The 72,089-nt window shown below is 37.1% G+C and overlaps 1 protein-coding gene across 3 annotated transcripts; it reads right to left on the minus strand.

Annotated features, from left to right (window-relative positions):
* Positions 1-1,130: 1,130 nt before the first annotated feature.
* Positions 1,131-38,806, minus strand: LOC140166305 (uncharacterized). Of its 3 annotated transcripts, XM_072189721.1 has the most exons (14): positions 38,711-38,806; positions 38,483-38,590; positions 38,268-38,366; positions 31,991-32,089; positions 31,402-31,500; positions 30,682-30,780; positions 30,363-30,461; positions 29,787-29,885; positions 10,427-10,658; positions 8,077-8,439; positions 7,029-7,306; positions 4,676-4,822; positions 4,283-4,457; positions 1,131-4,155 (listed from the first exon to the last, which is right to left on the minus strand). In XM_072189721.1, exons 1-14 carry the CDS (start codon positions 38,789-38,791, stop codon positions 3,527-3,529), a joined length of 2,607 nt encoding a protein of 868 aa, XP_072045822.1. In that variant the 5' UTR covers positions 38,792-38,806; the 3' UTR covers positions 1,131-3,526. The 3 variants fall into 3 exon arrangements, with proteins under 3 accessions (XP_072045822.1, XP_072045823.1, XP_072045824.1); XM_072189722.1 differs by lacking the exons at positions 38,268-38,366; positions 38,483-38,590; positions 38,711-38,806 and adding exons at positions 32,310-32,408; positions 33,033-33,265; XM_072189723.1 differs by lacking the exons at positions 31,991-32,089; positions 38,268-38,366; positions 38,483-38,590; positions 38,711-38,806 and adding an exon at positions 33,033-33,264.
* Positions 38,807-72,089: the final 33,283 nt, after the last annotated feature.

A 72,089-nucleotide genomic window follows, 5' to 3' on the forward strand; every position in this document is an offset into this window, starting at 1 on the left:
TTTTTCAGCTGGTAGTCAAAAATTATGGAATCAAAACGGAAATTCTGACAAAACTATGATATATCGCTCACGGTGATGTGCGTTAGAAAGTTGGGAAAAATCCTTCTTTAGCGAACTATATTACTTTGAAAAGCTAAAAGGTTGATCCAAAAAAGGCTCGCGGGCAGAGTTGAAGCCTATCAAAATCGAAAATCTTACACTAAATGACTGAATTTCACGACTAAGTTTAACACTAAGATTTGAAAAAAAAATACAGTATCAAGCATTACAGTTTTTCCTGACATTTACGGAAAAAATGAAAATTATTGCTTTTCATTTGGCCAAGAAAAAAATTTTACACTGAAAAGGTGTAACTCAAAATTTTGTTCATTTGAATACCAAATTCGATCGTTTGTAATGCCTTATTAAATGACTGAGTGAGCCTTGCAGAACAATAACAATCGGTTGTCCAGCGTCCTAACTGCATACAGATAGCAAACGAATCAAGATACTAGGGAATGAAATCAAAACTCGACCAGAGGTTGACCGGTGGTTACCGGCGGTTGAACCGCATTCCATTATTTAGAACAGTAAAACTGGCTCCAATCGGATGGAACCGCCCAGAACCAAATGGCAATACCTGTACCCTTTAGCCAGTGGTGTAGCAAGTGGGTGGACAGGGTAGACGAAGTCCAGGGGCCCGAGGGTTCAGGGGCCCGTGCAAAAGCCCAAATGAAGTAGGTTAAGGATAGGGCTGTTAAAAGGGCCGCCCCGCACTACTCCTTGTCCATGGGCTTCCGAGGCTCTTGCTACGCCCCAGCCTCTAGCTCTGATTTAAGATCTCATTGTTGAGATCAACCGGGAGATCAGCTGACAATTAAATAAACGGTGATCGAAAACCAAAGGAAAGAACGAAATGAAACGTTGTATTTTAATGTTCTAATCAATGGAAAACATGGTTAGCGCTGTGTTTCAAGGCATGCAAGCTGCAACTTTTGAATTTTTCTCAGGATTTTGGATTTTGGAAGATTTCAACGAATTAGGTCTTAATTCCAAGCTAATCATGCCATATCTGTCTTAGTTGAGGATATACCGAAGTGAAAATAACTGTGATACCTTAATTCTTTTGCTCTCTTTATTTTCACTTTGGTTTTAAAATGGTTGTACAACTGATAAATTTTGATTATTTGAAAAATAGTAACATTAGTGGTCTCGTTGACTCGACACCACTACAACCCCAACGATTATATTACATATAACACACACTTTACCCTTAATTTATAGGTGAGAGAAATAACAGTCTCAATGCTAATAATACATGAAATATGATCGCCGATCGCGTAGCGAACGTTTACAGTATAAATCGCCATATTATCGCGCAAACAAAAATAACACTTACCTTGAGTGCGGGGAAGGAAATTATTCCTGTATTTCGATAATGAATTATAGTACACAACACGACTCGAGCGGTTTTCAATCAATTATCAGAATTGGTTTCTCGTGTTAGGGGGAAAATTATTTGCAGCAAAGACCTGGTGAGAATATATGTAATGAAAACATGCTCGCTTTTGTAACGAGCGATAACCCTATTCTACATAATTCCAATAATGAATATCATGTAGAATGCGGGTAAGAAGGTGAAGTTCAACGTGGCCTTAAAATAAACATGGCGTTTTTTTCATATAGTGTATTTTTTCTCTTTATTGGTGTATTTTAATTACCATTAAAGTGAACGCATTCTAGCATACGTATAATTCCTTTAGTTACATATATATAGTTAATATTAAGTTTGGCGTGTGAGCGCGGCACGTCGCGCTTGCACGTTGGGATTTTTTTCCAAAATGAAGCCCAGGGGCGTAGCCAGCTTCCTCGGTCGAGGTGGAGGCAAAATTAAAATGTCAGAGGAAAGGACGAACAATTCCAGGTTGCATCATTTTGACCTGGTATTATCGGTGGGATATATACATATACCGTCTTTTACATGAATTTGTAAGCACTCTTTAAGCAAAGTAATTGTTCATTGAAATGAAGCTGTATATTGACATATAAGTGTTCTCTTTCAATTAATGATATAAAATCTGAGATATATTGTAAGGATCACTTGAGGTTTTGACTATTAAAACCTACATTTTGGTCAAAAATTGTGCTTGGATTTTCCATATTGGCCTTGCTATAAACATTGAATTGTGTTAGCTTTCGTTCGATATAAAATTTCTGATTGGATGAAGGTTTTGACAAAAACCAATCACAGATGCCTATTTTCAACTAGTCACCAGCTAGAAACTCACACAGCTCTTATGATGCTATGCACTCAACCGTGTAGTGTAAACCAAGACTGTGTATTGACAATTCACTGAATGTGTGGAAGCTCTTGGACGAAATTGTGTGCTAAGGTGTATCGAGGTGGAAACTGCATAGATGCGTTTATAAGATAATTGTTTTGTAGCCAAACCTTTTCATATGTTAGAGACACTGTAAATGTAAAGTCTTCGAGCTTCCACAAAAATGGGTTTCTTGGGAAAAAGTATGAATTTCACACTATATTTTGCCCATGATCGAGGTGAAAAGGGCTTTATTGGGACAATGTGTAATTTGTATTTTACATTTTGTGGCCCATAATCGGGGTGAGATTTGGTGGAAAACGTGCTCCTTACCCCCTTTCTTTTCCTTTGCCTTCTCGATTTTCTCTTTCAATTTTTGTCAGAGGGGAACCTTTCTTTCTTTATTTTTTTTTGTCGGGGGCGGGGGCACTCCGCCCGGTCCCCCACTGGTTACGCTACTGAGCTTATGATATTTTTTATAACGGTATTGTTTTTAGCAGCTGTCGTGCATCTATCGTCTATAACGTTAACACGGGCGACATCATTATTTTAAGTAAAACAACGAGGCAGAGCCGGGTTGTTTTACGCCAAAAATAATGATGTCGTCCGTGTTATACGAGACGATAGATGCACGACAGCGGCTAAAATAAATATGAATGAATGAATAAAAACAATACCTTTATTCTCTAAACATTAGAAAAGCCTTATTCAAACCTCACGTGTTTCAAAAGCGCGGCGGTTACCGGTGGTTGTAATGCGTTGCACTGTTTAGAAAAATATAAGCCGGCTCCAATAGCCAGTACTTTTCAGAATTAGCGAGGCATTGACATTGGCATTGACATTGGCTCTAATATACAAAGTAACGTTATGCAGATTCTTGGGCATCTTTTAAAGACATCCGTACGCCAAAAAGTAATCACGAATTTGAGGCCGCATCTATCGCATATCCCAATTCACAATTTTGTCATAAAGATGCGCATCAAGCGGCTGAATAGCATCTGCTAGAATCGCTTTTCCATTTTTAGCTTCAGTTTCACTTAAATTTGCCCTAAAACGGTCAAGCATGATAAAGGCTGGCCAAAAAAGCCCTGCAATGTTATCTCCGCTGGCAAATTCTTCGCAATCATCATCACTGAAGCCTAGTGTTGCAGCAAGCTGTCGCCATCGTGGTTGAATTCTTCTTGCGATCATTTCAAGGAAAACATTGGTAAGAGAACTTCTTTCTTTCATTTTGAAAGACTGCAACGATTGCAGAAGTGGTGCTTCAGCAAGGGTTTTTTCACTTTCCTTGCAGAATTCATACTATCTGGCGTTGCTGCCTTCTGTTCTGAACCTTTGTCTTTTAGCATCATTGAAGATGAAGATGACGGAAGATGCTCCGATATGGACCGCAGATGCTGGTAACTATGGTGTGTTGTAGGTATCACAGAAACTCCTTGTGAATAACTTAAACGATCTAATTGTGACTGCAGATACTTAAGATCGGATTCAAGATCACGTCGACTTCCTTTTGTAGGTTCGGGTTCTATTGAATGCAATTCATCATATTCATCAGCTGTTGTTCTTTTCTTTGAGTTACCATTGGGAAAATTCATTGCACCACAACCCGGTGATGCTGTTGCGGTTGACATATGATTTCGTGGTGTTGATTGCTGAGAATGGCGCCTTGCAGACATTTGGTGACTTGCGGACGTTTGGTGACTTGCGGACGTTTGAGGTATTGCAGATGTTGCAGACGCTGAGTCCTGTTGTTGTTGGATGTTGTCTGCCCCTCGTGACCCAGGACTTCGTGGTTGATTAATTCCTGATAGCTGTAGTCTAGGCATGAGTCGTTGAAGGTTGTCGGCCTGGTTGTCTAGATAGAAAAAAAATCCAAACATTTTTAATGCCTCTATTTCATAAAATGACTAGATGTTTGTCTTGTAATACATGTAGATAAACTCAAAATAAATTGTTTTAAGAACAAATGCTTGGAACCGTACCTTTGCGCCGTGTCACACACATTGTATTTGCAAATGTTGAATCTTCAAAAAGCTTTCGCTCAGCTTGATCGGCACTAATTAGCCCGTGTATCTCTTTTACATCATTGTCTTTCTTCTTGAATGTAAATGTGCACTTGGCATATCTACCACGCTGCAGCTGCTCATACAATATATCCTTTAATACATAAAGAAACACGTTATAACAAGGAGCAGAAGGGAAGAATGACTTTAGGGAAAATCCTATATTTTTAAGATAAGATTGTTAGCGTGTTTTAATGTTAAAACTTAATTTACTACGACCGAAACGGTTACACTAAAAGTTTTCTACTCCGACACAGTTGTTAGAGAGAGGAACCACTTAATATGTATAATTTGAAGCAACAAACATTATGCCTTTTGTTCTTCGACCAGCTCCCACTTGTTCTCTTTACTGATTATCTGTATTCGGCAAGAGATATTTTCTCCATTTAGGTGAAGTACAAAAGGTGTCATTTCCCCACACTGGACTCCGTCGACCTTTACTTCTTCGGTTTCAACCCACTGAAAAGAGCATAAGAGATAAATAAGAGAGCATATCCAAACTTTTCTTTGTACTCCTCCTTTTCAAAGATTCAACTTTTGCACATATATGGTACAGATATAATTATAATATATTTATAACTAAGGCTGAATGGAGACACATGTCAATTTCTATGGTGATGATTAATAAAGTTATAATTACCTTCGTCTGATCCTCTCTCAGAGCATATGCCCTTACGTGAAGCATATCCAAATTTAACTTTGTATCACTTCTTTTCAAAGATTCAACTTTTGCACGTATATGGTCAGGGGCTATTTTAACGTGCCTCCTGGCTCATTCTCCGATAAAGCGTCCAAGTTTGGTCTCGGTAATTGCAAAATTCCAACCATCATTCAGAATCGTAAACTTTAATAGTTTCAGAGCACAAAACAATGCATGGGTGATTTTTCAACAATACTTCATTTTTGAGCAATATTACTTGTACGCATCGGTGGTAACGTATCAGTGGTAACGTATCTGTGAAGCCCTTTCACACTTTTGTCTTAATCGTGCAAGTGTAAAAACTTACCGACTTAATACTGATACTTGATCAGTCATCACCCAATGTACTAAAGTCTGGTATGGTATTTGGCTTCATTTATCACAGCGTTTTTTCCGAGGGGAGTAAAATGTAGGTAACGTATCTGTGACGACATGAACGTAACGTCAGGATTTTTTTGCCATTAATAGACCTGATTTTTTTACTTTGAAACCATTGTGTTATGTACCACATATATAATATAACTATGGAGCCTGCTTGATCCATCACATATGAGAACATTCATATAGCTAGTTATTTTGACAGATTGCTATCCATTAGAAATATGGTAACGTATCTGTGAACAATATTGGCGACACAGTCTCAAATACCTGTTGGAAAAATTTAATAACCTGCGTTGTGATGTTTTATACTTTATAATTAGGGCATGATACCAGCTAATGAAAAGTACCTATAATCCATTACTATGCGCGCATGTATAGCGAACAGGGACACATTATACGGAACGCACCTTGGCTGGCGACATGGAAGAATACATTGGATATGCATAATCAGCTTTATTGTTTTATACTTTCTAGGCATGTTACATCCTCTAGCCCCATACATTTTAGAAAGCAACTCCTAAGTATTAGTTATATTAATAAAAGTAATTTCTTTCTGACGAAACAAGTCTGAATACGACTTGAAACTATGGGCGACACAGATTTGGCTTTTGAACACTTTATCGGAGAATGTGCCTCCTGGCACGTTGTTTGTGCAGTGAGATTAAAATTCCGTGCAAAATTTTCGCGCTCTTTTGCGTTCTCCCCCACGTGTTTGTCCCAGTTTGCATCATAGGCCTATTGGACCATTTTAGCTTCAATATGGAAAACAAATTTGCGTGCTTATGCAAGATTGGACTGCATCATTCGTCAACGCCAGTGACCTATATACAGACTTGACATTTAATATGGAATATTTCTTCACGAAGTGCCAGGACTAATCTTGAAGGGGTCTGCATAAACCACACGAGTTAACTATTGATTGGGTGTGTCGGGATGTGGTGTCAAATATTTTTGACAGAAAATGTGCTTTCCATGAGTTCACATTATGGGGCTCATAATGTAGTGAATTAGCCTAAAATGGTGGATTTAAGGGGGACTGTGTTTGAGTTTTGTGGGGCCGAGTAAAATTTCTGAATATTATTCTGATATTATCAAATTTATTGAAGTTTGAGGTGATTATGAGGTGTTAATCAGAACTGAAATGCACTTGTAATGCACAAGTTTGGAATGTTTTGAAAACTCGAGTAGAGAAATCTCCTCCAACCAGGGGTGGCTGATTTTGAAATAATTGTCCCTTGTCCCAAATTTTTGGACACTTTTGACCAAGAAAGCATAAGAACGCTCGCAATTGGGCAAATTCTTTTTGACCTAAAAACCATTAAAAGAAACATTTTTCGCTTGCTACGCTCGCAAAGTGGACCTTTACGAGCTTTGATAATTGGGGATATACCTACCTACGCCACTACCTCCAACACACGCTCCCCGCAAGCTCGTCGCCGCTGGTTGGTTTGATCTCCGAGACTTTACATCGTCGCCAACGTGCAGTGACTTTTTTCTCCTAAAATAGCCCCTGATGGTACAGATATCATAATACTAAATACACAAGGTAACTTCTATGCTGACGATTAATTAAGTTATGATTACCTCAGTCTGATCCTCTCTCAGAGCATATGCCCTTACGTGAATCATTTCTACATCTCTGACATCTGGAGGATGCATAAATGGTCTCATCTCCATCTGCATGATTTGTGGCATCTCCACCTGCGTGGTTTGCTGTGTTCCAGTGAGGTATGATAGAATGGCTGTGAACCAGCTGAAGTGAGTAACTCTTATCTTTACTTTGTCTTCTGTGACACGAACTGTGGTTGATTCACTAGCATCTGATTCTGCCGCTCCATCAAATAAAACGTGCCACGTTGAAGCTGATATTGTACAATAAAAACAAATTTGATCTCAAACTATTATTATATCCCCATAATCGTGCATATTCAATATAAATATTTCAAACAGTATTATTCATATGCACAATGTCACTCATATTATGTGTAAGAAATGAAAAGGGCGAAGCGAAAACAGATATATGTGTTTTTGGCTCGCAGATGTTTACATTAGATTTCAGACACACCGTCCTTCGATTTATACGAAAAAAAAAGTCTACCAACATGTTCCAGGTTGTGCCCGAGAACGGGTCACAAAGTGGAGAACACACTGGCGTTTCAAAAGAATAGGGTTAGTATTAGCCTAATCATTGGAACTGGAATGATAACAATGACAAGGTTCATAACAACGTTATGAAATTGGACACAGTTAATTATGCAGATCGGTCGACAACCTCATCCACACTTTTTCACCCTCAAATGAGAGATTTTGGTATCCGTGGAAAGTCCATTATGTTTCTCACAGTGGTTTGTTTGGATCGTGTAAACCAACTCATATTCATACAGTATTCTATGGGCCTTCAAATCCACACTTTCTGTACCATACCAAAGTAATTGAAATATCGGTATAAGACTGCAGAGGTAGGAGTGTGGTCAAGGTCATTAATCCAAGGTGAGGAATCAGTGTGTAATGAAATCGGACCTTCCGCCTTCAAGATATTGTTTTATACTGTGGACTCACTTGCACGAGCTTATCTGTGCATCCAAAACTAAGATAATACATTATGACATCCTGTAAAAGCAAAATGTCTTACCTTCTGCAACCTTTGACCACACTGTTACATTTCTGACTGTGATGTTTTGAGCTGAATGGGGAAGGACTAAGACTACTGGCTTGAGAAACGTTGCATTATGTGGTTCGATGCACACTGTTGGTCCTATGACGAATTGGTTATTTTCTAAGGGAGGGTGATGCTTCCCATCCAGATGCACTGATATGGTGACTTCAACAGATTCTGCCACAGGAAGTGCACCTTCTGGAATTTCTAGTCTGACACTGGTATCTGGAACCTCTACTACTTGACTCTTGTGGTCTAGAATTGCTAAATATTCTTTGCAATACCAGGACTTGCTGCGAGAGCCAAATAAACTAGTCGTGGTCGTAGCTACTTGCGCATCTAGATAAACCCAAAAAAAATACATAAATTACATTTAAGTGTTTTATCACCAATATAATAGCAAGTGGAAATAATGAAACCTTTGTCTGGAGTTTTCTAGATTATTCGGGTTTTCAAATGATATTGTTTTGCAACCAAAAAGAGGTACATTTTTAAACCTTGCACATACAATAGACAATATACCGCTTATAAGCAATATTGTAACATTTCCATAAAAAACAACATGTTAGTTTTGCTATGAAATACCCTTTGAATTTTGAGGCGAACAAATGAGGTGAAGAAAAAAAAATATCGCTATTTCATTTCAGCGCCTATATTGCCAATGCGTCGATTGCTAATAAAATTGATTGGCTTGTCAAAAGCATGATGTAGATTCACGCATGAGCGTATAAAAATATGTAGATCTAATTTTCTCATTGAAGATATTTTGAAGATTGTTATTGTAATGTTGTTTGGGAAAATTGTGGTATTTCTGTAGCAAAAACGTCTACAAATTATCAAAAAAAGGCTACACGTATAATATGTAATGCTAAATGGGACACATCTAGTAATAATGTCCTTTATTACTTTGGTTCGAAACCAGTTTCTAATAGGCAGCAGTACAATTGTTCTGTTTGAATATATAAGATTTTGAATAACTTGTCACCATATTTAACTCGTATATTTTCATGATGATGTAAATCATTAAGTTATTTGTACTTTGTTTTTTAATATATTTTGTATGTTGTGTTTTGTCCACGGTCCCAAGAAAGAACAACTTTGTTGATTTGGGCCTCCGTGGTGAAATAAAGCTTCCTATCCTATCCTATAAATAAGACGTAGCTTATATCATAGAAATTTAACGTCATTTATACGTCAATGATTTACGCGAAAAACATTTCAGCGATACGAAAGTTCGAGTAATCGATCGAGGAATTAAACGACGCGTTGAGTTGTTTTATTAAATAGCTCAAATTTCCCAGCACACGTAAGGCCTTGATTGTTTGGAGAATACTTTAATTCATTAAAGTACATTACAATCGTGCAAAAATTTGAATAACAAATCGAGGGCGTCCTCCTCAGTTGTTATAATATAAGTAGTTGTTTTCTAGGTAATTGGGGTTTTTCAAATTATATTGTTTTGCAATCTAAAAGAGGTACATTTTTAAACCTTGCACATACAATAGACAATATACTACTTATTCTTGGATAATATAAAGCTATAACATTTCCATAAAATAAATTTTTGAAAAACCATGTTAGTTTGTATTATGAAATACGTAGACCCTTTTAATTTTGAGGCGAACAAATGAGGTTAAAAACCAAACCAAACAAAAACAGAATCGGTATTTCATTTCAGCGCCTATATTGGTCGATTGGTACTCGAGAATCCTTGTTGGTAATAAATTGATTGGTTTGTTTATGAATATTCTTTCATACACTCCTATATCAAAACAGCCAATCAGAAAAGTTGTTAGAAATGTACGAAACATGCATTGATTGTGTATATTGTGCACTCCGCGTACTACTCGTAGTGTTTCGCGCGCGTTTGCGTCGCGTAGGATTGATTCATTTTCGGGCGGGTTAATGCATTTATATTTGCTTCTGTTTTCCAACATTTTTAGTGATAATTTATTACATATAAAAAAGTAAAAATCACGTGTTTTTTTCTTCTCGTGTATGAAATAGATTAATAAACTTGTATTACTTATTGGGAGAGAAATTAGACAAAATAATGCACTTGCGCTGATGTTGATGTTGACTCCCCCTTCGGGGCTCGAGCATTAGACACATCAACATCAGCGCGCGTGCAATATTTTGTCTAATTTCTCTCCCAATAAGTAATACGCGTTCATTAACCTATAAGTAGATTCACACATGGAGGAGTGTGTGGGGTGATTAAGTGTGTGGTTAGGTTTGGGTGAGTTTTGATCGAATGGGCTGTGATCGTGTGTATATGCCGGCGTTTGTAGGTGACGGTGTGCTTTTGAATCTCGTATGCATTTACCGTGTTTTTCTTTCTTCAACGTTAATCGATCAGTGAGCGATGAAGAGGTTGAAACCACATTGTCGCAGGGATCGTCGTGGACAGACGTTGTTATTGCATACTCATACTTAACAAAAGGATTGACATCTCTAAGTGCTTCTTTAGCGACAAACGACTGTCCGGTCTCTTTAAACACACGGACAATACTATGATGACCATTCCTGCTAGCAATGTCAAAAGCAGTGTCCCCGTCCTGAAAACAATAAAGAATTTGCGAAATGAGGTTCAAACGTCTGGATGATTATAAAGGATTATCTATTCAAACCCACTCTGCCATGAAAGCCGCCTGAAGTCGAAATGGAGGAGAAAATCTGTAGTTAGCAGTACATTAGAGATTGCAAAATTTACTTGAAACGTGCATAGGGCCTGCACTTTGGCTCCACATTTGAAAGGGGCGTGAATTCATTTTTGGATACGCCCCTATTATAATTAGGAAATACTCAGTCACACACATTCCCTATATGTATATACATGTACCACATGTAGTAAATCTGTCTGCTTTATCTGTATTGTGACGTTCTTAAGCAAATAGTTAAACACGATTTCATCAAACATTATAACAATAGCTCTTTTACAGTGTGCAATCATCCCGGGCAATAATTGGGCAATAATAGAGGATGTGCGTGAAATTATTGATTGGCTCCATACAAAGGATTTGAACCGGTGTCCTTCACCGTAATCATGGCGCAATGCAGTGCATTCAATCAAACGTTGTCGTCAACCTATTTGATCGTATAGTGCATTTGTTATGTGTGTGTGACGAGCTGTCGCGGTAGATTCCAATAGCTTGTAATCATGGTTTTGTTGAATGAATTTGAGTACTCCGCCATATTTACAGTATGATACGTCATAATCTAGGTGATTATTTGCATTGGATGTCTTGAATACGCTGGCGAAGTTGTGTAGGCCTAATAATCGGATTAATGCTATAACAGTAGATGAATACAAGGTTTGAATATATCGCGTTGCAAAGCCCCATTCAGTGATCCCAGCGAAAGTGAAATAAAAATCAAATTGTTACTTTTATAAATTTTTAATGAAAAAAATGGGCAAAAAAACCAAGAAAACGGCAGTATCGACGAAGTTGAAGCCCCATTGAAATACATGTAGCTAATTTATATATAGGCCTATTGTCAGTATATAAATTACAGATTCACGTAAATGCATTATTTTTGTCTTAAATAGGCCTACTCGGCTTTCGGCTGAACCACTAGCAGAAGATACCAAATTGATGTTTTATGACCTTTGAAATTCTTTTGTTGCGAGTGACATGGTCAGTTCAATTCACGCCGAGTGTCCTTGACAGGTTTGACTCTGCTTCAGTGGTCATGAAAGAATTCAAAAGATAACCTCTGCCCCACCAATCCCAAGCAATTGTCTGAAACTGCTCTTCGGATGATGTATCATAAGAACTCAGTCGTCAAATGATGATAGTCATATAATGACCAAAAGATTATTACTGACTATATCATTGAAGACTGAGTTCCGCAGTCTAGTACAAAATCTGAATTTTGATGATTTTTACGATCGTCCGGATGAAAAAATCACTGAATGGGCCGTTAGTACCCTCCTCTCCTTACCCTGGCAATATGAATCAAAGAAAATAAAGAAAAAATTAAATTAAACAAGAAAAAAAGTCAAAGAAAAGAAACAATAAAAGAAAAACAAATATGAAAAGTTCGAACAATATTTGGTTTATAAAATTAATGTGACCGTGATGAGGCTCGAACTCACCACCTTCCGATTTAAAGTTCGAAGCGCTCGTGTACCAAATTCTGATGCCTTACCAAGTGAGCTGTGCTCCTGAGATACGAAATAAAAATAAAATAATACTGTACACTGTATACCTGCTTGTGTCGGTAATTGATTTGCTCTAATTCCATAATGGTACAGTGCAACAGAGCAAAAATGCCCAAAATTTAAAAGCTATATAATTTATGAACAATATTCACTACACATAAAAATACTAATACAAGGGAATTTCAACATAAGAATCCAAACAATTAAGTACCAACATGCACAGCTTTGTCCTAATATCACATTTGGGTTTTTAACAAAATGTTATCAAACCTCTACTGTGATTGGCAGCTGCACAAGGCATCTCTTTGATAGCTGATAATGGCCATCCATTCAGCAAGTGGCTACTAACTGACCTTGACAGGCTTGAATGAGCACTGTCATCTGCTACAAAACCATCACACTCTAGGACCTGGTCACTCCATGATCCAACAGAGAGCACAGTACTTTGACAATGGAGTGAAATTATTGATTAAGTACAGCTCCTATGCGTGTATAGCAAAAAATTGGAATAGAATGTTTGGAATCATGTAACTAAAATACTAAATGCATTCTGCAAAATGTGCTCTGACCAATATATAAAGCATTTCATTAGCTTTAATTTGACATATTGTTTGACATGTTTGGAATTATGGTAAATCATTAAATAAAATATTTATTAATTAATCAATTATGTCAATTAATTAAAAATTTAATGCAAATATGCATATTTTCTCTGACAGAATTGTAGGATTTGACAAGAGCCATCTTTCTTGTAAGTTTGATTCTTATAACATACCGGTATCGTATTGCGTCCCCAGTTATAGTTGCAGAAAAAAATACGCGTGCAGGACACACATACGCACACACCCCTGTCTGTGTTCGCCTCCAAACGTGGACATTGCGTTTTGCTATCTAACCGAGGACGTGTGTATGATGTTTTCATCGCCTAACCGTGGACTAAAATGGCGGATTTTTTTTGTGTATAATACGAAACGGAATTTTAGCCATCAACCTGCGGACGGTAGTTTTTACACGTGTGGTCCTCGGTTTCAGGCAAATAGCGTTTAAAGCATCTAACATGCATTTGAGGTCTTTTGCAGCAGTTTGAGACCGAGGACAGTCCTCGGTTGGAAGTAGGTCCACAGTTTAGGGTGAAAAATCTTTTGTGTGTCCTCGTTTGTCGGCGAACACGCACGCACCCCCACACACCCAGAGGATCGTACCGTTTTACAATCATATAACATTCATTGGCGCTAGTAGTAGTAAATTCCAATTTTCTTTGCTTTACCTCACTTGTTCTGCTCAAAAATAAAAGGGGACATATCTGACAGTAAAAGCATTTTTATGGAAATTATGTTTAACTATTTGCTTAAACAGCACAAAACAGATAAAGCAGACAAATTTACTATACATAAGCCTCTACATGTATGGTATGCCAGGGACTGTTTAAGAATATATCATTTACTTCGAGGACTGTTATATATCAAAAATGTGAAAAATATCAAATTTTAATTATTTGTCATAAAATTTGTATTATATCGTGAATTTCAAACAATGAAATTATTTGATATCAGAAAGACATTCTTGGTATTCATAATGCAATTCGATATGTCTGATGTGCTCTCGTGTCCCACAAAAAATACTATCGAAACGCTCAAAACGCTCATTCCAGATCCCTTAATTTGGTTAATTTTCTTTGTCGTTTTTTTTCTTGTTTTATTTATTTTTTTCTTTATTTTTTCTTTGATTTATATTGCCAGGGGAAGGAGAGGAGGGAACTAAAGGCCCATTCAGTGATTTTTTTTGATTTTTTTTTCATCCCGACGATCGTAAAAATCATCAAAATTCAGATTTTGGATATTAGACTGCGGAACTCAGTCTTCAATGATAGTCAGTAATTTTTATATTTTGGACATTATTATGACTATCATTTGAGGACTGAGTTCTTATGATCCGAGGAGCAGTTTCAGACAATTGCTTGGGATTATTGGGACACACGGTTGTTTGAAGGGATCATTTATTAGTTTTTCAAACAAAACATCATGTATAACCAAATTTTAGGTTTAACCAGCTATAAGTGATATCGTGCTCATGTAAAAAGATGCTTTTGAGTCATTCTCAACTTTAATTTCACCTCTTTTACAAAATTATTCACTTTTATAGTGTTTTTTAAAGCTTTTTCGGATATAAAATGTATGTATTAATGCCAAAATTGGTGGCGCTATTTAGTTACTGGAAATTACCCTTTCAAGCTTTTAATACCAGTAATTCCTTTTATTGTTTGATAAAATATGTTTATAAAATTTCCTTGTTGCTTGTTTCACCTATTCTAGCTGTTTTAATGGCGGTATTAATCACCTAACCCTTGCAAATAAAGAAATATGATTTAGGATAAATAGCGCCATCTATAGTTTGCATTTAGTTAATAATGAAGCCAATTCTATATACATCAAACAGCCGTGGACAGAGGTTATCTTTTGAATTCTTTCATGACCACACAAGCATAGTCAAACCTGTCAAGGACACTCGGCGTGAATTGAAAGACCATGTCACTCGCCACAAAAGAATGCAAAGGTCATAAAACACCAATTTGGTGTCTTCTGCTATCTAAAGGCGTATGGGTGATTTTGTACCTTTCGTCATTGTCATAGATGTGCTAACATAGCTTGCCAGTGCAGTGGTTCAGCCGAAAGCCGTGTGTCTAAGAAAAAAATAATGCATTTACGTGAGTCTGTAATTTATATACCGGTACTGACAGTATATAAATTAGCTACATGTATTTGAATGGGGCTTCAACTTCGTCAATACTGTCGTTTTCCTGTTTTGTTTTTTTGCCATTTGTTTTTCATTAAAAAAATTTATAAACGTAACAATTTGATTTTTTTTTTCACTTTCGCTGGGATCACTGCATGGGACTTTGTAGCGCGGATTATTCAAAACTTGTTTTTACCTACTGCTATATAGTATTAATCCGATTATTACATAACTTTGCCAGCTTATTCAAGACATAGGTTATGTAAGGGATAAACTGTACATGGGTATAGACAAAGAGCTTTTAAATAGAAATAGAGTCGCAATAGATTATATAATCTTTTGTTCGTTTGATGCCGATTAGAAGTTGCGACAGGCTATTCATAAAAGTGGTACCATTGTTTCGAACAAAGGGCAGTGAATGGGTTCCGCCATTAAATTGGTCACTGATCCGGCATCATATTAACGCTTTACCCAACAGGCGAGTATAAATAAGTGACCACAATACAGTCATGTGGAAGGGCAGTCATGTGTAAAGTGGTACCATTGTACTCACGTATCCCAAATGTGCGCTTGTGCGGGTCTGGTGTCTATATTGGAGGCTTTAGTTGTCGATATGATCTTTTTTATCACCCACCTGACTTTAGACGCTTCATTTAAATAAATTGAATGCCCCTGCTGATCGACTACACATTAGAATGTATTAGCTGCCAGGTTCACATTTCTATAGTATTCTATAATGGTAATCGCTGCGTATACATGTAAGTATAAGTATAGGCCTATAGGTTTTTTCACAAATGTCCATTTATCTTTTATTTTAAAAAGGAGATTGGCATAGAAATAGCGGCGGTGGAAGGGGTGGGGCAGATTCTCCCCTGTGAGAAGTCTTGAGAGGGGATATGAGGGAGGAAAAGGGGAGGAGGGATATGGAGAATGAGGGGGCCTACAGGAAGGGAGAAAGAGGACAAATGAAGAGAAGAAATAATGAGAAGTAAATAAAATAATAGCAAAATAAGGACATATTTATATTGGAATGACAGGGAGAGTGAGAGAGGACAAAAAGAAAAGAAAGAGGAGGAAGAAGGCAAGAGAGAGAAGGATAGCGAGGGAGTGATAAAGTTAGTGTAGGCCTAGGAAAGAATAAATACAGAGAAAGAAAAGAAAGGAAAATAAATGTAATAATAATTATTATAAAACTTAACACACATAACAGCACTAAGCAGCCATTCGATGACATCAATGCCGTTGTGCGTTACGTAATTAATGAGCCCAGTCAGATGTATTTCGCACCAGAGAAGATGATAAAAGAGGAGGTCGCTCGCTGCCCACATCAAATAAATAATGTGTGCATCCGCCTATTGATGGAAACAATGATCTAATCCGATTAATCAACTAATACGATAAGTGGCTTTGCGAGTCACGACTGCCTAGCTCTAAACGACGCATGCCCGGATATCAATTTGTTACGTCAGTTGACCGCGAAATATAATTTCTGTATTGTTTGGCATGACTGGCTGCTAAATTTGACCTGAGATCCCTGTGAAAAAGACCCGCATTTTGGATCCAAATAGCATTTTTGGACACGTTTGGACACAAAACGGGAGTATATGGAGAAACTGACACGAGTTTGAATTACTGATTACACTGGTTTTAAGTTTCCGTAAACTGCCGCAAATATTCAAATAGTTATCATTTAAATTTCTTTTCCTTTGACCTTATATTAATTTGATTGGAAAATTAATTATGCTTGACTTTCCATAACTTAACAATTTTTTTGCTTTTTTTTAATGGGAGTTGCGATATATATAATGCTTTTTCACTCGTTTAAAAATCATGGTCACCCTGGTTAGTATTATTTTTTTTAAAGAAAAAAGCATGATTTGACTGCAAAATTGGGACTTTAACGATGTACTTCCGTGTGTGGAATATTTTCTCCACTAATGAGAACTACCAAATCAGACGAGCGTGTGGCGGATGAACAGATTACCACAAAGGAAGTTTCAAGTGGTGTTTTAAGTACCCCAAACAAAGAAAAGTGAATAGAGGTTAACTGTGGGTAATCGGATTATTATGTTCGAGCGATCTCCTCTTTTCTCATCTTCTCTGTTCGCACCTGCCAAGCACAAGTCACCCAATTTCGAAAACTGGACGTTGAATGTACACTCTCATGAATATTGATTGGCAACATTTTTCAATATGTCAGTTTCAATCTAATCGGAAACAATAGAACAATAGACCCTGCAGAGCGTTGGGTATAGAGGCCCTGCATGCTTTTATCGATTGGCTCCAAACAAAGGATTTGAACCGGTGTCCTTCACCGTAATCACGGCGCAGTAGCCAACAGTCCATTCAATCAAATGTTGGCAGTGTGCGAGACCAGAGAAGATGTAAAAGAAGGAGATAGATCCAGCTATCCTCAAACAAAATATGTGTGTTGCCGCTCATTCAAAAGCAATCACGCTATTTAGGTTTAACAATAAAAAACAACAAAAGGGTTCGAACCCATGACGGGTGTGATACACAAGTTGCTGCTTACTGGTTTTAGGGAAAGGTCAGTGTCTGTATACCATCAATACCATGCATACCATGCATGCAGATCCTAACATCCAGTTTATTTCAAATAAAATATGACCGAAGTTCCATGGCAAATAATAATTTTGCACGCTTGGTTACGCTTTCAACCTCTACGATTTATGATACAGACTATTTTCAATTATCAAAATATCTTTATTAGGTTTGCAGGAAATGACAGGAAAATACATTAAAACAATAAAATATAGATGATCAAAAATCATCCCGTTTCTAACAAAATCCTAAAACACTCTCCTAAATAATTAATATATATTCCAAAATGGGCGGATTTTGTTGGAATCTTTACAAAACTACATTTCTTTCTTATAGTATCCACGTGCGGTATCCCTGCAGAGCAACATCAGGTTCTTAACACACACGTGTCATACTTTCAAGGAATTATCTATAGAAACATTGGATATGGTTTCAATTCTGGAGTGAAAATTAATCAACCGTAGTCGGCAAGGCACATCACATCAAAGGCTACTTTCAAGTAGATGTGTAACTACTTGAGAATAAAGGACTATGAATAGGTGCGACAGGATAACCTACGGGATTATCTCAAGGATATAATTCCGTTCTTCCTCCTTCTTTTTCAACTTTCCTGGCGAGACGAACGATGTATAAATCTAGAGGTCACATCATCACTTATCATGCTTATGTTGTCCAATGCATATACTGTGTGTATTGTTCCCGGGAATTGTCAATGCAGTCAAGCAAACAGGTATTATATTTTGAAAAGGCCGCTATAGTATATTCACAGGGGTGTCTTGAATGGCCAATCATATGGGACATAATCAAATTGCAGTGACTGCTTCCTTTGTTACCACATGTCAGTCATCTTGTGATTATTGGACCATGTAAACCTGCAAAAAACGAGACAAAGTGCTGGCCCTATGATACGGGAACGCCAACGGCAAGCTACATTAGTCGAAAATCAGTTGGTATGCCCTCTAGAGGGTGAAATCTATTGTGAATTGGTCAATCGTGGAATTACCGTACGGCGATTGCGTTGCGTTTGGTAGCAAAAAATGACGTTCCAAAGTGACAAAAAAGTGTTAAGAAGTGAATCAAAGTATCCAACAAGTAGAGCCCGACATAATCCATTTTGGGGTTACAATTTGACCTAGTATAGACAAGAAGAAGTGAATAAATTTCGATTTTGTCGACGCGAATTCGAACGGGCAGATTGCCTATTTCTTTGTGTGTGGAGAATGCCGTCCAAAAATCAGCTTGCGAAGAGGCGTTTTAGGCAAGATCGTGACGTCTAATGACATAATGCGGTAGAATTGTCTGTTTTGGACACGTGACAGCAGTTCGTGCAACGGCATGTTCGCCATTGCTATTTCGTTGCATTAAACAGCTGACAAAGTGTTTGCTTATGGATACTATTCAGCAAACACCAAAATGTTTTTAAAACATGATAATGCATATATTTTTGGTTTTAGTTTAAACATTTTGATAACATATCAATATCGGTTTATATAAAAATCATGAAAACTCTTTTTTAAAACGTGTTATCATGAAAAAAAAAACCAATACAACATTTTGATCCAATATTCGAAATGCTGGAGTTAAAATATCATTTGCCAAACATTGTGTGTAATTATGGTAGAATGTTTTGCAGCAAGTTTTGAACACAATGTTTTTTGAATGTTATTAGAACCTTTTATATACCCTTGACCCTTACATACCCTTTAACCCGACATTTCCCGTTTTCTGTAATATATTTGTGTTTGGTGGGTAATAATCGAGCTAGGCATGTTAAATTATCTATTTTCATTTTGCTTTAATAGGTAACCAGGGTACTTAAACAGAGTATTTATATGATAATGGGGTTTGTTTCTTGTTGCTCGAATAATATACACCATGGTGACCTCCGAGGCATCCAACACCAAACTCTATTTAGTTTATTTAGACAAATAGCATACACGTGTGAACAATAGGCCTGTTCATTTTCCAATGAGCCCGCAAATTCAAATATCGCTAATCTGGACTGAATGCTTAGGCCTAAAAAAATGTTTGAGTGGCGTAACATAAATTTTTTTTGTACTTTTTAAGCTGTAAATTTCGTTTGATATAGGCTTTGGAAATTTTTGTTTTTTTGTTTTTAAATTTATTAATTTTTATTAATTTTTTTAAATTTTATTCTTTTTTTTTTGCAAAAAAAAGTTAGGGTCGGCCTAATTTTAGGGTAGGTCGGGTTACGCCAATCAAACAATTTTTTTAGGCCTTAGAGCAATATATACAGCCAGTCGTATTTGCATATCAATACCGAGGAAAGTGGGTTCGAAGAGAGAAGAAGAGAATCCATTCTCATCTTCTCTGGTTCGATGCACCCAAGGTGAATCAATGGGTGCTTTATATAAGATATTAGATATTAAATATAATTGTCTCAGCATAGCGCCACCATGAGCTTATTGAAAATTTTGCGTTTAGATATAGTCTCCGGTCAGACTTTACGAGGCTATCACGAACATACTAGGAACGACGAGCGTTAGGACCGACACAAACTGGCTGTGTAGGAGACTAGTTTGGATGTGAACGGCACTATGACGCTCTACCGCCCATTGTCATAATACGTAACCCGTATGGCGTTTGCCGTAAACGCCTCTTCGCAATCTCTCTATTATGCACGAAAATACGTCAATTTAAAAACAATAGTTTCCATATTCCCTGATGCAGTAGAAAATTACAAGTTAAAATTGTATATCTAGTTAAAAGATCATTTAGCAAATGTAGGAGACAGCTCCCCGATGAGACAGTTTGCCGCCGTTCTTTTGCCACCCCTACTTTTACCAGGAGGGGGGAGAGGAGGCTCGCGCCTTCAAATACCCTCACCCATATACGCGAGACGGGCTACTTTGTCTTTGGACGTTCTATTTACCTAACCAGTCCTTCCGACGAAAGCCTTGAAATGTTGTCACTATAACTAGTAGTTGCGTACCAACCCCAAAACTACAGGGACAAAATTGACAACATTTGTGATATTTATCTTCCATTTGGCCTCATTTAGGCCACAATTACCCTAATTTCGTCCCATTTCAGCATTAAAATTGCAAATTTTCGCGCGCGCACGTTCAAGTCAAGTCATTTTGGTAGCGATTCAGTTGTGATGCCAGCATTAGACGAGTCCTCCACCCTGCAAAGACAAATTTACACAGAGTTACATTCTAATGTTTAGCACAAAGAATCAGAGTTTACACTATGTATGACCAATTTGTGATGCCATCATTGGAGCAGTCCCTCCATCCTGCAAAGACAAATTTACTCAGGGTTTGTATCTAATATTTAACACAAACAATGAGATCTTACACTCATGAATATTTACATGAAGTAGCGGTTACCTGGGTCTGGATATTCAATGAGGCCTTCGCCAATAAGACACGTGACAATCTCTGTATGACCATTCTGTGATGCTAGCATCAGAGCAGTCCATCCATCCTGTAAAGACAAATTGACACGTGGCTACTATCTCATACTTAGCACAAAAAATGAGAGCTTACACTCATCAATGTTTAATACATGGCATAGTTGTTCAAAATGTTCCATGAAAAACATAATAAAGTTTATATTGTACGCACCCATGATAGCATTTTCTTCGGGGAAAGGAGGGGGGTCCCAAATTTACAAAAAGTCGGCTTCAATAAAATTGCGACCCCCTATTTCGACAACAAAACTTGTATGACTCCCCCTCCCGCACACACACACACACCCCACACACACCTTACTCCCCAAACAGGCTAAAATTGTATTGAAATCAGTCTTTTGAACAAAATAAACACACTATCTGTGGTCATCTTGTGACTCCCTACAGTTAGATTCAGATTCAGATTCAGATTCAGATTCAGATTAAATTTATTTCAAATTCGTGGCCCGTAGGCCAAATTACATGAAATATTACATTTGCAATGTTTACATTAAAAGACATACAAAAAACATATAAAATATACATGAAAACACCATAAAATTACTCATAGAAATTAATTGCACTTGTTGAGGCAACATCTCACAGTCACACAGCTCACACACCCCTGTATCTTCTCCACACACACCTTACATACACACACACCTTACATACACCCCCACCCGAACTATCAGCCCTCCATATACACACCCCCACACACACCCCAGATGCACTAAAGAATTTAATTTAATAAAACAGTAATTAATAAATAACATAACAAAATATTGCACATAAATATTTGGACTTGCCAAATTATAAGGGGCAAATTCAATACATCAAGATAAAAATGCTGTCATAAAATCACATTTAAACACACCAGCTGAATATGAACATGATGAGATGCACTAATTAAGTAGATGAGTGAGATAGGGTATTGAGCTGTTCCCATATCTTTTGTTTTGGTTCTGGGGACATGATACTTATTGCACTGTCTAAGGGTCATATTGTGGGTCCTCATATTGTGTGGAAACCATTCTGAGTACCTATCAGATTCAACACATTTTTGAGCAAACTGTGTACAGAGATGTAGTCTTCTATCATTCAAAGTTTGGAGTTCCAACTGGTCAAGAGAATCTGTGTAGGATGAGTAATTAGCACCAAGGATAATGCGACAAGCCCTCTTTTGGATGCGTTCTAATTGATGTGCCTGGTCGTTGGTAATACTACCATGCCAGACAGGGGCTGCATATTCGCATGTTGGGCGAACATAACCAATATAAACAGAGACTAGGTCACCAGTTGGAACACCAAAGCGTTTGAGACGTGAGAGCATGTACAACCTTCGACTGCTTTTTGATACCATATTGTTAACCTGAGACTGCCAGCCAAGATTGGACTGGACAGTCAGGCCCAGGAGCTTAGTCTCAGACACCACCTCAAGCTCCAATCCCAGCAATGCGAAGACTAGGAGGGGCGGGAGGTTCCCTCATGAAACAAACCTGCATCACCTTGCACTTACTCGGATTGAGCTTGAGATGATTGTCTTTTGCCCAAGCATCCAAGTCCTGAACATCAGGTCCAATCTGGCTGACTTGTTTAGCAGGACGAACCTCTCCAAGGGTGAGATCATCGACATACTTAAAGCTTTTAGTCAGAGACTCCTCAGAAGCATTGTTGATTACACCAAGAAATGTGATGGGGCCCAGCTTAGTGCCTTGTGGGACACCACATGAGAGAGTTTCCCATTCTGACAGGGCAGAGTGGTACTGCACTCGTTGACGACGAGCTGTGAGGAAGTTTATAATCCACGGCAGTAACTCGCTTCTGACACCAAGCTCGTAGAGTCTCTGTATAGCTAAAGTATGGTCGATGCAATCAAATGCCTTGGAGAAGTCCGTCACAACTAGGGTTCCTACAGTTCCTCCTTTGTCTGTACCTTTGAAGAAAACATCAAGAATATCAATTAGACAATGAGAAGTAGACGACCCTTTGATACTACCATATTGGTTGCGGTCAATTGCACTAGAAATATCATCAAGCACCCAATTTGCAACAAACCCCTCACATACTTTTGCCAAAAGGGAAGTCAATGAGATTGGCCTTAGTTTTGAGATTGTAGCAGGGGTTTCCTTTGGAATTGGGGCAATTGTTGCATCTTTCCAAACTTGGGGGACCATTCCATCTTTTAAAGATGAGTTGAATATATCTGTTACTGGGATGCTAAACTCACAGGCAAACTCTCTAATCAACCTCCCAGGAAGACCGTCAGGTCCTGCTGCTTTTTTAACATTCAGTTTTTTCAGAGCATTGTACATATCCCATACCTGGATCTGGGGTGGCAATCTTGCAGGTAGGAAGGCAGGCAGCTCCTGTGGGTTGATTGGAGGTCTACTTTGTGAGACTGAGGCAAAATTATCATTTATAGCCCTTGCAATTGCTTTTTCATCATTTTGCTGGACACCAGGGACTGAGATAATTGGCCTTTTCTGGCATTTGTTGGTTATTAGTTGGATTCCCTTATGCCAGCCTGATGGATCACTTGACTTGAGGTTCTGAATGCGATCTTTGTAGTAAAATGTCTTCGCTTGATCGATGGCACGACTAACCTTATTGCGGAGAAAGCGCCAGAGAAACATTTTCTTCTCAGCAAAAGCTACCTGACGTTTCCTGATTAGGTTCTTAATTTCAGGAGTGATCCAAGGTTTATCCTCAGAATGTAGTTTGATAACCTTAGAGGGGAAGTGAAGATCAATTGCTTCCTGGACAGTAGCATAAAATGCATTCGATTTATCAGCTGGAGATGTTGCGTTCAGAACCTCAGTCCAAGAATGTTTGGTTATCCATCTTCCAAACTCATGCACACTTTGTTTACGTAATGGCCTAACTGTTCTTTTGTGAGATTTACCGATCTTACTATACCCTACTGGTGACCAGTAGACAGTGTTGTGGTCACTTTTACCGATTGGAGAGCTCACAATAGGAGTACCATAGTACTTCTGAAGGTTTGTAATGATCAAATCCAAAATAGCATTGTTACGTGTTGGTTTATCAACAACTTGTTTTAATGAATGGGCTCTGCACAGAGGGTTAATATTGAGCCTATTAAAATCACCTAAAATGACTATACCCAATTCAGGGTGCTGAGACTTTAGAGTATCTAGAGTTGTCAAAATATGTTCAATCAGCAAGTCTTGGTACGGTGACTCGGGTGGTATATAGACAGCACAGATAACTATTGCAGACACAGCTCTTGGTAGGCGGTGGGGGCGGGCGCGAAGCCAAATGCATTCCAGTTCGTCGGGCACTTTGATGTCGGGTAAGGTTTCCACCGGAATGTTTTCATTGGAGTAAACTGCAACACCACCTCCGCGTTTTTCAATTCTGGTCGTAGTAAACAGATTGAAACCATCCAATGCAAGAAAGTCATTGTCAACTCTATCTGGTTGCCAGGTTTCAGTGACAACTGCTATATCAATGGGGTTGATATCTGTTTGTTTGAGCAAAATCTCCAGCTCATCAAACTTATTCATTAATGAGCGGACATTTGTAAGAAACAGTCCTGGTAGGAGGAAGTTGGCAGTGTTTGATTCAGTTTTTGTGGATGGCACATTTGATGCTGATGGAACTTGCGCAAGCACTGCTGGTGGGCGTGTGGGGCGGGGTGAAACTTCTGATGGTCTATTTCCAACCACAACTTGTATAGGGCGTTGGATTTTTCTACCTGCTCGTTTACCCCCTTTATATGCAGTTTTAAGAATGCCAAGTCCATTTAGCTTGTGCTTGATAGTGGGTGAAAGTTTCACATTACTTGATGATGCAATTGATTTCAGTGTTTCAGAGTTATATACATATTGCACTGGTGTGTACAGCTGTGTCATTGCGAATATTCAATATTGTAGGCTTGAACAATGGATTCGCACAGGGCTGACATTAAACGCCTCAAGACCCGTAGGTTATGCGTGTTGGTATGGAGACAGCTAGAAAATGTCAACCTTAAGTAAATCTATATCGACACATAGGTAAGCTTACGACAGTGGTGGTGACACTCGATGCAGCAATAAGTCTTTATATTTTAAGAGTTCTGAAATTCTTTCTTCAGCGGAGATACAAGTTCACAAATAATATTCATAACACACACACTCACGATAAACAGCACTGCAAAAAAGGTGAAAATCCGGCACAAAATTTCAGACAATACGGAGTGGGTGTGACTGCTACAGAGCGCCACCTAGCTTGACCAGTTTGGTCATCAAATATTTTATGACCACCCTATTTATCTTTCCAAAATTTATGATCCCCAGTATATTTGGGGCCCACCCTTCCGAAGAAAATGCCAGCCCCTAAATACATTTCTTTTTTGATACATTGTGTCGCCTTACGAATGACCTCGGCACACCTAATGTCAATGAAATAAAATTACCTCCTCCTGGATATCCAGTGAGACCTTTGCCTCAATAAGACATGTGACAACCTCTGTATGACCATTTTGTGATGCCTGCATTAGAGCAGTCTCTCCATTCTGTAAGATATAATACACTTCACTGGTTACTTGAACGTCTGCAAATGCATGGAATAACTGTAATTTAAACCTGTATATCGTCTGTGTATATATGATACTGCAGATAATAAAATTGTGACCGTCCACGGCGAATGAGCCGTAAATTCCTCCCCGGTCAATTTTGTTTTATTTCGTGTTTAAAAATAAACATCATAAACTTAAAATGGTATATCATTTGACTTCAAACGATATCCAGAAGCGGAGTTATGGTTAGTTAAACTTTGCTCCTTCAACAAAATTATAGCTTTTTGGTTTCTATGTGTGTCCTTTTTCCACATTGCTGGCAATAAATATCAAACAGTCATAATTGGCGGTCATTTCAAATAATCCCCAAGTCAACGAGGTTTAAGAAGGTTCTCTCATTGTTAATTGTTGGTTATGCATACCTATACAAATAACCCACCACTTGAAAAGGATTTAGCAAAAGCAAACAAAGACCAGAGCTATTAAAAGTTATAATAATAATAAATAATAAATAAGCATTTATAATGCGCCATTTATCTAGAAAATTAAATCTAATCCAAGGCGCAGTTCTATAGCCATCTAAGGTAGAAGCTTATTATCCACTTCAATAATAGGATTATTGATTGGTGTTGTGACTATCCAAATAAGACGGATGTCGCGCCAGCTTACGTGACCGATGAATACGACCTTCGTACACATTTTACACCATAACTCAGAATACAATTTAGGGAATTTACGGCTCGTTTGTGCTGCCGGGTCACGATTATGTTGGCAAAGAATACGACGGTAACATGTGTATAGAAAACAAATCATAAGGGACCTATAACTGAGCCCTGGGGTAGGCCGTACTTGAGAGAGATGTTGTCTGAATATACCCCTGTAACAAATACAGGGAAAGATCTGTTATCAAGGTATGTTCTGAATCAAGTTTAAATTGAAGCAGCAATGCTTAATCCTTGATCTAATCTGTGCCGTAATATTGTTCACGGTATTAAATGCCGCACTGAGATTTAACATGATAAGAAAGACAGCTTTCTGGTTATCAAGAGCATACAAGTTGTTGTTATGAACACATGCAAGCGCAGTTTCAGTGCTTTGTCGGGCCTTATAGGTAGACTGCATTGACTCAGCTAGCTGATGATGATTCGCATTTCAAGAAATTGGGTAGCAACGAAGTTTTCAACAATTTACTCAGGGTTCATACCTAATATTTAACTTAAACAATGAGAGCTTACACTTATGAATATTTACATGAAGTAGGGGTTACCTGGGTTTGATATTCAATGAGGCCTTCGCCTCAATGAGACATTTGGCAATCTCTGTATGGCCATTCTGTGATGCCAGCATTAGAGAAGTCCATCCATCCTGTAAAGACAAATTGACACATGGTTACTACCTATGTTTAATACATGGCATAGTTATTCAAAATGTTCCAGGACAAAAATATAAAGGCTTACAGAGCATTACACCCATGATAAATACATTTTTTTCTTGATACATTGCGTCGCATTACCAATGACCTCGGCACACCTAATGTTAATAAACTAAAATTACCTCCTCCTGAATATCCAGTGAGGCTTTTGCCTCAATAAGACATGCCACAACCTCTGTATGACCAACCTCCGATGCCTGCATTAGAGCAGTCTCTCCTCTGTTCTGTAAAGACATATAATACACTTCACTGGCTACTTGTACGTCTGCAAATGCATGGGTCGACTGTGATATAAACCTGTATATCATCTGCGTATTATGATATTGCAGATTATGTTGGCGAAGTGTACGACCAACAACATGAGTAAGGGACCTATAACTGAGCCCTGGGATAGGCCGTACTTGAGAGAGATGCTGTCTGAATACACCCCTGTAACAAATTCACGGAAAGATCTGTTAATATCAAGGTTTGTTCTGAACCAAGTCTGAATTGAAGCAACAAAGCTAATTCTTGATCTAATCTGTGCAGTAATACTAGTTCACAGTGTCAAATGCCGCACTGATATAAGAAAGACAGCTTTCTGGTTATCAAAAGCATACAAGAAGTTGTTATGAACACAAGCAGTTTCAGTGCTTTTTTGGGCCTTATAGGTAGACTGCATTGGCTCAGCTAGCTGATGATGATTCAAATGATCAACAACCTGGGTAGCAACACACTTTTCAATAATGTTTGGAATAAAAGGCAGGTTAGCAACGGGCCTATAATGTTTCAACTCATTCTTATTTCTAATCAATCAATCTAATCAATGGAAAGTACGGTTATAGTTTTAATGTGCTAATCATTGGACGCACGGCGCTAGTTATGGTTATCTTGTTCCAGAACGCTTTGTGTACAAATCAATTGGGCATGCAATGAAGCAAACTGCAACTTTTGAATTTGCATCTTCTTTTGGTATTTGGATCACCGTGTCTTGACCGATTGTAACGAATGAGGTCTTAAATTTGAGCTAAAAGATGCAGCTACTGGCTGCTGGTTCTAATCATGACATATCTGTCTTTAGGATAATACAGGGGTAAAATATAACTGGTGCCTTAAGTGTTTTGAGGATAGTATATCACTCGCAAGTATTATCATAAGGAAAGTCCAAATACATATTTGTACAATTGTACAATTATTCTGATAACAAACTTGACATAATTATCTTTTCCATCAAGAGCACCATTTCCAAGCCACCAATAAATGTTTGGTATTGTATTCAGTTCGTTTACAGCTCAAGTGGGCCTTTTTTAACCATTGATATCCCAGGGTTAAGGATACATAATGGCTGCCGCCCATCCTCCATTCTTGAAGAACTTGTGCGAACATTTATAATGAGTGTTGAATTGATCTTTTGTGCTGTAATGCGTGCGAAAATTTTGACTTTCATCGCTTGGAGGGGCGCAGAATCGATGCTGAATTTGTCAATTCGGCGCTCCCTAAAAATGGCGTCCAGGAACGTGCCCCTTGCCCCCTCGCTAATACACTGTTTTAAACCTTTTGACAATTTGTCCGCCATAACTCTTTTTGCTGTCACTTCGTCTTCTGCCGCCCCTCTTTTTCACATCCCCTGCTTTTACCGGGGGCCTCTCGCCCTCAAAGCCCCAACTTTTGATGTTTGTCTTCCGTTTGGCCTTTTTTGTTTCGTAATGTATAACCATTCTGTGATACCAGCATTGGAGCAGTCCCTCCATCCTGCAAAGACAAATTTACTCAGGGTTTATAAATAATATTTAACACACAAATGAGAGTTTACAATTTTTACGTTGAAGTAGGGGTTACCTGGGATTCGATATTCAATGAGGCCTTCGCCTCAATGAGACACGTGACAATTTCTGTATGGTCGTTGTGTGATGCTATCATTAGAGCAGTCCATCCATCCTGCAATTAGACAAATTGGCACGTGGTTACTCTCTAATATTTAGCACAAAAATGAGAGCTTACACTTATAAATGTTTAATACGGCTTATTTGAAATGTTTCAGGAAAAAATATTAAAATTTACAGTGCATTACAATCATGATAAATACAATTCTTTCTTAATACATTGCGTCGCATTGCGAATGACCACGGCACACCTAATGTCAATAAAATAAAATTACCTCCTCCTGGAAATCCAGTGAGGCCTTTGCCTCAATAAGACACGTGGCAACTTCTGTATTACCTTTCTGTGATGCCTGCATTAGGGCAGTCCATCCATTCTGTAGACATATAATAAAATATTATTTGTATATGCACCGCCAGTATCATTTGTATATGTATCGTGGACCTGTGCGCCGCCAATATTGTTTGTATTTTAAGACTGATCTTTCGTTTATAATTGCAATCGGGCTACTTTGTCTTTGGACGTTCTATTTACCTAACCAGTCCTTCCGACGAAAGCCTTGAAATGTTGTCACTATAACTAGTAGTTGCGTACCAACCCCAAAACTACAGGGACAACATTGACAACATTTGTGATATTTATCTTCCATTTGGCCTCATTTAGGCCACAATTACCCTAATTTCGTCCCATTTCAGCATTAAAATTGCAAATTTTCGCGCGCGCACGTTCAAGTCAAGTCATTTTGGTAGCGATTCAGTTGTGATGCCAGCATTAGACGAGTCCTCCACCCTGCAAAGACAAATTTACACAGAGTTACATTCTAATGTTTAGCACAAAGAATCAGAGTTTACACTATGTATGATGTATGACCAATTTGTGATGCCATCATTGAGCAGTCCCTCCATCCTGCAAAGACAAATTTACTCAGGGTTTGTATCTAATATTTAACACAAACAATGAGATCTTACACTCATGAATATTTACATGAAGTAGCGGTTACCTGGGTCTGGATATTCAATGAGGCCTTCGCCTCAATAAGACACGTGACAATCTCTGTATGACCATTCTGTGATGCTAGCATCAGAGCAGTCCATCCATCCTGTAAAGACAAATTGACACGTGGCTACTATCTCATACTTAGCACAAAAAATGAGAGCTTACACTCATCAATGTTTAATACATGGCATAGTTGTTCAAAATGTTCCATGAAAAACATAATAAAGTTTATATTGTATGCACCCATGATAGCATTTTCTTCGGGGAAAGGAGGGGGGGGTCCCAAATTTACAAAAAGTCGGCTTCAATAAAATTGCGACCCCTATTTCGACAACAAAACTTGTATGACCCCCCTCTTTTTCACATCCCTGCTTTTACCGGGGGGCCTCTCGCCCTCAAAGCCCCAACTTTTGATGTTTGTCTTCCGTTTGGCCTTTTTTGTTTCGTAATGTATAACCATTCTGTGATACCAGCATTGGAGCAGTCCCCCATCCTGCAAAGACAAATTTACTCAGGGTTTATAAATAATATTTAACACACAAATGAGAGTTTACAATTTTTACGTTGAAGTAGGGGTTACCTGGGATTGGATATTCAATGAGGCCTTCGCCTCAATGAGACACGTGACAATTTCTGTATGGTCGTTGTGTGATGCTATCATTAGAGCAGTCCATCCATCCTGCAATTAGACAAATTGGCACGTGGTTACTCTCTAATATTTAGCACAAAAATGAGAGCTTACACTTATAAATGTTTAATACGGCTTATTTGAAATGTTTCAGGAAAAAATATTAAAATTTACAGTGCATTACAATCATGATAAATACAATTCTTTCTTAATACATTGCGTCGCATTGCGAATGACCACGGCACACCTAATGTCAATAAAATAAAATTACCTCCTCCTGGAAATCCAGTGAGGCCTTTGCCTCAATAAGACACGTGGCAACTTCTGTATTACCTTTCTGTGATGCCTGCATTAGGGCAGTCCATCCATTCTGTAGACATATAATAAAATATTATTTGTATATGCACCGCCAGTATCATTTGTATATGTATCGTGGACCTGTGCGCCGCCAATATTGTTTGTATTTTAAGACTGATCTTTCGTTTATAATTGCAATCGGGCTACTTTGTCTTTGGACGTTCTATTTACCTAACCAGTCCTTCCGACGAAAGCCTTGAAATGTTGTCACTATAACTAGTAGTTGCGTACCAACCCCAAAACTACAGGGACAACATTGACAACATTTGTGATATTTATCTTCCATTTGGCCTCATTTAGGCCACAATTACCCTAATTTCGTCCCATTTCAGCATTTGCAAATTTTCGCGCGCGCACGTTCAAGTCAAGTCATTTTGGTAGCGATTCAGTTGTGATGCCAGCATTAGACGAGTCCCTCCACCCTGCAAAGACAAATTTACACAGAGTTACATTCTAATGTTTAGCACAAAGAATCAGAGTTTACACTATGTATGATGTATGACCAATTTGTGATGCCATCATTGGAGCAGTCCCTCCATCCTGCAAAGACAAATTTACTCAGGGTTTGTATCTAATATTTAACACAAACAATGAGATCTTACACTCATGAATATTTACATGAAGTAGCGGTTACCTGGGTCTGGATATTCAATGAGGCCTTCGCCTCAATAAGACACGTGACAATCTCTGTATGACCATTCTGTGATGCTAGCATCAGAGCAGTCCATCCATCCTGTAAAGACAAATTGACACGTGGCTACTATCTCATACTTAGCACAAAAAATGAGAGCTTACACTCATCAATGTTTAATACATGGCATAGTTGTTCAAAATGTAAAATAAAAAACATAATAAAGTTTATATTGTATGCACCCATGATAGCATTTTCTTCGGGGAAAGGAGGGGGGGGTCCCAAATTTACAAAAAGTCGGCTTCAATAAAATTGCGACCCCCTATTTCGACAACAAAACTTGTATGACCCCCCCTCTTTTTTCACATCCCCTGCTTTTACCGGGGGGGGGGGGGGCCTCTCGCCCTCAAAGCCCCAACTTTTGATGTTTGTCTTCCGTTTGGCCTTTTTTGTTTCGTAATGTATAACCATTCTGTGATACCAGCATTGGAGCAGTCCCTCCATCCTGCAAAGACAAATTTACTCAGGGTTTATAAATAATATTTAACACACAAATGAGAGTTTACAATTTTTACGTTGAAGTAGGGGTTACCTGGGATTGGATATTCAATGAGGCCTTCGCCTCAATGAGACACGTGACAATTTCTGTATGGTCGTTGTGTGATGCTATCATTAGAGCAGTCCATCCATCCTGCAATTAGACAAATTGGCACGTGGTTACTCTCTAATATTTAGCACAAAATGAGAGCTTACACTTATAAATGTTTAATACGGCTTATTTGAAATGTTTCAGGGAAAAAATATTAAAATTTACAGTGCATTACAATCATGATAAATACAATTCTTTCTTAATACATTGCGTCGCATTGCGAATGACCACGGCACACCTAATGTCAATAAAATAAAATTACCTCCTCCTGGAAATCCAGTGAGGCCTTTGCCTCAATAAGACACGTGGCAACTTCTGTATTACCTTTCTGTGATGCCTGCATTAGGGCAGTCCATCCATTCTGTAGACATATAATAAAATATTATTTGTATATGCACCGCCAGTATCATTTGTATATGTATCGTGGACCTGTGCGCCGCCAATATTGTTTGTATTTTAAGACTGATCTTTCGTTTATAATTGCAATCGGGCTACTTTGTCTTTGGACGTTCTATTTACCTAACCAGTCCTTCCGACGAAAGCCTTGAAATGTTGTCACTATAACTAGTAGTTGCGTACCAACCCCAAAACTACAGGGACAACATTGACAACATTTGTGATATTTATCTTCCATTTGGCCTCATTTAGGCCACAATTACCCTAATTTCGTCCCATTTCAGCATTAAAATTGCAAATTTTCGCGCGCGCACGTTCAAGTCAAGTCATTTTGGTAGCGATTCAGTTGTGATGCCAGCATTAGACGAGTCCTCCACCCTGCAAAGACAAATTTACACAGAGTTACATTCTAATGTTTAGCACAAAGAATCAGAGTTTACACTATGTATGATGTATGACCAATTTGTGATGCCATCATTGGAGCAGTCCCTCCATCCTGCAAAGACAAATTTACTCAGGTTTGTATCTAATATTTAACACAAACAATGAGATCTTACACTCATGAATATTTACATGAAGTAGCGGTTACCTGGGTCTGGATATTCAATGAGGCCTTCGCCTCAATAAGACACGTGACAATCTCTGTATGACCATTCTGTGATGCTAGCATCAGAGCAGTCCATCCATCCTGTAAAGACAAATTGACACGTGGCTACTATCTCATACTTAGCACAAAAAATGAGAGCTTACACTCATCAATGTTTAATACATGGCATAGTTGTTCAAAATGTTCCATGAAAAACATAATAAAGTTTATATTGTATGCACCCATGATAGCATTTTCTTCGGGGAAAGGAGGGGGGGGTCCCAAATTTACAAAAAGTCGGCTTCAATAAAATTGCGACCCCCTATTTCGACAACAAAACTTGTATGACTCCCCTCCCGCACACACACACACACCCCCACACACCTTACTCCCCAAACAGGCTAAAATTGTATTGAAATCAGTCTTTTTGAACAAAATAAACACACTATCTGTGGTCATCTTGTGACTCCCTACAGTTAGATTCAGATTCAGATTCAGATTCAGATTAAATTTATTTCAAATTCGTGGCCCGTAGGCCAAATTACATGAAATATTACATTTGCAATGTTTACATTAAAAGACATAAAAAAAACATATAAAATATACATGAAAACACCATAAAATTACTCATAGAAATTAATTGCACTTGTTGAGGCAACATCTCACAGTCACACAGCTCACACACCCCTGTATCTTCTCCACACACACCTTACATACACACACACCTTACATACACCCCCACCCGAACTATCAGCCCCATATACACACCCCCCACACACACCCCAGATGCACTAAAGAATTTAATTTAATAAAACAGTAATTAATAAATAACATAACAAAATATTGCACATAAATATTTGGACCTGCCAAATTATAAGGGGCAAATTCAATACATCAAGATAAAAATGCTGTCATAAAATCACATTTAAACACACCAGCTGAATATGAACATGATGAGATGCACTAATTAAGTAGATGAGTGAGATAGGGTATTGAGCTGTTCCCATATCTTTTTTTTTTTTTTCTGGGGACATGATACTTATTGCACTGTCTGAGGGTCATATTGTGGGTCCTCATATTGTGTGGAAACCATTCTGAGTACCTATCAGATTCAACACATTTTTGAGCAAACTGTGTACAGAGATGTAGTCTTCTATCATTCAAAGTTTGGAGTTCCAACTGGTCAAGAGAATCTGTGTAGGATGAGTAATTAGCACCAAGGATAATGCGACAAGCCCTCTTTTGGATGCGTTCTAATTGATGTGCCTGGTCGTTGGTAATACTACCATGCCAGACAGGGGCTGCATATTCGCATGTTGGGCGAACATAACCAATATAAACAGAGACTAGGTCACCAGTTGGAACACCAAAGCGTTTGAGACGTGAGAGCATGTACAACCTTCGACTGCTTTTTGATACCATATTGTTAACCTGAGACTGCCAGCCAAGATTGGACTGGACAGTCAGGCCCAGGAGCTTAGTCTCAGACACCACCTCAAGCTCAATCCCAGCAATGCGAAGACTAGGGGGGGCGAGTGGTTCCCTCATGAAACAAACCTGCATCACCTTGCACTTACTCGGATTGAGCTTGAGATGATTGTCTTTTGCCCAAGCATCCAAGTCCTGAACATCAGGTCCAATCTGGCTGACTTGTTTAGCAGGACGAACCTCTCCAAGGGTGAGATCATCGACATACTTAAAGCTTTTAGTCAGAGACTCCTCAGAAGCATTGTTGATTACACCAAGAAATGTGATGGGCCCAGCTTAGTGCCTTGTGGGACACCACATGAGAGAGTTTCCCATTCTGACAGGGCAGAGTGGTACTGCACTCGTTGACGACGAGCTGTGAGGAAGTTTATAATCCACGGCAGTAACTCGCTTCTGACACCAAGCTCGTAGAGTCTCTGTATAGCTAAAGTATGGTCGATGCAATCAAATGCCTTGGAGAAGTCCGTCACAACTAGGGTTCCTACAGTTCCTCCTTTGTCTGTACCTTTGAAGAAAACATCAAGAATATCAATTAGACAATGAGAAGTAGACGACCCTTTGATACTACCATATTGGTTGCGGTCAATTGCACTAGAAATATCATCAAGCACCCAATTTGCAACAAACCCCTCACATACTTTTGCCAAAAGGGAAGTCAATGAGATTGGCCTTAGTTTTGAGATTGTAGCAGGGGTTTCCTTTGGAATTGGGGCAATTGTTGCATCTTTCCAAACTTGGGGGACCATTCCATCCTTTAAAGATGAGTTGAATATATCTGTTACTGGGATGCTAAGCTCACAGGCAAACTCTCTAATCAACCTCCCAGGAAGACCGTCAGGTCCTGCTGCTTTTTTAACATTCAGTTTTTTCAGAGCATTGTACATATCCCATACCTGGATCTGGGGTGGCAATCTTGCAGGTAGGAAGGCAGGCAGCTCCTGTGGGTTGATTGGAGGTCTACTTTGTGAGACTGAGGCAAAATTATCATTTATAGCCCTTGCAATTGCTTTTTCATCATTTTGCTGGACACCAGGGACTGAGATAATTGGCCTTTTCTGGCATTTGTTGGTTATTAGTTGGATTCCCTTATGCCAGCCTGATGGATCACTTGACTTGAGGTTCTGAATGCGATCTTTGTAGTAAAATGTCTTCGCTTGATCGATGGCACGACTAACCTTATTGCGGAAAAAGCGCCAGAGAAACATTTTCTTCTCAGCAAAAGCTACCTGACGTTTCCTGATTAGGTTCTTAATTTCAGGAGTGATCCAAGGTTTATCCTCAGAATGTAGTTTGATAACCTTAGAGGGGAAGTGACGATCAATTGCTTCCTGGACAGTAGCATAAAATGCATTCGATTTATCAGCTGGAGATGTTGCGTTCAGAACCTCAGTCCAAGAATGTTTGGTTATCCATCTTCCAAACTCATGCACACTTTGTTTACGTAATGGCCTAACTGTTCTTTTGTGAGATTTACCGATCTTACTATACCCTACTGGTGACCAGTAGACAGTGTTGTGGTCACTTTTACCGATTGGAGAGCTCACAATAGGAGTACCATAGTACTTCTGAAGGTTTGTAATGATCAAATCCAAAATAGCATTGTTACGTGTTGGTTTATCAACAACTTGTTTTAATGAATGGGCTCTGCACAGAGGGTTAATATTGAGCCTATTAAAATCACCTAAAATGACTATACCCAATTCAGGGTGCTGAGACTTTAGAGTATCTAGAGTTGTCAAAATATGTTCAATCAGCAAGTCTTGGTACGGTGACTCGGGTGGTATATAGACAGCACAGATAACTATTGCAGACACAGCTCTTGGTAGGCGGTGGGGGCGGGCGCGAAGCCAAATGCATTCCAGTTCGTCGGGCACTTTGATGTCGGGTAAGGTTTCCACCGGAATGTTTTCATTGGAGTAAACTGCAACACCACCTCCGCGTTTTTCAATTCTGGTCGTAGTAAACAGATTGAAACCATCCAATGCAAGAAAGTCATTGTCAACTCTATCTGGTTGCCAGGTTTCAGTGACAACTGCTATATCAATGGGGTTGATATCTGTTTGTTTGAGCAAAATCTCCAGCTCATCAAACTTATTCATTAATGAGCGGGCATTTGTAAGAAACAGTCCTGGTAGGAGGAAGTTGGCAGTGTTTGATTCAGTTTTTGTGGATGGCACATTTGATGCTGATGGAACTTGCGCAAGCACTGCTGGTGGGCGTGTGGGGCGGGGTGAAACTTCTGATGGTCTATTTCCAACCACAACTTGTATAGGGCGTTGGATTTTTCTACCTGCTCGTTTACCCCTTTTTAATTCCTCCCCCGGTCAATTTTGTTTTATTTCGTGTTTAAAAAATAAACATCATAAACTTAAAAATGGTATATCATTTGACTTCAAACGATATCCAGAAGCGGAGTTATGGTTAGTTAAACTTTGCTCCTTTAACAAAATTATAGTTTTTTCGTTCCGATGTGTGTCACTCTTTCCCCATTACTGGCAATAAATATCAAACAGTCATAATTGGCGGTCATTTCAAATAATCCCCAAGTCAACGAGGTTTAAGAAGGTTCTCTCATTGTTAATTGTTGGTTATGCATACCTATACAAATAACCCACCACTTGAAAAGGATTTAGCAAAAGCAAACAAAGACCAGAGCTATTAAAAGTTATAATAATAATAAATAATAAATAAGCATTTATAATGCGCCATTTATCTAGAAAATTTAATCTAATCCAAGGCGCAGTTCTATAGCTATCTAAGGTAGAAGCTTATTATCCACTTCAATAATAGGATTATTGATTGGTGTTGTGACTATCCAAATAAGACGGATGTCGCGCCAGCTTACGTGACCGATGAATACGACCTTCGTACACATTTTACACCATAACTCAGAATACAATTTAGGGAATTTACGGCTCGTTTGTGCTGCCGGGTCACGATTATGTTGGCGAAGAATACGACGGTAACATGTGTATAGAAAACAAATCATAAGGGACCTATAACTGAGCCCTGGGGTAGGCCGTACTTGAGAGAGATGTTGTCTGAATATACCCCTGTAACAAATACAGGGAAAGATCTGCTATCAAGGTATGTTCTGAATCAAGTTTAAATTGAAGCAGCAATGCTTAATCCTTGATCTAATCTGTGCCGTAATATTGATCACGGTATTAAATGCCGCACTGAGATTTAACATGATAAGAAAGACAGCTTTCTGGTTATCAAATCAAGTTGTTGTTATGAACACATGCAAGCGCAGTTTCAGTGCTTTGTCGGGCCTTATAGGTAGACTGCATTGTCTCAGCTAGCTGATGATGATTCGCATTTCAAGAAATTGGGTAGCAACGAAGTTTTCAACAATTTACTCAGGGTTCATATCTAATATTTAACTTAAACAATGAGAGCTTACACTTATGAATATTTACATGAAGTAGGGGTTACCTGAGTTTGGATATTCAATGAGGCCTTCGCCTCAATAAGACATTTGGCAATCTCTGTATGGCCATTCTGGGATGCCACCATCAGAGCAGTCCATCCATCCTATAGAGACAAATTGAAACGTGGTTACTATCTAATATTTAGCACAAAAATAAGAGATTACACTTAAAAATGTTTAATACATGGTATAGTTATTCAAAATGTTTCAGAAAAAGTATAAAAAGTTACACACATGATAAATACATTTCTTTCTTGATACATCGCGTCGTATTGCAAATGACGTCGGCACACCTAATGTCAATCAAATAAAATTACCTCCTGCTGGATATCCAGTGAGGCCTTTGCCTCAATAAGACACGTGACAACCTCTGTATGACCTTTCTCTGATGCCTGCATTAGAGTAGTCCATCCATTCTGTAAAGACATATCATATCACTTCACTGGTTGCTTGTACTTCACATAATGAACTTCAAGATGTTGAATAACTAATGAGAGCATACTCATTAATATTTAGATCAAGTAGAGGTTACCTTGTTTTGGATATCCAATGAGGCCTTTGCATCAATAAGACACGTTGCAACCTCTGTATGACTTTTCAGTGATGCCAGCATTAGCAGCATTAGAGCAGTCCATCCATTCTGTAAAGACATTATATTAAACTTCACTGGTTACTTGTACGTCACATAATGAATTTCAAAATGTTGAATAACTAAAATAAGAGCATACACTCGTGGATATTTAGAAGAAGTAGCGGTTACCTTGTTTTGGATATCCAATGAGGCCTTTGCATCAATAAGACACGTGACAACCTCTGTATGGCCATTCAGTGATGCCAGCATTAGAGCGGTCCATCCATCCTGTAAAGACATATGATACACTTCACTTCAATCAAAGAAACATAAAAGCACACTTTGACAATATGTTTGAACTCTTCATTGCTGCTCTGAGAGTTCAGTGAAATTAGTATAACTATGATTGATGAGAAGTACAAACCTTCTCCTTTCCCCATCCCTCCCCATTCCCCTTAACCAATGTTGGGGGGACTGGAGAGCCCAATGTCAAAATTGCTTTCATCAAAATTGAATTGGGGGAGAGTGGCAGCGATTATGACAGAGTGTGCCAACATTAAATTCTTTGATTGTCCGAGGGAAATCCTAAATATTGCATCTTTATTTCGTTTTTGGCTTTTAACTCCAGAACGGATTATCATCTAAACTTCTTGTTTCACACAATAACAGAGTATAGTATGGGCTTTATGATTAACATTTTTTTTAATATGCTTGTTTATTCAGGGAGCAGTCATAAAAAACACTGCTCATGCTATTTCGCGCACAATTAGACATGTCCGAGGGAAATCCTAAATATTGCAGCTTTATTTAATTTTGGGCTTATAACTCCAAAATGTATAATTATAAAATCTTCTTATTTCCCACAATAACAGAGTACAACGTGGGCTTAATGATTAATGTTATATTTGGTAAAAATATGCTTGTTTATTTAAGGAGCAGTCACAAAAAATACTGCTCATGCTATTTCGCGCACAATTAACATACAGGAATAATCATCTATAACACATCTGGATCTCAAGTAATGACAATATTTAGCTAAATGTTGTCTATACAACAAATAACATTAGTTAATGATTCATTTAGAATGATTTTGATTTAATTAAGGCAAAAAGAAAGCAAATAAACATTATTTGTGCACATTTGAATATGCAAATTTACATACTATTAATGAGCTAATTATGGAAAGGAAAATGGAAAGAATCAGTAAAATACGAAGTTGGGAACACGTGATCAAGCAACGTGCACTATAGTTCCTATAATCTGTGAATTAAAAAAAAGAAGAAAAAAATGAAGGGTAATATAGGACTCGAACTCGTGATCTTTGGATCACGAGCCCTACGCCTTATCCGCTCGGCCATCATATATAATTGTTGAATTTGATAAAAGTGTATTGCTACATATAGAACTGGTGAGATGTACAATCGTAAAACGTCAACGGTTTACAGTGATAAAAAATAAAATTTTGAGCAATTTTACCATCCCATATAGTCGAAAGTGGAATAGCATGCTACACAAAACAATAAATACAATACAATGGGTGCTGAGGATCAGCACTTTAGTATTTAGCGGTTTACAATAATCGGAGTAAGAGAAATAACATTACATACATATTTCTTCTTAGATTACTGTAAACCGTTCAATACTACGTGCGGCAATAGTGTAAACCGTGGACGGTTTACGATATAAGCCATACCACGTGCTCTGGTGTGTGGGGTGGGCGTAGGGGTGTGTGTGTGATGGTTTCGGTGTGTTTCGTTTTGTGGGTGGGGTGTTTGGGGTGTGTGTTTGTGTGAGATCGTGTGGGGTGTGCTTATGTGTGTTCAACGGCCCAGGATACACGTTTATGGCAATTTATTTGTATTGACGTGATCCTACATAAGAATTTGCTTGAATTTTGGCCTTAATATGTTAAAATTACATTAAAAAAATAGATGTATAAACTCTAGGGATATGAGAGCGAGAGTTTCTATCGAAATTAAGTAAATTTAGTAATTTTGATATTCTTAATCGAACAATGGCAACGAATAAGCTTGGTAATTTACCAATGACAAGCACAGATCCGATATTTGAATACGCTATGAAACATACGCTTATTATAATAATTCAATGCAGATTGTCCATTATGTAATGTGTTTTTTCTTATTGTTTAGTGCAATCAGCATGATAAATAAACAATCTTTATAATACAAGCATATCTGATGAATAAAGACATACAAAAAATCAAGTAAAATGGTAAGAAACAATAATTAGTACGCTGGCAATATGCATACACCAGTATACACGCCAAAATATCGGTACTCCTACAATAATCATTGACTGGTCCCTAATTGAAGATACCTTTGGGCTCAAACTGATGGAGCATGAGCATGATATAAAAAGTGTGTGAAAGTTTGATAGAAATAGCAGTTTCCGTTCTAATAATACTGTGAAGCAAAATAGAAAAGTAGATGATTTTTTAACTTTGACAATATGTTGGAACTCTTCATTGCTGCTCTGAGAGTTCAGTGAAATTAGTATAACTATGTTTGATGAGAAGTACAAACCTTCCTTTTCCCCATCCCTCCCCATTCCCCTTAACCAATGTTGGGGGGGACTGGAGAGCCCAATGTCAAAATTGCTTTCATCAATATTGAATTGGGGGGGGGGGGAGGGACAGCGATTAACAGTTATTATGCCAGAGTGTGCCAAGATTAATTCCTTTGATTGTGGCTACTTGTATGTCACATAATGAAGATGTTGAATAACTAAAATGAGTGCATATACATGAATATTTAGATGAAATAGAGGTTACCTGGGTCTGGATATCCAATGAGGCATTTGCCGCAATAAGACACGTTGCAACCTCTGTATGACCTTTCTGTGATGCCATCATTACAGCAGTCCATCCATACTGTAAAGATATAAAATACACTGCATTGGGTACTTGTACGTCACATAATGAACTTTAAGATGTTGAATAATTAAAATTAGTGCATAAACATGAATATTTAAATGAAGTAGAGGTTACCTGGGTCTGGATATCCAATGAGGCCTTTGCCTCAATAAGACACGTTGCAACCACCCCAGCAAACACAAAACGTTTTCGATATCATTCGCAAAAGGTTATAAAAGGTTGTCAGAAAACGTTTAAATGTCGGGTTATTTAAAGGGTATATTAAGAGTATAAAACGTTTTCATAACCTTAAAAAACATTTTTGGATAATCTACTGCTCAGCAAACAAAAAATGTTTTACAGAAAACGTTTAAATGTCGAAAAAGTAGGTAATGGTAAATCCAACGGACGAGGACACAAAACACATCAAGGATCAATAAATGATACAAGAGGATACCTTGAATAAGAACAACAGGAAAGAAAAAAGCAAGGTACACCAACTTGATGTGGGGAAACAAGTAAAATGCAGACTAGACAGTATGCGGGGGGACAAAAACAGCAAATGTAGGCAGAAGAAGTAGGCAAAGTTCGATAGCCAAAATTTACCAGTTCCAAGGCCCACAGAAGTAAGTGCTGAACCTGCAAAAACAACAAGGATCAATGGTAATACAAAAGTGCACTAGAACAAGTGATGAAAATCACTGTGCATATAAACAGACATGCTTAACCAAACATCGATGGCCAAAAATTGCCAATTCCAGAGCCCACAAAAGTGTCCGGAAAACAGTACACTGGAAGTGATGAAAATCACTGTGTACATAGCAGTCAAACACTGAACAGACAAAAAGCAACCGACGTTTCGAGCAGATAAACTGCTCTTCTTCAGGGACAGACAACAAAATATAAAGCAAACAACAAAAACTACATGCTGTAGTTTAAAAACAAATTCAAGTCAAAAATTGAAGGCAAGTTCAAATTGAAATAAGTAGCAAAAAAAGACAGCAAACTCAGAGCAAAATAAGTTGAGTAATACCTCCGTAAGAGCAAAAGAACGACAACGAGTTAGACTGGGAAACAATATGTAAATAAGCACCACCACAGGACAATAAGGTATTGTCCTAATTGACAGGAAGTGAATGTCAAGTGGGGTCGCAATCAATAGAGGTTTGTAGAGAATGAATAGATAGGATAAGTGGACTAATGTCACTCAAACTGCAATATTATTTCAGTGCATAGAGAATGAATAGATAGGATGTAATCATGAGATCCACTCTAAACCTAAATGGGGTGGTGGCTCACCAGTCGCACACACCAAGAAAGGGTCGTCTTTCACTAGTTCTTCCACAGGTGAAAGTCATGTCATCCACAAACACCTCAGTTGTCAGAGTGAGAATGTGGTCTACCTTATCACATGTGCTAATTGTCAAGTGCAGTATGTGGGAGAGACTGGTCGTAGCCTGGAAACCAGACTGACTGAGCATTGTGCCGATGCTCGTCTTAACAGAAATACACCAGTAGCTAAACATTTCAACCCTTCCAGGACATTCTGCAAATCACATTACTGTCATGTGTATTGACAAACCCCCAAAAACTGACACTTTCATGCGAAAGAAACTTGAGAAAGACTGGATCTCTAAACTTCAGACAACCCAACCACTTGGCTTAAATGTTAAAGATTAACATGCCAGTGTATCTTTAGGCCTATGGATCTTGTTAGCATTTATTACTGGACCTACATGTAGGCCTATATGTTTGATGTGTCAATTCACATTTGGCTTTCTTATTGTAGGCCTCGTTGCTTGCTAATATTTTTCCAGCTTTTAGCAGTCCCTGTATCACTACCTATTTTGGCATATTTCATGTCAATTTACAACGGTATTTCACTGTGCTTTGGTTTTAGTGAATTTTGGCTTTATCACTTTCATCCGCAGGCCTATATCTGTACATGCACTGATATTAAATTTTATCATGCATGGACCACATGCTTTCTTACTTTCTGTTTTTCTACCTCCCCTTCTTTTCAGTTTGCATATTACACTTTAATATTTGAGACCTTCATTAACTTGTGTTTTATCCAGCAATTTTTGGCTTATTTTTCACTATACATGTATTGTGTAGGTCTATAAACATTATTTGTTCTTTATTTTATATGCATTACTTTTCTCATAATATTGCAGTTTGAGTGACATTAGTCCACTTATCCTATCTATTCATTCTCTATGCACTGAAATAATATTGCAGTTTGAGTGACATTAGTCCACTTATCCTATCTATTCATTCTCTACAAACCTCTATTGATTGCGACCCCACTTGACATTCACTTCCTGTCAATTAGGACAATACCTTATTGTCCTGTGGTGGTGCATATTTACATATTGTTTCCCAGTCTAACTTTGTAGTGAATTTGCTCTCAATGAGAGAAGACACAACTTATTTTGCTCTGAGTTTGCTGTCTTTTTTGCTACTTATTTCAATTTGAACTTGCCTTCAATTTTTGACTTGAATTTGTTTTTAAACTACAGCATGTAGTTTTTGTTGTTTGCTTTATATTTTGTTGTCTGTCCCTGAAGACCCTGAAGAAGAGCAGTTTATCTGCTCGAAACGTCGGTTGCTTTTTGTCTGTTTAGTGTTGGACTGCTATGTACACAGTGATTTTCATCACTTCCAGTGTACTGTTTTCCTGACACTTTTGTGGGCTCTGGAATTGGCAATTTTTGGCCATCGAACTTTGCCTGTTTTGTGCCTACTCTGGATGTTTGGTTAAGGTTACACGAAGAAACGTATAAAAAACGTATAAAAGACGTATAAAGTTGTTCTCTAAAACCGCGTTTTCTCAGCAATCAAATATCGCAGTGAGTCAAATGTTGGTGCATGGATGTATCTTAACATTATTTTTGTGTGTTTATACAAATTTTTAGAATCCGTTTGAAAATCCTTCGTTTAAATCATTTTTACGCACCATGTTCACAAGATCAAAAACACGTTCCATGCAGTTTTTTTCAAATATTCGCTCCGTATAAAACCACGCCGAGTGATTGTTTTCTCCTTTTTTGTATTGTACTACAAATCGACCAAAGAAATAATGTTGCCATGGGGAAAAACAAAATACAGTACCGATTAAATTTTATTAGCCCGTTTTGGGGAACAATTTTCGAGAATCTTGTACCACAAAACTCTGTTATGTTACATTATCGATATCTGGATTGTGGAACGTTAATTTTGATTTCTAACTGCCTGCATTATTTCTCAAAAGTATGTCGATTCCTTTCCCATTTGAATTTCACTCCAAATTTAAGCTACTTTTGCAAAAATCGAGGTTTTTCGCCATCGATACCTCCGACATTTACAGCGGTGATGAGATTGTTTATCATAAGAGCTAGTGGTATGCACTATTCCATAATAGTCAGTTTGAGATCAATCGATTTCACAGGTCACTCAGTAGCTCAATCGGTTAGCGCGCCGAACTGACGTTCGACTCTATAATACTATAGTTTTGACTGGAAAACTTTGGTACGTGTTCGAGTCCCTATGTGGTCCATTCCATCTATTTTATTTTATTTTTCTCTCACTTTGTTCTTTTTTCTTGTTCGTTTCTTTCTTTCTGACTGCAGCGATTGATTGTTTTTGCCCGTTTTTTTTCATTATATAATTCAGGAATTTTTAGGCTATACTAGTCTAATAGGCGCGGCCTATGAATATATTTTTACAAATTAGATTAACAAAATATTGGTTGTTGGGTTTGTTGTTGTAGTTATTGTTGTAGGCCTATATATTGCATAATCAGGGTATAAATAAGCATACTAGGCCTATTATAGCCTATAGAAGCATTGATTTATTTCACGACAGATAGTCATCTAGGATAATTTTAAAAATTGGCTGTTTCTATTATTAACGTACGCCCCTCTGGAACCAAGCCTTGAAAATCAATTGCATTTAACCTTAAGCATGTCTGTTTATATGCACAGTGATTTTCATCACTTGTTCTAGTGCACTTTTGTATTACCATTGATCCTTGTTGTTTTTGCAGGTTCAGCACTTACTTCTGTGGGCCTTGGAACTGGTAAATTTTGGCTATCGAACTTTGCCTACTTCTTCTGCCTACATTTGCTGTTTTTGTCCCCCTGCATACTGTCTAGTCTGCATTTTACTTGTTTCCCCACATCAAGTTGGTGTACCTTGCTTTTTTCTTTCCTGTTTAAATGTCGGGTTATATAAAGGGTATAAAACGTTTTAATAACATTCCAAAAACATTCTTGAAAACTTGATACAAAACATTCTAAACAGAATGTTATTTTGGGGTTGAAAAAATATTTTGCAAAAAATGTTTGCCCAAAATATTTTCAATAACGTTTTAAAAACGTTTTCATGACCTTTATATAACCCGACATTTAAATGTTATTAAAAGGTTTTAAAAAACATTTTAAGAACATTTCTGTGTTTGCTGGATTCAAATATTTTAACATAATGTTATTTAAGTATTGACACAATATTTGGCAAAAATGTTAGCAAAAATAATTTACAATAACATATTTTGAAAACATTTAAAAATATTGTTGTAGTGTGTTGTCATACAAAACGTTTAAAACGTTATCATGACCTTTATATAACCCGACATTTTAATGTTATTAAAACGTTTTTGCCTAAACCAAAAGCCAAAATATAACTTATTTAAAACGTTTTAAAAAGGTTTTTGTGTTTGCTGGGTCTGCATGACCATTCTGTGATGCCAGCATTAGAGCAGTCCATCCATTCTGTAAACATATATAATACACTTCATTGGGTACTTGTACGTCACATAATGAACTTTAAGATGTTGAATAATTAAAATTAGTGCATAAACATGAATATTTAAATGAAGTAGAGGTTACCTGGGTCTGGATATCCAATGAGGCCTTTGCCTCAATAAGACACGTTGCAACCTCTGCATGACCATTCTGTGATGCCAGCATCCCATATCAAAAAATGAGACCTTTTCGGATAACTTCCCGATAGTCACCGGGTAGACACCGGCAAATTTCACATGCAAATTAGATAGGTAGCGGGTGACTACCCGATAAAATTTTGGGAAACCATAGTGGATACCTTTCAGGAATATAGGTACCGGATGACTACCGGATAACTGTTTTGGGAAACTAGCGGGTAACCACCCGATGACTTTTTTGGGGAACTAGCGGATAACTACCCGATAACTTTTCGGGGACCTAGCGGATAACTTTTGGTGACGATATACCTGGTGACCTCCTTGGAGACTTCCTGTTGACCTTTTGGGGAATGCAGAAATTCAAATTCATGAGTATAATGCACAAATGTATTAGGCAATTTAGCTTATTATTTGAATTGTAGTTTTTGGAGAAATACATCTGCAGTCATGGCAGTTGAGCTTGTGATATCTTGCTATAAGCTTGAAAGTGTACAATGTAATTGTAGTTATTGTACAAAAATATTCTTCTGATTTAATTTGGTTCACCTTTATTAGGTGTAAAACTTTAAATTAATGTACACATAATTCATATGATATCATCATACATATACTTAGTATACTAAAATGTGATCACATCACTGACACCTAGTAGTTTATAATTTTTATATCAAATATTATAATTTATTTACAACAAATAGCTTAACACAAAGCTTATCAGTTAATTGACACATAAGCTGATGATTAGTAATTTAATTGACATTAATTTACTGTCAAAATCATGTATAATTTACAAAAGATATAAACTAAAACATTCAAATGTGTCATAAATAGTGTATAAAGACTGCACCAATACAAATCATTTCATACAAATTTTCCTACCTGCATTGTCATATGAAATCAAGCATTCAACGCTTTATAATTCCTACAGCATGTTCCAGATTAATTAGTAAACATCTTGTAATGTCCTACATGTAAATCCATACATTTTGGACCACAAATAACTTGAATATTCTGCACAAATATATTCCAACTGCCAACAGCTAGCTACTCCATTTTGAATTCATTCAGTGACCTTTGACCATATACCCACCCACGCATTCTTTTATGCTTAATGCTATTTTCAAGGTCAAATTAAAAGCGGATAACTACCGGGTAACTCCTGCAAAGAATCTAAGTTTCTGGGAACCTTCTGGGTAACTCATTTGAAATATTTGAGTTTTTGGGAGACTTCCGGATGTCTACCCGAAAACTTTTCGATAACTTAATTAGGTATCCGCAAGGTATCCGCTAGCGGGCACTTTCGGATAACTCTGGAAAAGGAACCCGAAAGGTTTCTGATGACCACCGAATGGTCATCGGGTGATCACCGGGAAACTTTTCTTTTTGCTATGGGATTAGAGCAGTCCATCCATTCTGTAAACATATATAATACACTTCATTTCGTACTTGTACGTCACATAATGAACTTTAAGATGTTGAATAAGTAAAATGAGAGCATACACTCATCAATATTTAGACGAAGTAGAGGTTACCTTGTTTTGGATATCCAATGAGGGCTTCGCATTAATAAGACACGTGACAATCTCTGTATGACCATTCAGTGATGCCAGCATTAGAGCAGTCCATCCATCCTGCAAAGACAAATTGACACGTGGTTACTATCATTACAAAAAATGAGAGCTTACACTCGTGGTTAATCCATAGCATAGTTATTCAAAATTTGATACTATTTTGATACTTTGCATCAATAAGACATGTGACAATCTCTGTATGGCCATTCTGTGATGCCAGTATTAGAGCAGTCCATCCATCCTGTAAAGACAAATTGACACGCGGTTACTATCTAATATTTAGGACAAAAAAGGAGAACTTACACTCATAAATAATAATAATAATAAATAAATATGTTCACTGGCTACTTGAACGTAACATAATAGACTTCAAGATCTTCGATAATTATCTAAAATGAGAGCATACAAATAAATATTTAGATGAAGTAGAGGTTACCTGGGTCTGGATATCCAATGAGACCTTTGTCCCAATAAGACATGTGACAATCTCTGTATGGCCATTCTGTGATGCCAGCATTAGAGCAGTCCATCCATCCTGTAAAGACAAATTGACACGCGGTTACTATCTAATATTTAGGACAAAAAAGGAGAACTTACACTCATAAATAATAATAATAATAAATAAATATGTTCAGTGGTTACTTGAACGTTACATAATAGACTTCAAGATCTTCAATAATTATCTAAAATGAGAGCATACAAATAAATATTTAGATGAAGTAGAGGTCAACTGGGTCTGGATATCCAATGAGACCTTTGCCCCAATTTGCACAAAAAATATATGTATGAGCCAAGTGGACTTACGGTCTTCTTGTGCTCAGGTCTTCAAGTATAACATTTGACTCATAATTTCATCCGATTCTGAGGTTATATATTTCTTAGATAAATTATTTTTCTATTCGGTTTGCCGAGAGGAGTAATTGAAGACAAATTTTGATTGAATCGGTGCATTTTGAAAATTTGGCTTCTGTGCATGAAATATTTGACAGTTGACCTTTTTTACTCTGTCCAATATGACAATTGACTTGTTATCCCCAGCATTGAGAGGAACAATTTGAGGTATATTACAGCATGATAGAACAGATATATTAACTTTTTGCCCCATTATGATTTTTAACCCCTCGTTGGAGGTATAGGGGCATAGAAATTCTAGTTTTATCCTTTGAGGTGTAAGGATGCCAAAAAACATTGGTTCCACTAATGTAGGAAAAACGAGATGCTAATTCAAAAATCAACCAATAGCGCCATGTAGTATTGATACGTAGCGTCGCATAGCTATTTAAAATGTCTTGCGAATAACCTCGCCACACCTAATGTCAATAGAATAAAATTTGATATTACCTCCTGCTGGATATCCAATGACGCCTTTGCATCAATAAGACATGTGGCAATCTCTGTATGACCAATCTTCGATGCATACATTAGAGCAGTACATCCATACTGCAAAGAGAAATTTACACAGGGTTACTATCTAATATTTAGCACACAAATGTGAAATTATACTCATAAATATCATTCAAATCGTGTCGGGAAAAATGGATGTTTACAGTGCTTTACACGCGTGAATGTAATACATTTGTTTGTTTATACATTGCGTCGCATTTTGAAATGTTTTGCGAATGACATGAACACACTAAATGTCAATATAATACCTCCTGTTGGATATCCAGTGAGACCTTTGCCTCAATAAGACACGTGACAATCTCTGTATGGCCATTCTGTGATGCCAGCATTAGAGCAGTCCATCCATCCTGTAAAGACAAATTGACACGCGGTTACTATCTAATATTTAGGACAAAAAAGGAGAACTTACACTCATAAATAATAATAATAAATAAATATGTTCACTGGCTACTTGAACGTTACATAATAGACTTCAAGATCTTCGATAATTATCTAAAATGAGAGCATACAAATAAATATTTAGATGAAGTAGAGGTTACCTGGGTCTGGATATCCAATGAGACCTTTGTCCCAATAAGACACGTGACAATCTCTGTATGGCCATTCTGTGATGCCAGCATTAGAGCAGTCCATCCATCCTGTAAAGACAAATTGACACGCGGTTACTATCTAATATTTAGGACAAAAAAGGAGAACTTACACTCATAAATAATAATAATAAATAAATATGTTCACTGGTTACTTGAACGTTACATAATAGACTTCAAGATCTTCAATAATTATCTAAAATGAGAGCATACAAATAAATGTTTAGATGAAGTAGAGGTTACCTGGGTCTGGATATCCAATGTGGACTTTGCCCCAATAAGACGCGTGACAATCTCTGTATGGCCATTCTGTGATGCCAGCATTAGAGCAGTCCATCCATCCTGTAAAGACAAATTGACACGCGGTTACTATCTAATATTTAGGACAAAAAAGGAGAACTTACACTCATAAATAATAATAATAAATAAATATGTTCACTGGCTACTTGAACGTTACATAATAGACTTCAAGATCTTCGATAATTATCTAAAATGAGAGCATACAAATAAATATTTAGATGAAGTAGAGGTTACCTGGGTCTGGATATCCAATGAGACTTTTGCCCCAATAAGACACGTTGCAATTTCTGTATGGCCATTCTGTGATGCCAGCATTAGAGCAGTTACTCCATTCTGTAAAGACAAATTGATACGCGGTTACTATCTAATATTTAGGACAAAATAGGAGCATACAAATAAATATTTAAAAGAAGTAGAGGTTACCTGGGTCTGGATATCCAATGAGGACTTTGCCTCAATAAGACACCTGACAACCTCTGTATGACCATGTGTTGATGCCACCATTAGTGCAGTCACTCCATTCTGTAAAGACAAATTTACTAGGGTTACTATCTAATATTTAATATTTAGCACAATAAAGTCATGAATATTTAGATGAAGTAGAGGTTACCTCGGTCTGGATATCTATATTACTTTATTACGTTTCTTGTTTGATAAATTCGTCGCATAGTTATTAAAAATGTTTTGCGAGGGTGCGACTAATCATGGCACACCTAATATCAATAGAATAAAAAGTCCCTTCTCCTGATTATCTAATGAGGCCTTTGCCCCAATAAGACAAGTGGCAACCTCTGTATTATCCTTCTGTGAAGGCCGTCTGTCAATACATCCTGCAAAGACACATGTACGCTTCACTGGCTACCTGTACGTCACATAATTGACTTAAAGATCTTGAATAGGCCTAACTAACTAAAATGAGAGCACACACTCAGAAATATTTAGATGAAGTCGAGGTTTCAGTTTACTCTGCTTTACGCCAATGAATTCAATGTATTTCTTGTTGATACATTACGACGAATAGTTATTTAAAATGTTTAGCGAATGACCTCGGAACACCAAATGTCAATAAAAAACACCTTCTTTTGGATATCATTGACACCTTTGCCTCAACAACACACGTACAGTGCTTTACACTGATGTAATTGATTTCTTTATTTATACTTTGCGTCGCACAGTTTTTTAAAATGGTTTGCGAATGGAACCGACACACCTAATGTCAATAAAATAAAGATTACCTCATGGATATCCAGTGAGGCCTTTGCCTCTATAAGGCACGTTGCAATCTCTGTATGACCATTCTGTGATGCCAGCATTAGAGCAGTCGCTCCATCCTGAAAAGACAAATTTATTAAAAAGGGCTCCTCTCTAATATTTAGCAAAACAAAGTCATGAATATTGAGATGAAATAGAGGCTACCTGGGTCTGGATATCCAATGAGGACGTCGCCTTTACAGTCATATTAATCTATTACATTTCTGTTTGATAAATTCGTCGCATAGATATTAAAATGTTTTGTGACTGATCACGGCACACCTAATGTCAGTAGAATAAAAATTCTTCTAGATATCCAATGAGGCCTTTGCCTCAATAATGAGACAAGTGGCAGTCTCTGTATTACCTTTCTGTGAAGCCGGGAGAGAGGAACAGCGTTTTGTGGCTATTTGTATGTCACATAATGAACTGTTTAAGATGTTGATTAACTAAAATGAGTGCATATACATACATGAATATTTAGATGAAGTAGAGGTTACCTGGGTCTGGATATCCAATGACGCCTTGGCCTCAATAAGACACTTGACAACCTCTGTATGACCATCCAGTGATGCCAGCATTAGAGCAGTCCTTTCATCCTGTAAAGAAACATTTACACAGGGTTACTATCTAATATTTTGCACAAAAAATGAGAACATAAACTCACAAATGTTTAATACATGGCACCGTGATTCAAAATGTTTCAGGGGAAACATATGGAAGTTTAAAGTGCTTTACACCCATAATGTAATATATTTCTTGCTTGATACATTGCGTTGCATAGTTGTTTTAAATGTTTTGCGAATGTCCCCAACACACCAAATGTCAATAAAATAAAAATTACGACTGATCACACCTAATGTCAATAGAATAAACATTGCCTTCTACTGGATATCCAATGAGGCCGATGCCTCAAAAAGACACTTGGTAACCTCTGTATTACCTTTCTGTGAAGCCCGCCTGTGAATCCATGCTGCAAATTATAACAAATAAACATTTCACTGGCTACTAATACGCCATATAATTGACTTCAAGATCTCGAATAACTATCTAAAATGAGCGCATACACTCATGAATATTTAGATGAAGTAAAGGTTACCTGGGTCTGGATATCCAATGATGCCTTGGCCTCAATAAGACACTTGACAACCTCTGTATGACCATCCTGTGATGCCAGCATTAGAGCAGTCCTTCCATCCTGTAAAGAAATATTTACACAGGGTTACTATCTAATATTCAGCATAAAAATGAGAGCTTAAACTCATAAATGTTGAATACATGGCACCGTGATTCGAAATGTTTCAGGGGAAAAAAATACACCCATAAATATTTCTTGCTTGATACATTGCGTCGCATAGTTATTTAAAATGTTTTGCGAATGACCCCAACACACCAAATGTCAATAAAATGAAAAATTACGACTAATCACGGCACACATAATGTCAATAGAATAAAAATTGCATTATTCTGGATATCCAATGAGGCCGATGCCTCAATAAAACACATGGCAACCTCTGTATTACCTTTCTGTGAAGCCCGCCTGTCAATCCACGCTGCAAAAACAAATAAACATTTCACTGGCTACTTGTACGTTACATAATGGACTTCAATATCTCGAATAACTATCTAAGATGTGAGCATACATTCATGAAGATGAAGTAGAGGTTACCTGAGTCTGGATATCCAATGAGGCCTTGGCCTCAATAAGACACGTGACAACCTCTGCATGCCCATTCTTTGATGCCAGCATTAGAGCAGTCACTCCATCCTGCAAAGACAAATTTATTAACAGGGTTACTATCTAATATTAAGCACAACAAAGTCATGAATATTGAGATGAAATAGAGGTTACCTGGGTCAGAATATATCCAATGAGGCCATCGCCTTTACAGTCATATTAATTTGCCGGGTTAATTTGTTACATTTCGTGTTTGATAAATTCGTCGCATAGTCATTAAAATGTTTTGCGACTGATCACGGCACACCTAATGTCAATAGAATAAAAATTGCATTATTCTGGATATCCAATGAGGCCTCAATAAGAAAGTATTACCTTTGTGTGAAACCCGCCTGTCAATCCATGCTGCAAAAACAAATAAATTATTTCACTGGTTGCTTTTACGTCACATAATTGACTTCAAGATCTTGAATAACTATCTAAAATGAGAGCATACATTCATGAATATTTTGATGAAGTAAAGGTTACCTTGGTCTGGATATCCAATGAGGCCTTGGCCTCAATAAGACACGTGACAGCCTCTGTATGACCAACCTGTGATGCCAGCATTAGAGCAGTCCCTCCATCCTGCAAAGAAACATCTGCACAGTGTTTCTATCTAATATTTAGCACAAAAATGAGAGCATAAACTCACAAATGTTTAGTACATGGCACCGTTATACAAAATGTTTCATGGGAAAAATATGAAAGTTTATAGTGCTTTAGACCCATAAATGTAATATACAGTGAGTCCCAGAAAAAATTACCGGGTGAATAAAATTGGACATACGTCGAAAAATAAACTTTGGAATAAAAAAAATTAAAATGCAGCCCGTAGATCATTTTATCGTGCATCATATACGTAAATTTTATTTGATTCGGTTGACCTGACGATTACATAACGCGCTCATCAATGCAGTACATTCCAAGTTTGCTTAACAGGCTCTTTCTTTATTCATACTCGCTCACCCCATCCTAAAGTTTGTCCTCATTTTATATAATCCGGCGGTGTTATGTTATTCATGCTTTCACTGAAGATGAACAACGGTTTTTCCGAGAAAGATTTCTGCAATTGGAAGCTTCCCAGCTTTGATTCTTAAAGGTGAACCTCATTGAAAATAAAGTTATATATCAATGGAAAGCTTATGATGTCAGAATACTAAAAATTATTTTTCCGATTTTTTTGATGACCAATAAAGCTGAAAAATTTAAAAAATGAATGAATTTTTGGTCTTTTTTAAGGCGCCTAAAAAGCACCCAAATCATTCGTCTATGACCTTGGGTATGCTCGTGACGTAAGCTCAGGGTTCGCAGTCACGTGATCCTACTCGGAAACACGTAAACAAGACTTGCTTCCTGTACTTTGCAAGCTGCCCGGCAAGTCTGATTTTCACAATAAACATGATAAAGCTTGAAATTAGAGGAATCTTCAAGTTGTTGGTTCCTTCTGTATATATTAGAAATAATAGAATTATTGTCAACACATAAATTTTCCGTAAATTTTTGACAAAATCAGTCATAACTGGCTGGGTATAATTGGGTAATTGAGTTTGAATTTCGCGCTGGGATCAATTCCATGCGCAAATGCTTACTGCTACCGTTCATGTCATGGACTGAATAAACATGATCGAATAACAAATTAAATACTTGTTTGTGACATTCCCTATTCTTGATTCATTTTTAAATATCGTCTTGCAGTAATCAAAAAATTAATAAAAAACCGCCGATTTCATAAAATCCAGCCTATATAAAGGTTTTCATATTTAGCGCATTGCGGTAATACATTCTTTCCACACAATCACGATTGAAAGAAACAGATACTTTATTATAAAATAAATACAATTTCTGCTTAGTAGACCGTTATTTGATGGAATTCTGAAATCTGAATAAAATTAAAATATTGTCACCTGTGTCACGATTATTTAATGATAGTACAATCAGTGTACGGTACTGAAAAAGTGAAACATTCATGTTTTATGTTTTATTACCGAACACGATGCGTAAATTGCTGCTGAAGAAATTGCAGGGAGCCGATCAAGGTGTAAATGCACAAACACAGCGACTCGCTTCGTCCTCCGGTAGCACTTGCGCTGTGTGTTTAAGCAGAAGCTAGCAGATTTGATCAATCGTTCCCTTGTATTTGGAACATTTACAGGAATAAATTTTGCTGACGAAGTAGCAATAAGTTGGAAATATCAGAATGTGAATATCAAATCGGTCATTTTTGTCTGCAAGTACAGTCGGGGATACCGAACACTCGGCGACTGAGACTCAGTCAGTCACTGAGTTCATCCCGTATGTATCTACGAGTTCGCCTATCATACATGACCGGTTGTAAAGCTAAGAAATAAATAAAAAATCCTGTACATTATATTATTCTATTCCTTCATTTTCTCATTGTGATAAGTTCATCTCAACTTGGTGTGACGATCTGAACTGGTAGCACTAGCATTTATTTTTTGCAATCTGTTTTCATTCCGGTTCTTCGGCGAATCTTCGCTCTTCGTGCTTTACTGTAATATTCCCTATGCATATCGTGGATGGCTTGGCCTATCCCAAATCATCCCGGCCAGCACTTTTCTCATTTTTAAATCCATACACTTTATTCAGGAACTTCATTCTTGATTTGATCATGATGTTTCCTTCATGTTATTCTTATTTTATTGAAGATATTTTTCATGTAAAGTAAGTTGACAATGACTGAATTCGTGCATGCCACAGTAATGCGTGGACATTGTGTTTACAATCAAACCCGGAAGTAACTGTGTGTCCCCGAGCTGACGTCATCAACGAAAGCCCCCAATTTGACCGATTTCGTTTTGTAATGGGGGGGGGGGGTGCCAATATCCAATCTTTGCATGGAGATTATGAGTAGCCTGGTACGTTAGGCAAATAAAAAATATTATTTTCTGCTTCCTGACATCATAAGCTTTCCATTGATATATAACTTTATTTTCAATGAGGTTCACCTTTAATGTTATGAAAATTATGTTATATATATTTTAACATTCCAAAGAACATTTGAGAAAAGAAAGACAAAAAGAAAGTGCTTACAGCTTTCGTGTGATTTTTCATATCATACAACATTATGCTGAAGTTTTAAAAGATTTCTTGGAAATATTCCAAACTCATCAATGTACATGAGAAAACATTTTAACCAGCTGGAATACTTTATGCGATAATTCTTTATCAACATTAACGAAAAAGGATATTTACAAGTACCGATCATCGCTTTCATGTTCAATATCGTGCAGGTTTTCAAATTCGAACAAATCCTAATTAAATGTTTTGCAAGAAACGCATTGTTTAAAAAGAACGAAAAGGATTCACCGAACAAAATATAAAGACCATTGGCAGTTATAGCCATTAGTGCGCATTGTGTTGTACTTTGTGTTGTAATTATATCGTGTTGTAATGATTTTTCTTTCAAACTTGAAATGAAGTGAATTGACGTATGCGTCTTCTTCGCAATCAGTCAACTGATTCAAGCAAAATTAGCATATAAGATGCATAATCAGATGGGCTACACACTGTGTTTTAAATTTGTGGATTCTAATGCCTATTTCTTGACTTATGACTAAATTCATTCACCCGGTAATTTTTTATGGGACATCCTGTATCTCTTGCTTGATACATTGCGTCGCATAGTTATTTAAAATGTTTTGCGAATGACTCCAACACACCAAATGTGAATAAAGTAAACAATTACGACTAATCACGGCACACCTAATGTCAATAGAATAAAAATTGCATTCTTCTGGATATCCAATCGCGCTACCATATTTGCACAGATTGTGATACGCACTTTTGTTATTGGTCGCCCTGTTTTAGCCTGATCGATTCTTGGAAAGGGAAGTTGTTTTGACAAACTTTTGAGCAAACTTTTGTGTTATTTGTAAAGTGAAGAGATCAAAGTGACGGTTATGAATGAGGTTAATAACTCTGCATCAGTAATATGTCGGGCATTGTGAAAAATCTAAACATTTTGCTTTGGACCTCGGAATATTCCTTGGTTCCCAATGTAAAATGTTCAGATTTTTCACAATGCCCTCCAAATAACCGATGCGCAGTTATTGACCTCTAAATAAAGTAAACAATTACGACTAATCAAGATATCAAGGAATCTGAATATAAATATGCAGATTTGGTGTAAAAACAACAATTATGAAGAAAATCACCAAAAAGTGAACTTTGGCATTTTTTTTTGGTACATCATAACAAAAAATATTTTTTTCCAAAAATGTTTGTTTTGTTTTTTCCCTACTCTTGAGACTCCATTCAAAAAAACCATTTATTTTTTATATTTTTTTTTTGGTATTGGCTTTATGTTTTTGAGATATTGACCATATATGGCATCAAAATGAACTTTTTATAATCCATAAACGCTTATCTGCAAAAATGATGTCTAAAATCTGAAATGGACCTAAATATAAAAAAAAAATGAGAAAACAGTTTCTTGATTCGACCGTCGTTGAGCATAATTGCTTACCTATACAGCCTGTCTCAAAAAATATTGTGCAAGTGAAAAGCGCCCTCTCTGGCAATTAGAAACTACCGTTGTGACATAATGCTTACATCAACGTCAAGGGCGTAGTCTTAGGTCTCAAATGCCGTTTGTCCTGTTCAATTTGCTTGTTTTAATCTCGAGATAATTTTGTTTAGTTAAAGACGAAAGGGTAAAATCACAATTGTGCCACTTTTACTAGGGAGGAGTGCGTTACATGTAACAGTGATAGCATCAAGTTTATCAAGAGTTCCTTCGTGAAATCAAAAGAATACATCAAAATTACACAATACAAACGTTTTGACTGTTTTTACAGTTTTATCATGATGCAGGAATGATGACCCCCTTTTTCCACTTAAAAGAGATTAAAAGATAAATAAATATTTCACATTCTGCTGTAAAAATTAAATACATGTGCATGTCAATGATTTTATCATGGTAAATGCTGTTCTCTTAAGTCACTTAAGACATGTTAAAAGACAAACAAATATTGTGCACTTCATGTAATAGGTTAATGACCGCGTATTACTTGTTGGGAGAGATATTAGACAAAATAATGCACGCGTGCTGATGTTGATGCGTCTAATGCATGCGCCCCAAAGGAGGAGTGCACTAGACGCATCAACATCAGCAATCATTGATTTACATGTACAGCTATCTTCACTAGTAAAAGTGGCACAATTGTGATTTTACCATTTCGTTGTTAAATAAATATATCTCAAAATTGGAACAAGCAAATTGAACAGAACAAACGGCATTTGAGAGCTGAGACTGCGCCCGTGACGTTGATGTAAGCATTGTGTCACAACGGTATTCTCTAATTGCCATAGAGGGCGCTTTTCACTTGCACAATTTTTTGAGACAGGCTGTAGATGCTGTATTTATTGAGTTAACGTGTACCTAAATCGTCATTTACCGAGAAAATGAACATTGAAATAATGGCCGTTGAAGTTTAAAGTGGTCACATTTTGTACTTTGATCGAAGCTCATAGGAGAATGCGGAAGTTTTCGTTTTTATACCTTACATTATGTGAACATCGGGTAAATCCACAGCCCCTTGAGAAGTTTGAGTGAAATCCATTAACATCTTGATATTTAAATCGAGGGAAAGAACTTAAAAAAATCCACATTTTAATCAGCTAAAACGGAGCCATTAAACCACTAGGGTTTGGTGACATCAGTGTTTCTGTGGTGCTTCCACAGGATGCGCCGCGCATGCAGATAAGCGTTGCGTGTGTGTAGCGTATCTGTGCGTGAACAAATTGCGCGACTAGGCAACGCGATGCGTTGTTGCGCGAGTGTACCCCGATGGTACCCCAGACAAACAAATACCTAGACCAGTGACTTTGCTTCGCGTAGTGGTATGTCTATGGATGGTACAACAAAAATTTTCTTTCCTTTTAAATTGTGGAAACGAGTAAAATCATGGGAAATAAAATCCATAAAATAAGCGCAGTTGGAGTTTACAAATCTGGATTTTCTTTCCTTGTATTTATAAAAAACATAACAAAGTACATACATATCAAAATTTTGCGAAAGAAACAATGTCGAGAGTACACAGCAACGTTAATGCAGCAGAACCCGGCCACCCACTGCATTGGCCAACATTTACCCGTTGACCTTTTTTGTACATCCTAGATATGCAACATACACTTTCTGAATCCTTAGGACTTGAGGAATACATTATGCTCTTTAACACAATTTGAGCAAGTATAAAATTTGTCTCAGTGTAAAATTCGATGATCGCGTACTCAAAATCCCTCAGTGTTTGGGACAAAAAGGCATGATATAGAGAGAAAGTACATGTTATGCCGATAACAATGGTACCAAGAAACTTTTGGCTCTAATTTTTCCGACATGAGTCGAAGAATAAAGACAAACTAGTATTTGTATTATACTTACCAACCCTCTGGCATCAACGGCTATACCCGCCTCTAATAAGCGCTTGCATGTATCATAATTACCAGACAGAGCCGCTAGGTGAAGCTCCTGTATGTGAGTGTAAACGAATGTTTGATAAATTATTAGTGTGCAAAATTTAAATAGGGATACTGAAAGAAACTAGAATTTCTGAAATTTTGAGTCGGCTACAAGCCCGTATCTCACCTTTTTGCAATGTCCTATCATTTTGAATGAAATTGGCCGTCGATCATTACATCAAAGTATGATCCAACTTGCAAGCAGCCTATTGGTGGTGGCAACTTAAGTATGTTGTCTACTTCTATAAGTTACCGAAGGGGCTGTGCAATAATTAAGCCCCTTCTCCCGGGTAAAATTACCAAACTGTGTGTCAAGATGCTCCTCCCTGACTGCCAAATATTGCTCGCCCAGCTTGCAAAAAATTGCTTCCCCCTTTCGGCTGGCCAAAAAATTCTTGGCTGTATCTTGCTAAACAAATGTATTTAGGCCAAAATATCACAATTGATTTGAATATGTTTTCTTCATACTTCATGCAAATTTTTTTTTAAAACTTAAAAAACCGACTCAGGTACCGATGGAATTTCAACCAAGCATTTTACTGTTTCGAAGTGAATCTAGGCTGTGGATGGTGGTGTGCTACCATTCATACTGCAATTCTTTCATAAAAAATATCAAACTCATTCGATAGTATCGACCATAAGGTATATTCGAGCCAAATTTGGACACCATCCGGGTATTTTGTCTTCATGTATCATGCAATATTTATAAATATACCACTATAATGCCCATATTTGACAAACTATTACACATATATTATACACAAGTGGGCTAGAAATTCAATGTCATTTTTTGACACAGAAAACAGCTAGCTTCTCTTTTGATGTTTACTGAGGTATGGAGAGTGTGGCCTTCAACACGTAAAATTGGGAAGGCTATTTAGCATAATAAATGGTTAGTTCCCGATACACAAGTGGTTATTTGCATAGAAAATACACTATTAAATTACGACGAGATGTAAATTGGGTGATGATGTCACAGCTCATTAGAGTTTGTCACTCGGTCTATTGCAACTTGTTGTTATGGTATCTTTTTGGTATATTGCCTTTGAGTATTTTCCCCAGTAATTCCGAGCTTTTGCTTATTTCAGACCACTATGTGGCAAAGATGTAAATATCTCGGTAATGAGGACGTGGTATCTACAAACATACCGTTTCATTAGTAACGTCAGTTTGACGTGCTTGTTCTCTTCCCTTCAAAGCTCCTAAAACAGAAATAAAAAAGTGTTGAAATACTTTCGAGTATAAACGATAGAAGGTACGTGTGCATATTCCATGATAATAATTCAGAGATTGTGACCGCCCTCCCCTTAAATGATTTGAAAGAGGAAGAGGAAAGGAGGACAAGCTAAAAAGAGGAGAGTGAGAGAGAGAGACAGAGAGAAGGAGATGGAGAAAAAAGAGAAGAGTGGAAGAGAAAAAAATGGGGAAAAGAAAAGAGAGGGAGAGGGAGATAGAAAGACTGGAGAGAGAATCCAAGTTGGTTGCAAACTTTATACTTTATGCAAATATGACTATAATTATAGAAGAAAGCAAACCGCGTCAATTCCCCTGTGTAAAAATGGTGTACAAAATATTATATCGCCGTCAACACCCTCACCTAGCTTTTCCCGTAAAGTCAATTTATCCTCATCAGTTCTCCACGTCTTATTAGCCATCGCCTTGGTAGATTATTCGTGTTCACATAATCTGTTGATTTAGAATTAAAAAACAACAACAGGTTAGTACAATAAACTAGGGCGCTATGCTTTTTGAAATCTGTTATATCGGCCCATATTTGGACTTGCTTTAGTTGTCAGGTCTACAACAAAATGAGGAATATGAAGTAAAAAGTAGCCTAACCCCCCCCCCCACCTTTTGACTAGACAACAGGTTTCTTCGCTTTCACCGCTTCGGAGGATTTTCTATAGACTAATAACGTAACCAACCATGTGATTTTAACGATCATAAATGAAAATGATAGAATCACACAATGTTACTGGACTTTCAGGGACTAAAATAACAAATTCTGCTTAAGAACCATAGTTCTCCAATAAGAGAAACCGCATTACTCCTATTAAGGGATCTAAAATGAGCGTTTATTGCGTTTCGACAGTATTTTTTGTGGGACATGAGAGCACCTCAGACCTATCAATTGCATTCTGAATACGAAGCATGTCTTTCTGATATCAAATAATTTTCATTTTTGAAAATCACAATATAATACAAATTTTATGACAAATTATAAACATTTGATATTTTTTAAATTGTTGATATATAACAGTCCTCGAAGTAAAATATATAAATCTAATGACATATTCTTAAAGTGTATGTAGCAGGGAGGAAAAGCTGACGGTCAATTGAAAATTTGACCTTTCATATTGAAGATATGGATTTTTTTCCCAAAAAGACCTAATTTTTTTTGGTAAAAAAAAAAAAAAAATCCATATCTTCAATACGAAAGGTCAAAATTTTCAATTGATCGTCGGTTTTTCATCCAGCTACATACACTTTACATATAAATCATCAGATTTATAAAGTTTACTTCAAGTACTGTTAAATATCAAAAATATCAATTTTAATGATTTGCCATAAAATGTGTATTAAATTGCGAATTTCAAAAATCAAAATTATTTGATATCAGAATGACATTCTTCGTATTCAGAATGCAATTCGATATGTCTGATGTGCTCTAATGTCCCACAATAAATACTGTCCAAACGTTCATACCCCAGCCCTTAAGGCACTAATAAACCAGCAAGCAGTATTTTCTTACTGTATTATCAAGAAGACAATAAATTATTGTTAAAAAGTTCAGTCTTATTTTTGTCTGATGACTTTGGATTTATTTTGTCCCTTTCATATCCCTATGGTTTCGTGACTAAAAGCGGACTTTATTTTACACGCGCACTTTGTCAAAAAATAAGTTAAACATTTATGATAGTTTTTGAGGTTCTAAAACGCTAAAACCCGGGAGCTTCCAAGGGCTTCGCCACCATGGACCCCACCAGGGGCCCTAAGGACCCCATCGTTGTGGGGGGGGGGGGCTTTGGGTGCTGAAACCCCCGCACTTGGTTAAAAATCATGTAAAATCAGCCCACCGCAGGAAAAGATCCTGGACACGCCGGTGTGTGATGGATCTTGCCCCTGACAGAGTAGGGCAGCAACGCCACAGCTCCCCCAAAAAAAAAAGAGAAAGCAGAATGTATGGGAGAAAAAGAGAAGAGAAAGAGGAGAAAAAGAGAATAGATAACTAAAAAAGAGAACAGACAAGTGAGAAAGAGAGAAGAGAAAGGGTTAAACACGCAATTGAGTAGACCAGTGAATATAAAAGTCGCAAAGCCGCAAAGTGGAGGGGAGTCGGGGGTTGGGGCAAACTGCCCCCAACAGATATTTTCAGGGATGAAAATGTGAAAAAGACACACTAAAATTGAACAAATTTGACGATATCATTCCAAACTGAGGCTTTGTGTGTAAAAAGTTCGCATGATTAACTACCCATACTAAACCTTTTAGAGTCATTCCATGTCAACTCCTGGGATGTGCACCGCAGCACCTCTTCAATTTTTTTCTTTTTCTGTGTGGTGGTAGATATTGATGAGAAAGTAAAATCCTGAAAATTTGAGCTTCATACGCTATTTCGTTTTCCCGTGGCATCAATTTGAAATTTAGGGGATCAGCGTAAAAATGTGTCGCAACGCGAAAGACGATGTTTGGAGGTCCATAAATGTATAAAGGGAACCCCCTACAACTTTGAAAAGTATGTATCTTGGGGTACTTAATTGTGAAGCGTTCAAATCTGGCATCAGAAAACTTGTAACTCCTTTGCTTTAAAAGATATAGGGCCCTCAAAATGCAACTTTGTCCATCCAGGACCAACTTCGGGGGGTCAGAACTCCAAAAGTAAAAATAATTTTTTGTCCATTTTTTTGCCAGTCGGAACCCTTTGGAAGGACATTACTCTCATCCAATATTGAGTCAATTAGAATAATTTTAGCTGAGATATTACCCATGCAAAACTCCAATAGTACATTTTTTGTACATTTTGACCCCCCTGAAAACCAATGTCAGACAATTTGCCCCACCATCAACTTTAGGTATGTTGAAAATATGTTCTTGGACAACATTTCTGAGAAATAGTGGCTTGGGGTCTTGATGACTTTGCATAATAATGACAGGTGGTAACACTACTAGCCAGAACTTCTTTAGAAATGTCCATTATTTTGGGGATTATTTCGTTTTTAGATTGAACGAATGCCCGTATCTAGGTTGTTTTTACGAAATAACGGGTGAAGAAGTTCACTGTTTTAAGCTAATTGATCGCGTGCAGACTTCAAACAAATGACATAAAGTATACAATGTTAATAATAATTAAAGTAATTTATGGGTATGATTTCAGACCTAAACAATTGGGCGCACTGTTGCTTGCTTGAAAAATCTTTCAGATTCTTTTTGGGCACAATAATCAATTCTATTGTAGCTGTTAGTACTACTGTTCGCATTTGAATGAATATCATATACATGTAACAATAATCAGTATTTAATAATAATTTTAATACTTACGAGTAGCAGGAAGTATAAAACGGTGCTTCCATTTATCAGCAGTACGCCTTTGCTACATAGGAGTCAGCATACGTTTGGCAGCTTTATGTTGAAGTTTTCCGCATGATTGAACTTTTTATAGTACACCAAGGGAATTGCTGAGGTTCATAATAATTATATTACAGGTGTGACGTATTAACTTTAGGGGCTGTGCAATATTTATGTGTACCCCGGGGTGGTGACTTCTCAAAATGGTCTGCCAAAAATCGCTCAATTTCCCCCCGGCTTTTAATCTTTGCCCTCTTTACACTTGCAAGCTTTTGAAAATTTAAAATCTTAAAAGATGTCTTCGTTAATCCCAACATTTATTTTTATAACGCGATCCGTGCAGTGAGGTACTCTCTGTTTGAGTCGATATTAAGGGGGGGTCGATCTTTTGTGCGTAATTATAGAAGGCCAGGGGATTCACCCTATCATTAAAAAAATTATTTGAAGAAGTCAAAGAGCCCTAGGAATAAAAACTTTAGTGTAATTCACGCCAGATACAATTTCTTTATACGACAAAAATTAATTTTTGTAATTGATCAAAAAACAAACGTTTTATATCAATTTTAAATTTACCCTGAATCCGTAAATATGGTACCTCTCGCCCTTTTTGGGCGAAAAATGCAAAGCATCATTTTTCGTCCTTATTGCGATGGGTTTTGGCATACTTATTTCCTCACAGCGTTGCAGAATAAAAATAAAATAATCGTGCTGTCTATGTAATCGGGAAACTACAGAGGCGATTGTGTACATTTAAATTTGTCATTACTACTTCATGTTGATATTCAAACAGTGCTATAAAGTTATCTTACCAAGGAATGTGTTTGTATTAAAAGAAATAATTGTTTTACAACTTGTATGAACTAGAATTACTTTTATGCAAATCAGAAAATTGCAACAGATATTTTTCATTTCTTTAAGATTTAGCGGTATTGCCAGATTGTACGTACACTGGCAGTTGGGCTACATTAATAGCCTCATTATAGTTTTATTGATACTGGCTAAATACTTGCCTGTATGTGCTTGTTATTCTGCTATAGCGTATACAATCTGTTAATCATACATTAACATGTTTAACCACACAGTCAATTAATGTATGTCAACATGACCTTTTCACAAGGCTGTGTTTATATAACTGAATTCATTTATACAAACACAACCTTGCGTAAATTAAAGAGAGTACTTAAGGGATCTGGAATGGGCGTTTCGATAGTATTTTTTGTGGGACATGAGAGCACATCAGACATATGGAATTGCATTCCTAATACGAAGAATGTCTTTCTGATATCAAATAATTTTCATTTTTGAAAATCATGATCTAATAGGCCTACAAATTTTATGACAAATTATTAAAATTTGATATTTTTCATATTTTGATATCTAACAGTCCTCGAAGTAAATTTTATAAATCTAATGACATATATTCTTAAAGTGTATGTAGCTGGGAGGGAAAGCCGTTCAATTGAAAAATTTTGACCTTTCATATTGAAAATATGGACTTTTTTCCCAAAATGACCTAATTTTTCTGTGTTTTGGGAAAAAGATCCATATCTTCAATACGAAAGGTCAAAATTTTCAATTGATCGTCGGCCTTTTCATCCCACCTACATACACTTTAAGTAAAAATCATCTTTTGCGAATTTCAAAAAATCTAAATTATTTTATATCAAAAGGACATTCTTCGTATTCAGAATGCAATTCAACATGTCTGATGTGCTCTAATGTCCCACAATAAATACTGTCCAAACGTTCATATCCCATCCCTTAAATGGGGAAACTTAGGCAGGCGATAAAGAGAAAATATATTTACTTTAGCACTTATGGACCCTGTCAATTGAGACTTAATGTCTGTTAAGTGAGGATTATGGGATTAGTTAATAATATTATTTTGATAAGTCTCAGGTGGTGGTCGCAGTGCATTCTCTAAATTCAGTAAATTTCCACCGTCAACCGTGTAATTGAATGGGATTATTTTGAAATTTTAAAACGCTTGAAATATCACAAACAAATAGGCCTATGTTAATAAATAATATAAATGCAAGCTAAAACCGTTGGGGTTCGATAATGAACCCCACAAAATTAACCGAGTATATTGGAAAATGCCATACGGCCGGGCGGTGGCACAAGTTGCCGGCTCTATCATGCCACTCGCCGCCTGATAGGTTTCTACCTCTTACAAATGTTATTCGGGTCAAATTTATTGTCAGAACACGGAGATAAAATAGCATTGAAATAGAAATAGATGTATCAAGGACGTTTATGAACATTAATAAATAGATGTATAGAGGATGTTACGCTTATGAACATGATTTTCAATATTGTTAACAATATTGCTAGCTGTAAGCATGTCAACAAATGAAAGTTCTGTAATTGTTACGATTTATTTGGCCCGCCTTTTGCCAGTAAATAGGCTGTCATGAATTATCCAGTGTATTTTTATTATACGTGCCCGGTCTTATCACTTGGTACACAATAGCTCACCAATCTGAAAGCCTGTTTTAATCACAATGGTCAGAATTAAATAGCCAAAATGATTAGACAAATAGGCTACACTGTCCATACACTGTTGTCTCATATCCCTGCACTGACTACAGTCTCATTGCAAGATCATAGGCTAAGTAACGTAGTCCTTGTCATTTGAGGTACGTAAAAACATACTCATTATGATCGATGCGAATTATAGAAACAGTTCAAACAATAAAATAACTACCCCTTTATCTTGACACTTCCTCATTTGTTCGCCCTGTTCCTTTTTAAAGGAATTTTTATTTAGGTCAAGGCTATTTTTACCATTATGCAGCGAACCATTGTTGAAGCTATTTCACATACATGTACAAAACATTTTAGAGAAAGAATGAAGACATAGTGTTGAAATATCTTTTGTTGATTTCGAATGATAATGTCATGAAGTCGTAAATTTTAAGGTCAAATTCCTAAAACCAAAACAAAACATTGCGACGCAGATAATTCCCGACTTACGCAATTTCATCATCACATCAGTGTCTTTAATATTTGTTTGAAACCTTTCCCAAACGTTCGTGCTATTTATGCATAAAACGGATAATATATCTTTACAAAACGCGTCTTTTTTAGTAAACAAAAGGCTAAAGATGGCATTATGAGATTTATCTTTTTTCATTACACTCATCCGCTCAACTGCCACGGTAGCCGAGTGGTAAAGCGCTAGACGCGTAATCGAAGGAAGTTTAGAATCGCTGGTTCGAGTCCCAACGAAGCCTGGGGAAACTTTTTTTTCTTCAAAATTCATGATCGCATTCCGAAATGAGTCATGTCGGTAAATCATGTATCGTATCCTTAAAGGCATATATTGGAATGTCATCTTTCCCTGGGTAAGATCTGACACCAGGCCAGCCCATGGTCAGAGGGTAATATGAGTAGGTTTGTTTCACCTTGAAGGCAAGGATAGTCTTGCTAATATGGGCTAACTTTCCCCTAGGCCATCCAATATGCCATGAATTAGTAGGACTACAAGGGGTATATACTGGTCAGTTTATACTCCTATTTCCACATCTGTTAATTTTATATGGGCCTTTAAGGGATCTAAAATGAGCGTTTATTGAGTTTCGACAGTATTTTTTGTGGGACATGAGAGCACCCCAGACCTATCGAATTGCATTCTGAATACGAAGCATGTCTTTCTGATATCAAATAATTTTCATTTTTTGAAAATCCCAATATAATACAAATTTTATGACAAATTATAAAAATTTGACATTTTTCAAATTTTGATATATAACAGTCCTCGAAGTAAATTAAATAAATCTAATGATATATTCTTAAAGTGTATGTAGAGGGAGGAAAAGCCGACGGTCAATTGAAAATGTTGACCTTTCATATTGAAGATATGGATTTTTTCCCAAAAGACCTAATTTTTTTGGTGTTTTGGGGGAAAAAATCCATATCTTCAATACGAAAGTTTAAATTTTTCAATTGATAGTCGGCTTTTCATCCTCCCTAGATACACTTTAAGTATAAAACATCAGATTTATAAAGTTTACTTCAAGTACTGTTAAATATCAAAAATGTCAATTTTAATGATTTGCCATAAAATGTGTATTAAATTGCGAATTTCAAAAATCAAAATTATTTGATATCAGAATGACATTCTTCGTATTCAGAATGCAATTCGATATGTCTGATGTTTCTAATGTCCCAAAATAAATACTGTCCAAACGTTCATACCCCAGCCCTTAAGGGATCTAAAATGAGCGTTTATTGCTTTTCGACAGTATTTTTTGTGGGACATGAGAGCACCTCAGACCTATCGAATTGCATTCTGAATACGAAGCATGTCTTTCTGATATCAAATAATTTTCATTTTTGAAAATCATAATATAATACAAATTTTATGACAAATTATAAAAATTTGATATTTTTCAAATTTTTGATATATAACAGTCCTCGAAGTAAATTATATAAATCTAATGATATATTCTTAAAGTGTATGTAGCAGGGAGGAAAAGCCGACGGTCAATTGAAAAATTTTACCTTTCATATTGAAGATATGGATTTTTTTCCCAAAAAGACCTAATTTTATTTGGTGTTTTGGGAAAAAAATCCATATCTTCTATACGAAAGGTCAAAATTTTCAATTGATCGTCGGCTTTTCATCCCACCTACATACACTTTAAGTATAAATCATCAGATTTATAAAGTTTACTTCAAGTACTGTTAAATATCAAAAATATCAATTTTAATGATTTGCCATAAAATGTGTATTAAATTGCGAATTTCAAAAAATCAAAATTATTTGATATCAGAATGACATTCTTCGTATTCAGAATGCAATTCGATATGTCTGATGTGCTCTAATGTCCCAAAATAAATACTGTCCAAACGTTCATACCCCAGCCCTTAAGGGATCTAAAATGAGCGTTTATTGCGTTTCGACAGTATTTTTTGTGGGACATGAGAGCACCTCAGACCTATCAAATTGTATTCTGAATACGAAGCATGTCTTTCTGATATCAAATAATTTTCATTTTTTGAAAATCACGATATAATTCAAATTTTATGACAAATTATAAAAATTTGCTATTTTTCAAATTTTTGATATATAACAGTCCTCGAAGTAAATTATTTAAATCTAATGATAGATTCTTAAAGTGTATGTAGCAGGGAGGAAAAGCCGACGGTCAATTGAAAATTTTGACCTTTCATATTGAAGATATGGATTTTTTTCCCAAAAGACCTAATTTTTTTTTTTTGGTGTTTTGGGAAAAAAATCCATATCTTCAATACGAAAGGTCAAAATTTTCAATTGATCGTCGGCTTTTCATCCCACCTACATACACTTTAAGTATAAATCATCAAATTTATAAAGTTTACTTCAAGTACTGTTAAATATCAAAAATATCAATTTTTAATGATTTGCCATAAAATGTGTATTAAATTGCGAATTTCAAAAAATCAAAATTATTTGATATCAGAATGACATTCTTCGTATTCAGAATGCAATTCGATATGTCTGATGTGCTCTAGGCACATTCTCCGATAAAGCGTTCAAAAAGCCAAATTTGTGTCGCCCATAGTTTCAAGTCGTATTCAGACTTGTTTCGTCTGAAAGAAATGACTTTTTTAAATATGTGAGTGGACGCGGCGAATCAGCCGTAAACTCGGCAAATTGTATTTTGAGTTAAAGTGTCAAATGTATGTGAAGGTCGTATTCATAGGTGTATCAATTCGTTGCGACAAGTATCTTATCAAACGCTGTTTAAATCAATCAATAATACTACTGCTGAAGAGGATAATAAGCTTTTACCTATTTCTATAGAATAGTTCTTGTCTTTGTTTGCTTTGGCTAAATCCTGTTCAAGTGGTAGATAACAAAGCATTGTATTTTATCTAGGTATGTATAATCAACAATGAACAATGAGAGGATATTTCTGAACCTCGTTGACTTGGGTATTATTTGAAATGACCGCCAATTATGACTGTTGGATATTTATTACCAGAAATGTAGAAAAAGAGACACATGTAGAACCAATAAAAAATACAATTTTGTCGAAAGAACAGAGTTCAACAAATCATAACCCCGCTTTTGGATATCGTTTGAAGTCAAATGATATACCATTTTAAAGCTTATGGTGTATATTTTCTAAACACGAAATAAAACAAAATTGACCGGGGCCGACTTTACGGCTGATTCGCCGCGTCCAGTCACATATAACTAATACTTAGGAGTTGCTTTCTAAAATGTGTGAGGCTAGAGGTTCTAACATGCCTAGAAAGTATAAAACAATAAAGCTGATTATGCATATCCATTGTTTTCCTCCATGTCGCCAGCCAAGGTGCGTTCCGTATAATGTGTCCCTGTTCGCTATACATGCGCGCATTATAATGGATTATAGGTACTTTTCATTAGCTGGTATCATGCCCTAATTATAAAGTATAAAACATCACAACGCAGGTTATTAAATTTTTCCAACAGGTCTTTGAGACTATGTCGCCAATATTGTTCACAGATACGTTACCATATTTCTAATGGATAGCAATCTGTCAAAATAACTAGCTATATGAATTTTCTCATATGTGATGGGTCAAGCAGGCTCCATAGTTATATTATATATGTGGTACATAACACAATGGTTTCAAAGTAAAAAAAATCAGGTCTATTAACGGCAAAAAATCCTGACGTTACGTTCATGTCGTCACAGATACGTTACCTAAATTCTACACCCCTCGGAAAAAACGCTGTGATAAATGAAACCAAATACCATACCAGACTTTAGTACTTTGGGTGATGACTGATCAAGTATGAGTATTAAGTCGGTAAGTTTTTACACTTGCACGATTAAGACAAAAGTGTGAAAAGGCTTCACAGATACGTTACCACTGATACGTTACCACCAATGCGTACAAGTAATATTGCTCAAAAATTAAGTATTGTTGAAAAATCACCCATGCATTGTTTTGTACTCTGAAACTATTAAAGTTTACGATTCTGAATGATTTTCATGAATTCTTCGTGGTTGGAATTTTGCAATTTGCGAGACCAAACTTGGACGCTTTATCGGAGAATGGGCCTCTAATGTCCCAAAATAAATACTGTCTAAACGTTCATACCCCAGCCCTTAAGTGTCTGCTGAAGTTTCATGAAAACCGGGATGAAAACAGGGCAAGAAAGTTGTCCTTCGGACTCCTTCCTACAATATATTTTAGTTGAGGGTGTTTTTATTAAATAGTAAATAAATGTTATTCTAGTAGGACCTATTTCAACATACAAGTCAATTTTTGAGTGGCAGTTTTCCAAGCATTTCATATTAAATCTTTTAAAAAACGGGAGACTTGTACCAGTCTAAAATGCCAGAGGAGTGGACAGCATTATAGATAATTTGAAGTAACCGCTCGCGCTCTTGTCCTTTCCAGGTGGGCTAGGGGGATTGGGCAGCCGAGTTGTGCATGGCGTAGAGTGGTGTATCTGCTATTTGATATTCACACGATAGATCTTTGGATATCGGGGTAGAAAATGATGAATATGATGATCTCCCGTCATTTTTGATTTCTAAAGAAACCAATAATTGCAAGGCTTGCACTTGAATATATGTGTTGAAAGGCATGATAATCTTAAGTGAGCGTGGGATTGGGTGTCGAAGTGGGAAAATCAGTGAAATTGGTTGTCGAAGTGGGGTAATCAGTAGATTAGTTGTCGAAGTGGATTCATCAGTGGGACTGGTTGTGGTATTAGTAGTTGTGATGAAGGGTGAACTGGTTGTCACAGTGGCAATATGGGTAATAATTTAGGATGAGCTGGTTGCTGTAGTGTTGGAATTCGTGTGCTCCCCTGCTCTGTCTGTAGTCGTTATTAGAGTCAGCTGTCTTGGCGTAGCCCTCTGGATTTCTGCTGGCTGATCTCTTTTGGGATGAGAGTTGACGTCT

Source organism: Amphiura filiformis, chromosome 12 (genome assembly GCF_039555335.1).
Source record: "Amphiura filiformis chromosome 12, Afil_fr2py, whole genome shotgun sequence".
NCBI lineage: Eukaryota > Metazoa > Echinodermata > Ophiuroidea > Amphilepidida > Amphiuridae > Amphiura > Amphiura filiformis.

Bases quoted from the DNA above. Each gene is read 5' to 3' on its own strand.
- LOC140166305 (XM_072189721.1), bottom strand. From the start codon at position 38,791: ATGCTGGCATCACTGAATGGCCATACAGAGGTTGTCACGTGTCTTATT. The intron at 32,090-38,267 runs GTAATTTTATTT...GTCTAATTGCAG, and splicing joins CACTGGATATCCAGCAGGAG to GATGGATGGACTGCTCTAAT. The intron at 8,440-10,426 runs GTAAATGCATAC...GGGTTTATCTAG, and splicing joins GTTGAAGAAAGAAAAACACG to ATGCGCAAGTAGCTACGACC.